This window comes from Scomber japonicus, chromosome 12 (genome assembly GCF_027409825.1).
Source record: "Scomber japonicus isolate fScoJap1 chromosome 12, fScoJap1.pri, whole genome shotgun sequence".
Lineage (NCBI taxonomy): Eukaryota > Metazoa > Chordata > Actinopteri > Scombriformes > Scombridae > Scomber > Scomber japonicus.
Genome location: NC_070589.1, coordinates 33,251,184 through 33,319,058, shown reverse-complemented (window position 1 = coordinate 33,319,058; position 67,875 = coordinate 33,251,184). Strand labels below are relative to the sequence as shown.

General features: G+C 41.3%; 5 protein-coding genes and 1 long non-coding RNA gene across 8 annotated transcripts in view; all 6 read left to right on the top strand.

Annotated features, from left to right (window-relative positions):
* The first annotated feature begins 9,560 nt into the window (after positions 1 to 9,560).
* On the top strand, positions 9,561 to 14,035 carry LOC128369801 (heavy metal-binding protein HIP-like). The gene is made up of 9 exons (XM_053330878.1): positions 9,561 to 9,844; positions 9,928 to 9,969; positions 10,070 to 10,132; positions 10,528 to 10,590; positions 10,704 to 10,766; positions 10,853 to 10,894; positions 10,985 to 11,047; positions 11,359 to 11,487; positions 13,755 to 14,035. Exons 1-9 carry the CDS (start codon positions 9,598 to 9,600, stop codon positions 14,033 to 14,035), a joined length of 993 nt encoding a protein of 330 aa, XP_053186853.1. The 5' UTR covers positions 9,561 to 9,597.
* An 8,308-nt stretch (positions 14,036 to 22,343) lies between these two features.
* Positions 22,344 to 25,121, top strand: LOC128369800 (heavy metal-binding protein HIP-like). Its single transcript, XM_053330877.1, has 8 exons — positions 22,344 to 22,611; positions 22,695 to 22,736; positions 22,844 to 22,906; positions 23,287 to 23,349; positions 23,436 to 23,477; positions 23,568 to 23,630; positions 23,763 to 23,891; positions 24,681 to 25,121. The coding sequence occupies exons 1-8, from the start codon at positions 22,344 to 22,346 to the stop codon at positions 24,959 to 24,961; spliced, it is 951 nt and encodes a 316-aa protein (XP_053186852.1). The 3' UTR covers positions 24,962 to 25,121.
* Positions 25,122 to 31,646: 6,525 nt separating this feature from the next.
* On the top strand, positions 31,647 to 37,757 carry LOC128368700 (complement C1q-like protein 2). The gene is made up of 6 exons (XM_053329560.1): positions 31,647 to 31,695; positions 35,764 to 35,826; positions 35,913 to 35,954; positions 36,221 to 36,283; positions 36,416 to 36,544; positions 37,334 to 37,757. Exons 1-6 carry the CDS (start codon positions 31,647 to 31,649, stop codon positions 37,612 to 37,614), a joined length of 627 nt encoding a protein of 208 aa, XP_053185535.1. The 3' UTR covers positions 37,615 to 37,757.
* Positions 37,758 to 39,453: 1,696 nt separating this feature from the next.
* LOC128368705 (uncharacterized) lies at positions 39,454 to 40,361 on the top strand. The gene is made up of 3 exons (XR_008321981.1): positions 39,454 to 39,487; positions 39,620 to 39,748; positions 39,921 to 40,361. It is a non-coding gene; the product is annotated as an uncharacterized LOC128368705 (long non-coding RNA).
* Positions 40,362 to 49,380: 9,019 nt separating this feature from the next.
* On the top strand, positions 49,381 to 63,841 carry LOC128368689 (heavy metal-binding protein HIP-like). Of its 3 annotated transcripts, XM_053329548.1 has the most exons (9): positions 60,930 to 61,176; positions 61,260 to 61,301; positions 61,646 to 61,708; positions 61,844 to 61,906; positions 62,020 to 62,082; positions 62,169 to 62,210; positions 62,301 to 62,363; positions 62,496 to 62,624; positions 63,401 to 63,841. In XM_053329548.1, the coding sequence occupies exons 1-9, from the start codon at positions 60,930 to 60,932 to the stop codon at positions 63,679 to 63,681; spliced, it is 993 nt and encodes a 330-aa protein (XP_053185523.1). In that variant the 3' UTR covers positions 63,682 to 63,841. The 3 variants fall into 3 exon arrangements, 1 of the variants encoding a protein (XP_053185523.1); XR_008321978.1 differs by lacking the exons at positions 60,930 to 61,176; positions 61,260 to 61,301; positions 61,646 to 61,708; ... (3 more) ...; positions 62,301 to 62,363; positions 63,401 to 63,841 and adding exons at positions 49,381 to 49,527; positions 50,037 to 50,078 and having other exon boundaries at positions 62,496 to 62,559; XR_008321979.1 differs by lacking the exons at positions 60,930 to 61,176; positions 61,260 to 61,301; positions 61,646 to 61,708; ... (4 more) ...; positions 62,496 to 62,624; positions 63,401 to 63,841 and adding exons at positions 49,381 to 49,527; positions 49,611 to 49,652.
* Positions 63,842 to 64,746: 905 nt separating this feature from the next.
* The window catches only part of LOC128369799 (uncharacterized), a 5,024-nt gene continuing 1,895 nt past the window's right edge, over positions 64,747 to 67,875 (top strand). The window contains exons 1-7 of the mRNA XM_053330876.1: positions 64,747 to 65,051; positions 65,135 to 65,176; positions 65,285 to 65,347; positions 65,770 to 65,832; positions 66,260 to 66,336; positions 66,864 to 66,915; positions 67,048 to 67,176. Coding sequence (XP_053186851.1) covers positions 64,784 to 65,051; positions 65,135 to 65,176; positions 65,285 to 65,347; positions 65,770 to 65,832; positions 66,260 to 66,336; positions 66,864 to 66,915; positions 67,048 to 67,176 — 694 coding nt within the window. The 5' untranslated portion in view covers positions 64,747 to 64,783. The remainder of the gene's footprint in view (positions 65,052 to 65,134; positions 65,177 to 65,284; positions 65,348 to 65,769; positions 65,833 to 66,259; positions 66,337 to 66,863; positions 66,916 to 67,047; positions 67,177 to 67,875) is intronic.

Sequence of the window (67,875 nt, the reverse complement as noted above, 5' to 3'; positions counted from 1 at the left end):
CCTCTTCCCTCTCTCCTCCTCCCTTTTCCTGTCCTCTGTCCTCCTTTCTCTATCCTCTATGATCCTTTCCCCCTTTCCTCTATCCTCCTGTCTTCTTCCCTCTCTCCTCCTGTCTACTTTCCTCCTGTCCTCTTCCCTCTCTCCTCCTGTCTTCTTTCCTTCTGTCCTCTTCCCTCTCTCCTCCTCCCTTTTTCCTGTCCTCTGTCCTCCTTTCTCTGTCCTCTATGATCCTTCCCCCCTTCCCTCTGTCCTCCTGTCTTCTTTCCTTCTTTCCTCTATCTTCCTGTCCCAATGTCCTCCTCACTCTGTCCTCCTGTCCTTTCCCTCTCTCCTCCTCTCTTCTCTCCTCCTGTCTTCTTTCCTTCTTTCCTCTATCTTCCTGTCCATCTGTCCTTCTGTCCTCTTCCCTCTCTCCTCCTCCCTTTTCCTGTCCTCTGTCCTCCTCTCTCTATCCTCTATTATCCTTTCCCCCTTTCCTCTATCCTCCTGTCTTCTTTCCTCCTGTCCTCTGTCCTTCTGTCCTCTTCCCTTTCTCCTCCTGCCGTCTTTCCTCCTGTCCTCTGTCCTTCTGTCCTCTTCCCTCTCTCCTCCTCCCTTTTTCCTGTCCTCTGTCCTCCTTTCACTGTCCTCTATGATCCTTCCCCCCCTTCCCTCTGTCCTCCTGTCTTCTTTCCTTCTTTCCTCTATCTTCCTGTCCCAATGTCCTCCTCCCTCTGTCCTCCTGTCCTTTCCCTCTCTCCTCCTCTCTTCTATCTTCCTGTCCATCTGTCCTTCTGTCCTCTTCCCTCTCTCCTCCTCCCTTTTTCCTGTCCTCTGTCCTCCTCTCTCTATCCTCTATGATCCTTTCCCCCTTTCCTCTATCCTCCTGTCTTCTTCCCTCTCTCCTCCTGTCCTCTGTCCTGCTGTCCTCTTACCTTTCTCCTCCTCCCTTTTTCCTGTCCTCTGTCCTCCTGTCTTCTTTCCTTCTGTCCTCTATCTTCCTGTCCCAATGTTCTCCTCCCTCTCTATCCTTCCCTCTGTCCTCCTCCCTCTGTCATCATCCCTTTTTCCTGTCCACTGTCCCTTCCCTCTTTCCTTCTCCCTCTTTCCTGTCCTCTGTCCTCCTCTCTCTATCCTCTATGATCCTTTCCCCCTTCCCTCTATCCTCTGTCCTTCTGTCCTCTTCCCTCTCTCCTCCTATCCTCCTCTCTCCTCTCCTCTCCTCTGCTATGATTCACTGTCTCCAGGTACAAGCTGATAGAGAAGAAGTTTTTAACTTTACAACATTTTGTCAAATGTGTTTTAGATAAACTCAGAGAAACATTTGGAAGCTGTCCTTCGTCCCCACCCTGCTGATATAAAAACCTCCCTCTCCTCCCTCGCTTTCCTCTCCTCCCTTTCTTCCCTCCTTCACTATTTTAAAACTGAATGTTGGCAGGTAGAAGAAAAACACATTCCTGCTTCAGCTTCAGTGGAACAGACGTCTTCAGTCAGGCTCACTGTCTCTGTCTCTGTCTCTGTTCACTGCTGAATAATATTTGGATGGATGGATTTCACAGTGAAGGAAAAGAAGAAGAAGAAGAAGAAGAGGAAGAACAACAACCAAAAGAAGGAGTAGAAGAAGAAGAAGAAGAACCAAAAAAAACATGAAGAAGAAGAAGAACATTAATCAACATTAGTCAAACATGAGGCCCGTGGGCCAGAACCGGCCCGCCGAGGGGTCCACTTCGGCCCACTTTCCTTCCCTGTCTTTTTTTTCTTACTTCCTTCCATCTGTCCTTCCTTTTCTTCCTTGCTTCCATCTTTCCTTCTTTCCTTCCACCCATCCTTCCATCTTTCCTTCCTTCCATCTGTCCTTCCTTCCTTCCTTCCTGCCTTCCTTCCTTCCTGTCTTATTTTCCTTCTTTCCTTCCACCCATCCTTCCATCTGTCCTTCCTCCCTTCCTTCCTTCCTTCCATCTTTCCTTCCTGTCTTCTTTTCATTCTTTCCTTCCACCCATCCTTCCATCTGTCCTTCTGCCCTTCCTTCCTTCCCTCCTCCCTTCCTTCCTTCCATCTTTCCTCCTCCTTTCTTCCTTCGTCACTTTTATTCTTTCCTTCCTTCCACCTGTCCTTTCTTCATTTCCTTCCTTCCTTCTTTCCTTCTCACCTTCCTTCCTTTCTGTCTTCCTTCCTTCCATCCTTCCTTCCTCCCTGTCTTCTTTTCCAATCTTTCCTTTCTTCCTTCCTCACTTTTATTCCTTCCACCTGTCCTTTCTTCCTTCTCCTTATCTTTCCTTCTCACCTTCCTTCCTTTCTGCCTTCCTTCTTTTCCTTCCTTCCTTCCATCTTTTTAATGGTCCAGCCCACATGAGATCAAATTGGGCTGTTTGTGGCCCTCGAATCAAGATGAGTTTGACTCCTCTGCTGTAGGTGATCAAAGATTTTAATATGTATCATTCTTTTGTGGTTACACCATTTGACATTTTCAGGAGCATTCAGACTATATTTCTGAGTGATCTGAGTCTCATGGTGTGTTAGAGAGAATCGGAGGAGTCAGAGAGAGTTTGTTTCTCCTGTTGTTTGATTCTTTGCCAGCGTCTTCAAACAACCCCCCCACCTCCCCTCCTCCTCCTCCTCCAACAGGATGAGGAAGTCAAACATTTCCTGTGGCTGTTTTAGACTTCTCCTAAAAGATGTTAGATAACAGAGTCGGGAAGGGTCTTTTTTTCTTTTCTTTTCTTTCTTTTCTTTTTTAATTTTTTCTGCTGGGACTCTCGCTGAGTGTGTGAAGCCAAAACTAGACTTCCTCCGACAGAGTGGACGAGTAAAAGCTGTAAAGTAACCTGGAGGAGGAGAAGAAGATGGAGGGATCCTGACTCTTAAAAGGAGAGGCGTCAAACTCATTTTCATTCAAGGGCCACATACAGACCAATATGATCTCATGTGGGCCGGATCATTAAAAAGAAGGAAGAAAGGAAGGAAATAAGAAGGGAAGGAAGGAAAGAGAGGCAAAAGGAAGGAGGGAAGAAAGGTAGGAAGGACAGATGGAAGAAAGGGAGGAAGGACAGATGGAAGGAAGAAAGGGAAGAAGGACAGATGGAAGGAAGGACAGAAGGAAGAAAGGGAGGAAGGACAGATGGAAGGAAGGACAGAAGGAAGAAAAGGAGAAAGGATAGATGGAAGGAAGGACAGAAGGAAGAAAGGGAAGAAGGACAGATGGAAGGAAGGGAACAAGGAAGAAAGGGAGGAAGGACAGATGGAAGGAAACACAGAAAGAAGAAAGGGAGGAAGGACAGATGGAAGAAAGGGAAGAAGGACAGATGGAAGGAAGGACAGAAGGAAGAAAAGGAAGAAGGACAGATGGAAGGAAGGACAGATGGAAGGAAGGATAGAAGGAAGAAAGAGAAGAAGGACAGATGGAAGGAAGGAAGGAAGAAAGAAAGGATAAAAGGAAGTAGGAAGGACAGAAGGAAGAAAGGGAGGAAGGACAGTTGGAAGGAAGAAAGAAAGGAAGGAAGGAAGAAATAAAGGATACAAGGAAGTAGGAAGGACAGATGGAAGGAAGGACAGAAGGGTAGAAGGACAGATGGAAGGAAGAAAGGAAGGAAGGAACAAAGAAAGGATAAAAGGGAAGTAGGAAGGACAGATGGAAGGAAGAAAGGAAGGAAAGAAGAAAGAAAGGATAAAAGGAAGGTAGGAAAGACAGATGGAAGGAAGACATCACTAAAAGCTAATTTAAGACATTTGTAATCTGACTTTTATTTTATGTTTCAGCCTGTTTTACTTCCTGGTCCTCCGACAGAGTGGACGAGTAAAAGCTGTAAAGTAACCTGGAGGAGAAGAAGAAGATGGAGAGATCGTGACTCTTTAAAGGAGAGGCGTCAAACTCATTTTCATTCAAGGCCCACATACAGGCCAATATGATCTAATGTGGGCCGGATCATTAAAAAGATGGAGGGAAAGAAGGAAGAAAGGAAGGAAATAAGAAGGGAAGGAAGGAAAGAGAGGCAAAAGGAAGGAGGGAAGAAAGGTAGGAAGGACAGATGGAAGGAAGGACAGAAGGAAGAAAGGGAAGAAGGACAGATGGAAGGAAGGACAGAAGGAAGAAAGGGAAGAAGGACAGATGGAAGGAAGGACAGAATGAAGAAAGGGAGGAAGGACAGATGGAAGGAAGGGAAGAAGGACAGAAGGAAGAAAGGGAGGAAGGACAGAAGTAAGAAAGGGAAGAAGGACAGAAGGAAGAAAGGGAAGAAGGACAGAAGGAAGAAAGGGAGGAAGGACAGATGGAAGGAAGGACAGAAGGAAGAAAGGGAAGAAGGACAGATGGAACGACAGAAGGAAGAAAGGGAGGAAGGACAGTTGGAAGGAAGGAAGAAAGGAAGGAAGGAACAAAGAAAGGATAAAAGGAAGGTAGGAAGGACAGATGGAAGGAAGAAAGGGAAGAAGGACAGATGGAAGGAAGGACAGAAGGAAGAAAGGGAAGAAGGACAGATGGAAGGAAGGACAGATGGAAGGAAGGACAGAAAGAAGGAAGGGAGGAAGGACAGAAGGAAGAAAGGGAAGAAGGACAGATGGAAGGAAGAAAGGAAGGAAGGAACAAAGAAAGGATAAAAGGAAGGTAGGAAGGACAGATGGGTGGAAGGAAGGAAGGAAGGAAGAAAGAAAGGATAAAAGGAAGGTAGGAAAGACAGATGGAAGGAAGACATCACTAAAAGCTAATTGAAGACATTTGTAATCTGACTTTTAATGAATTCATCTGTCTTTTATTTTATGTTTTACTTCCTGGTCTATCCTTTTATTTTTATTCTATTCTTTAGTTTTAGAAGAAGCGAAAGGGTTAGAGAGGTTAAAGTAATGACACTAAAGGAAACCCCAACCTTCGCCTCGCCAGCTGCTTTCATAACTCTGCACCTCCTTCCTTATCTCCTCTCCTCTAATCATCCTGAACATCTCCTCAGGAAGGACTGGAAACCCCTCAAGGACTCCTGGAAAGTTCTGAATGAGAGAGAGAGAGAGGGAAGGGAGGAGAGAGAGAGAGTGGAGAGAGAGAGAGAGAGAGAGAGGAGAAGGAGAGGGAGGAGAGGGGGAGGAGAGAGGGAGAAGGAGTGGAAGAAGAGACAGTAGAGGAAGGAGAGGGAGAGAGGGGAGAGAGAGGAAAGGGAGGAGAGAGAGAGAGGGGGAGGAGAAGAAGAAGAGAGAGAAGGTGGAGAGGGAGGAGAGAAAGGAAAAGGGGGAGAGGGAGGAGAAGTAGGAGAGAGAGGGAGGAGAGAGAGGAGAGGGATCTCCTCAGGAAGAACTGGAAACCCCTCAAGGACTCCAGGAAAGTTCTGAATGAGAGAGAGAGGAAAGGAAGGAGACGGTGGAGAGAGAGAGAGAGAGAGAGAGAGAGAGAGAGAGAGAGAGAGAGAGAGAGAGAGAGAGGAAGGAGAGGGAGGGAGGAGAAGAGTAGATAATTACTTGCGGTCATGCTCGTCTTTGACTCTGTGATTAGCGTTTACGGACAGTCGATGACGCAGCAGACTCTTTAAATCTGAGCAGAGCTGAGGAGGTCTCACTCTGAGGGGTTTTAGAGATCAACTTGTTTTAAACATTCTGGTTTTTCATGTAGTTATTTTAATATTTTGATCTATTCTTCAAAGGTGTAAGGACCAAGGATTAAAGAGGGTTAGAGTTTGGCGCCATCTAGTGGAACAGATTTGGCAGAATTTAAGTATAATATTCACAAGTATGTTTTCTTTGGTGTAAATAAGAGTTGCTGTGTTTTCTTTACCTTATAAAGAGCTATTTATCTACAGAGGGAGCACGTCCTCCTCTCTTTCTACAGTAGCTCAGAGTGGACAAATCAAACACTGTTTCTAGAGAAGACCTACATGCTTAGGGGAGGAAGGGGGGAAATTCAATTAGTTGCAATCTACAACTTTACCACTAGATGTCACTCAATTCTGCACTTGGTTCCTTTAAGGGACATTTCTGAGGGTTATTGAGGCTTAATTTCATGTGGCGGCACAATTTAAGTTCCCAAAGCAATAAATATGTAAACTAGAAAGAATTTGTAGTGTTCTGAAACTGTGTTTGAAAGAGACTTTGGCTTCTCTGAGATAATCAACTCCAGATGCTGTTATACTTTCATTATGACCATAGACTGTATAAAAGAAACAGACGTAACATCCGTGACGTCACCCATTGGTTTGTGGACTGCTGCTCGGAAGCCAATAGTTTCTAATCTAGGCAGCGCCATCTTGAAAGTTTCAGGTGCATGCTGGGAAAAATAAAAACACGGATTCTACTTATATGGGCATGAGGCGGAGCCATGGGCGGAGCAGGGAGGTTGCTATGGTTGTGAGGGCTGGATCTGGAGGACATTGGTCAATCAACCTGTCAATCAGGACGTAGCCACGCCCTAATGCATACCCTGCTTTATCGTCACATATAAAATCAGGGAGGCCAAAATGTCCCAAATGAACATCATACTGCATTGAAGAAGGCTTTAAACTAGCGATTGAGACCATAAACACATTTTGAAAACGTTTACTGAGGTTAGAAATCAAGTGAGAAGTTGGTGAATTCTCCATTGACTTGTATAGAGACGGTCGCCCCCTGGTGGCCTTTTGATAGAATTCAGCTCTAAGTTACTTCCTCGTTGGCCTCATTTCAGAGGACCAGAACTCCCCGCCTGGTTATGACCTGAATGTTGTATCACCATAGTCCCTAAATGTAATACACCTGTGCTGTCCTCACTAAAAGTGGTTGCAGGCAACGTGGTCTTTAGCTATACGGTTAGCTTAACACAAATACCTCTCTCAATTTTGACCCTCCAAGGAACAGGCAGGTTGTTGTGTTTGGCAGGATTTACTTGAAGAAAACTGTGAAAAAACACAAATACAAAACAATGAGCCCTTATAAGTAAATGTTAAACATTAGTGAAATAAAGATAACAGAAAAACAATGTAAACAATTGCTTACAAGAACAACCTCTAACACAGAGTCCCCAATACACTAATTATCCAAAAATATACAATATACAAAATATACAATTGTTAAAGTCCGTGTAAAGTAAGAATAAATATGTGTTCTGATTTTGACATACCACAGATAAGTGTGTTGTTAACCACCCTGCCAAATTTGAATGATTAAAAAAATCGCCAAATATATGAAATTAGCCTTCAAAGTTGTGTAAAAATCTGCCTTCTTTCTCTGCTCCCAAACACTGAAGCCCCGCCCCCTATCTGACCTGAGTCAGTAGATCTCAGAGCTCTACTGGTTTATATTCTACTAACATGTCATTCATGTATTCTGGACCTAAACCATTCAGTGATTTGTAGACCAGTAGCAGTTTACTTTACCAAGTAAAGTTTTAACATATTTGGTATGCTAATTAGGACATCCAGGTTGTTTCTGATGCTTATTCGTGCATCGTTTACATGATTTCATATATTTAAAATCTATTCTATAGCTGACTGGGAGCCAGTGTAAAGACTTTAGAACTGACTGGGAGCCCGTGTAAAGACTTTATAACTGACTGGGAGCCAGTGTAAAGACTTTAGAACTGACTGGGAGCCAGTGTAAAGACTTGAGAACTGGAGTAATGTGCTCTGATCTCTTTGTTCTGGTTCAAACTCGAGCTGCAGCGTTTTGAGTGAGCTGCAGCTGTTTAATGCTTTTTTGTGGGAGTCCAGTCAGAAGACTGTTACAGTAGTCGAGTCTACTTTAGATGAAAGCATGAATCAACTTCTCTTGGTCCGTTTGAGACATAAAACCCTTTACTCTGGATATGTTCTTAAGCTGAGTAGGTATGTTCTTAAGCTACAAAGTAGGTTGGACACTTTTTTGAGGCAGGTAAGCCACCAACTCCAAACTCAGTTCAGCTGCTTTTCCTGACTTGATTCAATATGAGATAAGCTTATAAAATATGGCATCCATAATATCTACACAGTGAAAAACAACCTTAATTTGATCGGGTAACACTGCATTTTGATAATATCTGAAGAGTTTTACGTAATTGTCCGTAGACATTTAATCCTTTAACTGTTCTTAAAGCTGAGATAGATGATTTTTTTATACAACAGAGTGGATAATGTCAAATCATACAACTTATATTGACTTTTATTTCATTACTTCTAATTTTGTGTATTGACTAGAAGCCATTCTGCATATGGAGTACTTCTGACTTGAAGTTTTTACTTTCATTTAAAGTAGCTGTATGTAACAAATATATTCCAATTAATCATAAAATTGCCCTAAATGTCACCAGACATTAAGGAATCATGTTAATTTCAAACACTGATATCACTGACAGTCGTAGTCCAACCAGAATATTCACATTTGAAAAGCTCCACCCACCACCTAGCTACCAATCACCAAGTCAGTACTGATGCTGCACCCACCACCTAGCTACCAATCACCAAGTCAGTACTGATGCTCCGCCCACCACCAAGCTACCAATCACCAAGTCAGTACTGATGCTCCGCCCACCACCTAGCTACCAATCACCAAGTCAGTACTGATGCTCCACCCACCATCTAGCTACCAATCACCAAGTCAGTACTGATGCTGCACCCACCACCTAGCTACCAATCACCAAGTCAGTACTGATGCTCCACCCACCACCTAGCAACCAATCACAAGTCAGTAGTGTTTCAGCAGCCAGGTTGCCAGGTGCCACTGAGCTGCAGTCTGATGTTACAAAACCAAAAAAACCTCATTATGACTCAAATACGTCGTGACAATTTGAGAAACAAAACCAGGGTATGTTTAGGAGACGCCCTTGAAACATGGAGACGGTTACAGCGTCATACAGCACTCAGCTGCACGCGCTGATACGGAGGAGGATATGCAGGATCACGTCCAACAACTGGCAACCCGCGTGAAGTAGACTCTGGAAGGGAGGGGGTGAGGAGTAACAGCTCTCTCCAGTGTTTTGAACGTGGGCCGCAGTACCATTTCTAAACACTTGGTGTCAGAGTTACATACTTCAACTTTAAGTAAAAGTTAAAATGCAGATTTTTCCCTTTTTTTTCTCCATTGTGGTACTTAACTGTCCACACTTCCCAGAAATCAAATGAATGTAACAAATCATGTTTGTGCAGTCAGGTTTCCTGTTTCATATGATGGAGTTTGAATTTGAATTTGAGTTTGAAAAAATCGGCCTAACTGACGTATTGGCCAATATTAGCTCCTTGTAGCCTTGGCATGAATTGAAGTATATATACATGCTAAGGATATTAAGGTTTTATAGTTTATGACTACAGTTTTTTGTTGTGTTGGATTTGCAATAAATGCTTTAAAACACATAAAAATAGACATCAGATTGACCATGACCCAGACTCTTTACAACCTGAGTCTGGGAAACAAACACATACATACTTATGAAAAATAAAAGACTGACTTTGCTCTTATCATCTCTTTACACGACAAACATTCACTACCAATGGTTTTGAAAGAACATCATTCTAACTTGTTGTTTGCTTTAAGTTTAGTGTTCAAGGATCTTTGGTGCTATTTTTGCATTCCTTATCAAAGACAGCTGTTTAATTCTCATACAGCAATTCAGTGACCTGTTTGACGTGGATATAAAGACGGGAACTGACCGAGTGGTGTCAGACTGCATCTTGCTGTCTAAAGAGGTGATATTTCACAATGAGGCGTGCTGCAGCTTTTCTGGCGTTGCTGCTCTGTCTGTACTGGACGGGGGCTCAGGGTGAGAGTGGAGGGCTGACAGGGAATGATGTCACTCAGACGGAGATTCAGTCTGAGATCCTGGGTGTCAAATCAACCAGTGATCAGACCAACATCAGCCCTGACATCTGGGCTGAGCTGAAGGAGCTGAGAGACATGGTCATCGAACACAGAGTGGAGCTGAGGAAGCTGGAGCAGGAGAATACAGGTTCATTCACACAGTGATCAACACATTCATGCAATGTTCACATAGACATTACTTTTAGGAGTAATTTACTGCTTTTATTCCAGCCATACAGACCAGACTGACAGCCAGTGAATACAAGAATGCAGGTAGATATTTATATTTCATAAAATAATATATAATACTTTTTTTTCCTTTTTAACTCAAGAATTAAATTAAACTTAAATAAAACTTTAAATGTGTCGACAGTGTTGGAGTCCAAAATGACCGACAGTGAAAATGTGGTCAAAGAGCTCCAGAGTGAGAACACAGGTAAGCTACAACAATCAATAAAATGTAAAAATGTTTCTTTTTTTACTCTATTCTAGCAATTAGGATACGTTTATTTGATATCAAGGTGTGGTTGATGATAAGATGGAGAAGCTGGAGCAGGAGAATACAGGTTCATTCACACAGTGATCAACACATTCATGTAATGTTCACATAAACATTACTTTTAGGAGTAATTTACTGCTTTTATTCCAGCCATACAGACCAGACTGACAGCCAGTGAAAGCAAGAATGCAGGTAGATATTCATATTTTTGTGATTTTATTTTCTGTTAAACTCAAGAAATAAATATAACCATTCCTTTAAGATGTTTACTGAGATGTATATCTAAGATTCAAAATAAAGCTTTTAGTCATGAGTTTTAAATGTGTCGACAGAGTTGGAGTCCAAAATCAACGCCAGTGAAAATGTGGTCAAGGAGCTCCAGAGTGAGAACACAGGTAAACTACAACAATCAATTAAATGTAAAAACTTATATTTTTTACTGTATTCTAGCAATGATGCTGACCATGAACATACTTCACTATAATATTAATGTTAAATGTGTTGACAGTGTTGGAGGCCAGAATGACCACCAGTGAAAATGTGATGGAGGAGCTCAAGAAGGAGAACACAGGTAAACTACAATAATCAATAAAATGTAAAAACTGCTGCCTGCTGAACAATTATTAATCTGATTATTAATTGTGTCTTCTATTGCAGATCTTCAATCCAGAGTAACAGCGAGTGAAGATAAGACCACAGGTCAGCCTCCATAGTGATCATGTTAACAACTTGAAACCTGTTGACCATGAACATACTTTACTATAATATGAATGTTAAATGTGTTGACAGTGTTGGAGGCCAGAATGACCGCCAGTGAAAATTTGGTCAAGGAGCTCCAGAGAGAGAACACAGGTAAACTACAACAATCAATTAAATGTAAAAACTTATATTTTTTACTGTATTCTAGCAATGATGCTGACCATGAACATAATTCACTATAATATGAATGTTAAATGTGTTGACAGTGTTGGAGGCCAGAATGACCGCCAGTGAAAACGAGGCGGAGGAGCTCAAGAGACTCAAGAATGCAGGTAAACTGCTTATAGTAACATCAGTTTCTATGAATACTATTCACCAAAAGAGACACAATATAATGTGTTCATCAACTGTTTATAAGTGGAGCTATTGTTTTCCTCTATGTGAATCTTCTCACATCCACACAGACCAACCAAAGGTGGCGTTCTCACTTGGTCTCAGTGATTACGGACAAATTGGACCCTTCAATACTGACATCACACTCAAGTTCAGTAAAGTCTTCACCAACTTTGGTCAGGTCTACAGTCCAACTACAGGTACTCACCTCTTTCTGCTACACACACAAATGAACTATTATAATGTAATGAACTCAGTATAATTGGTTTGTTAGATATGTTTTAATTGTTACAGCTTTTACTGCATCTTCTGTAATTGCTTTTTTCTCCACTATGGCTCCAGCTGCACACTTGGTTGTGTGAGGAGGAGACATTTCTCTTTGAATTGGCTCTTTTGACATTTCACCAGTTTTACCTTTTACAGTACATCATAACACTTTTAATGGAGTTTCTCTGTGTCCTCTCAGAGGGTTTGAGCCAGGCCGTTTGTTCTTTGCCAGCATTGAGTCATGTGTGATTTTGTGTTATGTAATTACATTTCATGTGGTGACTGATCAGGCTCTAGTGATGAAGTGAGTTTCTCGTTTATGAGGTTTTCTGAAACATTTTCAAATCTTTTTCACAGACATTTACAGATAGTTTACAAAAGACAGAATTTTGGTCTGTTTTAAGGTGATCACTTATATCTCTGTGTTATATCACTTTCTATAAACATTATGGGATGCAAACGAACACCATGTTCAAGCATAAGGGGGTCCATATATGCACTTGGCACCAGGACACCCTAGGCCGCAGTTCGATGATTGACTTTGTAGTCGTGTCGTCGGACTTGCGGCCGCATGTCTTGGACACTCGGGTAAAGAGAGGGGCGGAGCTGTCAACTGATCACCTCCTGGTGGTGAGTTGGCTCCGATGGTGGGGGAGGTTGCCGGTCAGACCTGGCGGACCCAATCGTATTGTGAGGGTCTGCTGGGAATGTCTGGCAGAGTCTCCTGTCAGAGAGAGTTTCAACTCCCACCTCTGGGAGAGCTTCGACCACGTACCGGGGGAGGTGGGGGACATTGAGTCCGAGTGGGCCATGTTCCGTGCCTCCATTGTTAAGGCGGCCAACCGGAGCTGTGGCCGCAAGGTGGTCGGGGCGGCAATCCCCGAACCCGCTGGTGGACACCGGGGGTGAGGGATGCCGTCAAGCTGAAGAAGGAGTCCTATAGGACCTTTTTGGCCTGTAGGACTCCGGAGGCAGCAGGCAGGTACCGGCAGACCAAGCGTAGTGCAGCTAGGGCGGTCGCTGAGGCAAAAACCCGGACATGGGAGGAGTTCAGTGAGGCCATGGAAAAAGACTTCCGGACGGCTTCGAAGAGATTCTGGACCACCATCCGGCGTCTCAGGAGGGGAAAGCAGTGCGCCGTAAACACTGTACGGTGGGGACGGTGCGCTGCTGACCTCGACTCGGGATGTTGTGGATCGGTGGAAGGAATACTTCGAAGACCTCCTCAATCCCACCGACACGCCTTCCGGTAAGGAAGCAGGGCCTGGGGACTCGGGTGTTGGCTGTCCTATCTCTGGGACTGAGGTCGCCGAGGTGGTTAAAGAGCTCCTCGGTGGGAGGGCTCCAGGGGTGGATGAGATCCGCCCAGAGTTCCTCAAGGCCCTGGATGTTGTGGGACTGTCATGGTTGACATGACTCTGCAGCATCGCGTGGACATCGGCGTCAGTGCCTCTGGATTGGCAGACTGGAGTGGTGGTCCCTCTTTTTAAGAAGGGGGACCGGAGGGTATGTTCCAACTATAGGGGGATCACACTCCTCAGCCTCCCTGGTAAGGTCTATTCAGGGGTGCTGGAGAGGAGGTTCCGTCGGATAGTCAAACCTCAGATTCAAGAGGAGCAGTATGGTTTTTGTCCAGGCCGTCGAACAGTGGACCAGCTCTACACCCTCTACAGGATCCTTGAGGGTGCAAAGGAGTTTGCCCAACCAGTCCACATGTGTGTTGTGGACCTGGAGAAGGCATTCGACCGTGTCCCTCGGGGAGTCCTGTGGGGGGTCTGCGGGAATACGGGGTATCTCGACCCCCTGATAAGGGCCGTCCATTCCCTGTATGACCAGTGTCAGAGCTTGGTCCGCATTGCTGGCAATAAGTCGGACTTGTTTCCGGTGAGGGTTGGACTCCGCCAGGGCTGCCCTTTGTCACCGATCCTGATCATAATTTTTATGGACAAAGTGGCTGGGGAGAGGGAAGTCTGGGCTTCCCTGCTTAGGCTGCTGCCCCCGCGACCCGACCCTAGATACAGACTATACAGTCTCTGAGTAATGTGATGTTAACAAAGCACTGACCAACTATTCCTTCAGATTAGACAAACCCACTTACAGCAGCCTGACCAAAGTATTGAGAAGCAACAGCGTACTGAACTCAGAGAAGAGGTAGTTCAACAGCAGGAAAAAGCTTCACTCATTTTCTCCTCTGTTGCAGGTCTCTTCACAGCCCCAGTCAGAGGAGCCTACTACTTCTCATTCAATCTACTGGATAGTCGGAGTAACGCATGGAGGGATGTTTTTCTCTATCACAATGACAAGAGAGTGTTGTGGAGTGCTAATTACAGTGCATTTAGCTACGAAAGTGTTTCTAATTCACTGGTTCTTCAGCTGGAAAAGGGGGATGTGGTCTACCTGGTTTTACCTGCTGCCCATACTTTATACGATGATACTAATAATCGTACTATCTTTAACGGATTTCTGCTTTTTCCACTGTGAGACTCAAACATGAGAAGTGATTTACCCCCAAATGTTTGGCATAGTGTATAAACAAGTCATACAGTATTCATGTGTATATGAAAGGATGCACATTGTTGCTGTGTTGACTTTGCTCTGCAACAAACTACATATGAAATAAAAGAATGAATATGAGGTTAAAGTGCTTGTCTCTGACTTTAATTTGGGGATATTTAAACCTGAGTCTGGGGAAACCAACACATACACACAAAAAGATCAGACACTGAAATCCCATTTATCAACTCATTAGTTCAAATGATGATCTGATGATGATTCAGCATTAAAGGATACGTTCATTTTTCATGTCTGTTTTAAAACAGCAGTCAGGTGCTTATATGAAGACTGAAAGAGTTTGTCCTCACTGAAATCATTCCTCCAGTTCATGTTGGCTGATAAAATATCTTCTTCAAATGTGCTTTCGATGAAAGTGATGAGGGACCAACATCCACAGTGTACATTTACACGTTGGTGTGTATTTTATATGAGTCTTCAGCAGTCTGAGTTAGCCATATAAAGTGGATATCTGCCACTTTTACAGTCTTTTGAGTGTCAAATTCCCTCTTTGTGTTTCCTTGGACAGCTTAACTGTTGAGCTTGTTGGAAACATAGTCACAAAAGGAATGACTGTACCACTGAAACACATCTACTTGATTTGAATAATTTAGACAGCTGAAGCTTTATATTAGCTTCAGATAAACATTTAAATACATTTTTGCACAGGAGGACGACTGTGGATATTAGCCACACTCACTTGCAATGTCAGTGCATTATGAAGGAATCCTCTAATGGTCAGTATGAACAGAATAGAATAGATCTTTATTGTCATTGTCACCAGGTACAATGAAATTAAAAGTGCTTTCCAGTCAGTGCATCATATATAAAATAAAATAACTAAAAAATAATAAATAAAATGAAATAAAAATAAATAAAATAAAATAAAAATAAATATATATCTACAACCCCAATTCCAATGAAGTTGGGACGTTGTGTAAAACATAAATAACAACAGAATACAATGATTTGCAAATCCTTTTCAACCTATATTCAGTTGAATACACTACGAAGACAAGATATTTAATGTTCGAACTGATAAACTGTGTTGTTTTTTTTCAAATATTCACTCATTTTGAATTTGATGCCTGCAACATGTTCCAAAAAAGCTGGGACAGGGGCAACAAAAGACTGGGAAAGTTGAGGAATGCTCAAAAAACACCTGTTTGGAATATTCCACAGGTAAACGGGTTAATTGGAAACAGGTGAGTGTCATGATTGGGTATAAAAGGAGCATCCCCGAAAGACTCAGTCATTCACCAGCAAGGATGGGGCGAGGTTCACCACTTTGTGAACAACTGTGTGAGCAAATAGCCCAACAGTTTAACAACAACAACATTTCTCAATGTGCAATTGCAAGGAATTTAGGGATTTCATCATCTACGGTCCATAATATTATCAAAAGATTCAGAAAATCTGGAGAAATCTCTGCATGTAAGCGGCAAGGCCGAAAACCAACACTAAATGCCTGTGACCTTCGATCCCTCAGGCGGCACTGCATTAAAAACCGACATCAATGTGTAAAGGATATTACCACATGGGCTCAGGAACACTTCAGAAAACCATTGTCAGTTAACACAGTTCGTCGCTACATCTACAAGTGCAAGTTAAAACTCTACCATGCAAAGTGAAGCCATATATCAACAACACCCAGAAACGCCGCCGGCTTCTCTGGGCCCCAGCTCATCTGAGATGGACTGATGCAAAGTGGAAAAGTGTGCTGTGGTCTGACGAGTCCACATTTCAAATTGTTTTTGGAAATTATGGACGTCGTGTCCTCCGGGCCAAAGAGGAAAAGGACCATCCGGATTGTTATCAGCGCAAAGTTTCAAAAGCCAGCATCTGTGATGGTATGGGGGTGTGTTAGTGCCAATGGCATGGGTAACTTGCACATCTGTGAAGGCGCCATTAATGCTGAACGGTACATACAGGTTTTGGAGCAACATATGCTGCCATCCAAGCAACATCTTTTTCAGAGACGTCCCTGCTTATTTCAGCAAGACAATGCCAAGCCACATTCTGCACGTGTTACAACAGCGTGGCTTCGTAGTAAAAGAGTGCGGGTACTAGACTGGCCTGCCTGCAGTCCAGGCCTGTCTCCCATTGAAAATGTGTGGCGCATTATGACGCGCAAAATAAGACAACGGAGACCCCGAACTGTTGAGCAACTGAAGTTGTACATGAAGCAAGAATGGGAAAGAATTCCACCTACAAAGCTTCAACAATTAGTGTCCTCAGTTCCCAAACGCTTATTGAGTGTTGTTAAAAGGAAAGGTGATGTAACACAGTGGTAAACATGCCCCTGTCCCAGCTTTTTTGGAACGTGTTGCAGGCATCAAATTCAAAGTGAGTGAATATTTGCAAAAAAACAATAAAGTTTATCAGTTTGAACATTAAATATCTTGTCTTTGTAATGTATTCAACTGAATATAGGTTGAAAAGGATTTGAAAATCATTGTATTCTGTTTTTATTTATGTTTTACACAACGTCTCAACTTCATTGGAATTGGGGTTGGAGACACATTCACCCTTCCACACATACATCAACACACGGACAATACAAGAACATTCATCAACATACAATCATGTTTGTTATTGCACACTAGCTCCTGTTTTTGTTGAGAATGGTTATTGCTGTTGGGTAAAAGCTGTGTTGGAGTCTGTTTGTCCTTGTGTTCATGAGTCTGTATCGTTTCCCAGATGGCAGCAGTTCAAACAGTGAGTGTCCGGGGTGTGAAGTGTCTTTTATGATATTTTGAACAGGAGGAATTAACTAATTTTGGCAGCTGACTGTTGTTTTATAAGTGACTTGAAAGATTGTGAACCTGTCCTTTAATGCTGTTATTCAAAGAAAGAACATCATTCTAACTTGTTGTTTGCTTTAAGTTTAGTGTTCCAGGATTGTTGGTGTTATTTTTGCATTCCTTATCAAAGACAGCTGTTTAATTCTCATACAGCAGTTCAGTGACCTGTTCTACATGGATATAAAGACGGGAACTGAACGAGTGGTGTCAGACTGCATCCTGCTGTCTAAAGAGGTGATATTTCACACAGACGGAGATTCAGTCTGAGATCCTGGGTGTCATAGCAACCAGTGATCAGACCAACATCAGCTCTAAACAGTCTGACGTCACATCCAAAATATAAGATTAAAGTCTCAGATTTTTATTGTAGCTCTATTTAAAACAACAGAGAGATCAAAGTTAATTAATCACACTGAAACTGTGAAGATGATCAGAGGAAAAGACGATGATTTAAGTTATACTGTTGGTTGTTTAATCTAACTGACATTCAAACAAGCAATATTATTATTTTTATGATAATTTACCTACAAAGAAAACTCAACTTCTACCTTTGGTGATGAAATCAGACATAAAATATACAAATGATTACATTAAACCCAGCAGCAGACTCTGTGTTTAGTGTAATTAATGCTTAAATAACGGTGAATACGGTTTGTCGTCCCCTCCCTGAGCTACTACCTTACCGTGGTGGAGGGGTTTGCGTGTCCCAATGACCCCAGGAGCTCAGTTGTCGGGGGCTTTATGCCCCTGGTAGGGTCTCCCATGGCAAACAGGTCCGGGGGGAGGGGCCAGACAAAAGGTAGCTCAGAAAAACCCCGATGATGAAGAAGATATTTGGTTTTTCGTGTCCCCTGCCCGGACGTGGGCCACTGGGCCCCCCCCCTGGAGCCAGGCCTGGGGGTGGGGCTCGGAGGCGAGCGCTTGGTGGCCGGGCCTTCGCCCATGGGGCCCGGCCGGGCACAGCCCGAAAAAGGGACATGGGACCCCGCTCCCACAGACCCACCACCAGTGAGAGGGGCCAAAGGGGTCGGGTGCAGTGTGAGCTGGGCAGCAGCCGAAGGCGGGGACCTTGGCGGTCCGATCCTCGGCTGCAGAAGCTAGCTCTAGGGACGTGGAACGTCACCTCTCTGGTGGGGAAGGAGCCTGAGCTGGTGCGTGAGGTTGAGAAGTTCCGGCTAGATATAGTCGGCCTCACCTCGACGCACAGCAAGGGGTTTGGAACCAGTCTCCTCGAGAGGGGTTGGACTCTCGTCCACTCTGAAGTTGCCACTGGTGAGAGGCGCCGGGCAGGGGTGGCAATACTTATTGCCCCCCGGCTTGGTGCCTGTATGTTGGAGTTTACCCCGGTAGACAAGAGGGTGGCCTCCCTCCGCCTTCGGGTGGGGGGACGGATCCTGACTGTTGTTTGTGCCTTTGGTCCAAACAGCAGTTCAGAGTATCCAGCCTTTTTGGACTCCTTGGAGGGGGTGCTGGAAAACACTCCCCCTGGGGATTCCCTCGGTCTGCTGGGGGACTTCAACGCCCATGTTGGTAGCGACAGTGAGACCTGGAAGGGTGTGATTGGGAGGAACGGCCCCCCGATCTGAACCCGAGCGGTGTTCTGTTATTGGACTTCTGTGCTCGTCACGGATTGTCCATAACGAACACCATGTTCAAGCATAAGGGTGTCCATATGTGCACTTGGCACCAGGACATCCTAGGCCGCAGTTCGATGATTGACTTTGTAGTCGTGTCGTCGGACTTGCGGCCGCATGTCTTGGACACTCGGGTGAAGAGAGGGGTGAAGCTGTCAACTGATCACCACCTGGTGGTGAGTTGGCTCCGATGGTGGGGGAGGATGCCTGTCAGACCTGGCAGGCCCAAACGCATTGTGAGGGTCTGCTGGGAACGTCTGGCAGAGTCTCCTGTCAGAGAGAGTTTCAACTCCCACCTCCGGGAGAGCTTCGACCATGTACCGGGGGAGGTGGGGGACATTGAGTCCGAGTGGGCCATGTTCCGTGCCTCCGGGGCGGCAACCCCCGAACCCGCTGGTGGACACCGGCGGTGAGGGATGCCGTCAAGCTGAAGAAGGGGCTGTCATGGTTGACACGACTCTGCAGCATCGCGTGGACATCGGGGGCAGTGCCTCTGGATTGGCAGACTGGGGTGGTGGTTCCTTCTTTTTAAGATGGGGGACCGGAGGGTGTGTTCCAATTACAGGGGAATCACACTCCTCAGCCTCCCTGGTAAGGTCTATTCGGGGATGCTGGAGAGAAGGGTCTGTCGGATAGTCGAACCTCGGATTCAGGAGGAGCAGTGTGGTTTTCGTCCAGGCCGTGGAACAGTGGACCAGCTCTACACCCTCTGCAGGATCCTTGAGGGTGCATGGGAGTTTGCCCAACCAGTCCACATGTGTTTTGTGGACTTGGAGAAGGCATTCGACCGTGTCCCTTAGGGAATCCTGTGGGGGGTTCTCCGGGAATACGGGGTATCGGACCCCCTGATAAGGGCCGTCCGTTCCCTGTACGACCGGTGTCAGAGCTTGGTCCGCATTTCCGGCAATAAGTCGGACTTGTTTCTAGTGAGAGTTGGACTCCGTCAGGGCTGCCCTTTGTCACCGATCCTGTTCATAATTTTTATGGACAGGATTTCTAGGCGCAGCCAGGGTGTGGAGGGGGTCCGGTTTGGTGACCTCAGGATTGGGTCACTGCTTTTTGCAGATGATGTGGTCCTGTTGGCTTCATCAGACCGTGACCTCCAACCCTCACTGGATCGGTTCGCAGCCGAGTGTGAAGCGGCCGGGATGAGAATCAGCACCTCCAAATCCGAGGCCATGGTCCTCAACCGGAAAAGGATGGAGTGCACTCTTCGGGTCAGGGATGGCGGGGAGGTTGCTATGGTTACGAGGGCTGGATCTCAAGGACATTGGTCAATCAACCTGTCAATCAGGACGTAGCCACCCCCTAATGCATACCCTGCTTTATCGGCTAATATAAAATCAGGGAGGCCAAAATGTCCCAAATGAACATCATACTGCATTGAAGAAGGCTTTAAACTAGCGATTGAGACCATAAACACATTTTGAAAACGTTTACTGAGGTTAGAAATCAAGTGAGAAGTTGGTGAATTCTCCATTGACTTGTATAGAGACGGTCGCCCCCTGGTGGCCTTTTGATAGAATGCAGTTCTAAGTTACTTCCTGGTTGGCCTCATTTCAGAGGACCAGAACTCCCCGCCTGGTTATGACCTGAATGTTGTATCACTATAGTCCCTAAATGTAATACACCTATGCTGTCCTCACTAAAAGTGGTTGCAGGCAACGTGGTCTTTAGCTATACGGTTAGCTTAACACAAATACCTCTCTCAATTTTGACCCTCCAAGGAACAGACAGGTTGTTGTGTTTGACAGGATTTACTAGAAGAAATATCTTTACTTTTTTTTTAAACTGTGAAAAAACACAAATACAAAACAATGAGCCCTTATAAGTAAATGTTAAACATTAGTGAAATAAGGATAACAGAAAAACAATGTAAACAATTGCTTAAAAGTATAACCTCTAACAGAGTCCCCAATACACTAATTATCCAAAAATATACAATTGTTAAAGTCTGTGTAAAGTAAGAATAAATATGTGTTCTGAGTTTAACATACCACAGAAAAGTGTGTTGTCAACCACTTTGGGCATGGCTGCCGAGTCCGCTGAAGCCCCGCCCCCTACCAAGTGTCACCTGTCAATCAAAGTCACCACCTCTACCAGAAACATGGATGCTACGTATGAGAGCTTTCTGCTGCTAACTCAGCTGTTAGCTCGGCGGCTAACTCGGCTGCTAGCTCGGCGGCTAACTCGGCTGCTAGCTCGGCGGCTAACTCGGCTGTTAGCTCGGTGGCTAACACAGCTAACTGCAGACTGTAGTAGTAGTAGTGTGTGCTGAATGTATTTCTACCTCTACAGCAGCAGGGGCGGGTTTATGCTAATCACTAAATCCTGAACACAGAAATCTTGAAACACAGTTTGTGAAGTCTAGCTCCACAATTCAAATCTAAATGGTTGAAATGCTTTTACACCTTTTTTAGAAATACATTTATGACATATTTAATGTGTTTAGAAGAAAATGTCTGAATTCACTTTTACACAGCCTGTAATATGACTGTAAAGAGAACATAACTTACAGATGAAGCCGTTTTGTAGACTTTAAAGCTCAGGATTAAACAGACAGTGCACTATGTTGCACACTTCCTGTTACCCCAATGTTTACTGTGAGGTCACTTCCTCCTAAATCCTGATATTCACAGCCGCCACCAGATGGAGCCAAACAGGACACACAAAGCTCATTACAATGATTTCAATACAACACCCTTGCATATTTAACCTGTGTATTACATGTCTGAGTTTACTTATGAGTAGGAAGTCAACAGCGCGTACTTTACAAAACTATTGTTTATAAGGTCACAAAGTAGGTTGGACACTTTTTGAAGGCAGGTAAGCCACCAACTCCAAACTCAGTTCAGCTGCTTTTCCTGACATGATTCAATATGAGATAAGCTTATAAAATATGGCATCCATAATATCTACACAGTGAAAAACAACCTTAGTTTGATCGGGTAACACTGCATTTTGATAATATCTGAAGAGTTTTATGTAATTGTCTGTAGACATTTAATCCTTTAACTGTTCTTAAAGCTGAGATAGATGATTTTTTTATCCAACAGAGTGGATAATGTCAAATCATACAACTTATATTGACTTTTATTTCATTACTTCTAATTTTGTGTATTGACTAGAAGCCATTCTGCATATGGAGTACTTCTGAGTTGAATACTTGAGCAAGTTTTTACTTTCATTTAAGTACTTAACTGTACCACACTTCCCAGAAATCAAATGAATGTAACAAATCATGTTTGTGCAGACAGGTTTCCTGTTTCATATGATGGAGTTTGAATTTGTATTTGAGTTTGAACACATTGGCTGAGCTGACACATTGGCCAATATTAGCTCCTTGTAGCCTTGGCATAAATTGAAGTAAATATACATGCTAAGGATATTAAGGTTTTATAGTTTATGACTACAGTTTTTTGTTGTGTTGGATTTGCAATAGGTGCTTTAAAACATAAAAATACACATCAGATTGACCATGACCCAGACTCTTTACAACCTGAGTCTGGGAAACAAACACATACATACTTATGAAAAATAAAAGACTGACTTTGCTCTTATCATCTCTTTACACGACAAACATTCACTACCAATGGTTTTGAAAGAACATCATTCTAACTTGTTGTTTGCTTTAAGTTTAGTGTTCAAGGATCGTTGGTGCTATTTTTGCATTCCTTATCAAAGACAGCTGTTTAATTCTCATACAGCAGTTCAGTGACCTGTTTTACGTGGATATAAAGACGGGAACTGACCGAATGGTGTCAGACTGCATCTTGCTGTCTAAAGAGGTGATATTTCACAATGAGGTGTGCTGCAGCTTTTCTGGCGTTGCTGCTCTGTCTGTACTGGACGGTGGCTCAGGGTGAGAGTGGAGGGCTGACAGGGAATGATATCACTCAGACGGAGGTTCAGTCTGAGATCCTGGGTGTCAAATCAACCAGTGATCAGACCAACATCACCCCTGACATCTGGGCTGAGCTGAAGGAGCTGAGAGACATGGTCATCGAACACAGAGTGGAGCTGAGGAACAGCAAGAGCAAGATGGAGAAGCTGGAGCAGGAGATTACAGGTTCATTCACACAGTGATCAACACATTCATGCAATGTTCACATAGACATTACTTTTAGGAGTAATTTACTGCTTTTATTCCAGCCATACAGACCAGACTGACAGCCAGTGAAAGCAAGAATGCAGGTAGATTTTTATATTTCATAAAATAATATATAATTAATTTATTTTCTTTTCCTTTTTAACTCAAGAATTAAATTAAAAATTAAACAAAACTTTAAATGTGTCGACAGTGTTGGAGTCCAAAATGACCGACAGTGAAAATGTGGTCAAAGAGCTCCAGAGTGAGAACACAGGTAAGCTACAACAATCAATAAAATGTAAAAACGTTTCTTTTTTTACTCTATTCTAGCAATTAGGATACGTTTATTTGATATCAAGGTGTGGTTCATGATAGTAATCAACACATTCATGCAATGTTCACATAAACATTACTTTTAGGTGTAATTTACTGCTTTTATTCCACCCATACAGGCCAGACTGACAGCCAGTGAATGCAAGAATGCAGGTAGATATTCATATTTTATTGAATAATATGTACTTAATTTATGATTGTGATTTTATTTCCTGTTAAACTCAAGAAATAAATATAACCATTCCTTTAAGATACTTACTGAGATTAATATCTAAGATTCAAAATAAAGCTTTTAGTCATGAGCTTTAAATGTGTTGACAGAGTTGGAGTCCAAAATCAACGCCAGTGAAAATGTGATGGAGGAGCTCAAGAAGGAGAACACAGGTAAACTACAATAATCAATAAAATATAAAAACTGCTGCCTGCTGAACAATTATTAATCTGATTATTAATTGTGTCTTCTATTGCAGATCTTCAATCCAGAGTAACAGCGAGTGAAGATAAGACCACAGGTCAGCCTACATAGTGATCATGTTAACAATTTGAAACCTGTTGACCATAAACATACTTCACTATAATATGAATGTTAAATGTGTTGACAGTGTTGGAGGCCAGAATGGACGCCAGTGAAAACGAGGTGGAGGAGCTGAAGAGACAGAATGCAGGTAAACTGCTTATAGTAACATCAGTTTCTATGAATACTATTCACCAAAAGAGACACAATACAATTTGTTCATCAACTGTTTATAAGTGGAGCTATTTTATTCCTCTATGTGAATCTTCTCACATCCACACAGACCGACCAAAGGTGGCGTTCTCACTTGGTCTCACTGATGATGGAGACATTGGACCCTTCAATACTGACATCACACTTAAGTTCAGTAAAGTCTTCACCAACTTTGGTCAGGTCTACAGTCCAACTACAGGTACTCATCTCTTTCTGCTACACACACAAATGAACTATTATAATGTAATGAACTCATTTTAATTGGTTTGTTAGATATGTTTTAATTGTTACAGTTTTTACTGCATCTTCTATAATTGCTTGTTTCTCAACTATGGCTCCAGCTGCACACTTGGTTGTTTGAGGAGGAGACATTTCTCTTTGAATTGGCTCTTTTGACATTTAACCAGTTTTACCTTTTACAGTACATCATAACACTTTTAATGGAGTTTCTCTGTGTCCTCTCAGAGGGTTTGAGCCAGGTTGTTGGTACTTTGCCAGCATTGGGTCATGTGTGTGATTTTGTGTTATGTAATTACATTTCATGTGGTGACTGATAAGATTCTCAGGATGAAGTGAGTTTCTCGTTTATGAGGTTTTGTGAAACTTTTTCAAAACCTTTTCACAGACATTTACAGATAGTTTACAAAACACAAGAGAATTAAATGTTCTACAAAGACTTTGAGAGGCTTTTGCTCTGTTTTAAGGTGCTCACTTATATCTCTCTGTTATATCACTTTCTATAAACCTTATGGGATGCAAACTGACTCACTGAATGTGTAACTGAGAGCTCTCACCTTTTACAGACTATACAGTCTCTGAGTAATGTGATGTTAACAAAGCAAGAGCACTGACGAACTATTCCTTCAGATTAGACAAACCCACTTACAGCAGCCTGACCAAAGTATTGAGAAGCAACAGCGTACTGAACTCAGAGAAGAGGTAGTTCAACAGCAGGAAAAAGCTTCACTCATTTTCTCCTCTGTTGCAGGTGTCTTCACAGCCCCAGTCAGAGGAGCCTACTACTTCTCATTCACTACAATGGATAGCCGGAATAACGCATTCAGGAATGTTTTTCTCTATCACAATGACAAGAGAGTGTTGTGTAGTACTAATAACAGTGCAAATGGCTACGAAGGTGTTTCTAATTCACTGGTTCTTCAGCTGGAAAAGGGGGATGTGGTCTACCTGGTTTTACCTGCTGGCGATAGTGTATTCGATGATGCTGCTGATCGTACTATCTTTAATGGATTTCTGCTTTTTCCACTGTGAGACTCAAACATGAGAATTGATTTACCCCCAAATGTTTGGCATAGTGTATAAAGAAGTCATACAGTATTCATGTGTATATGAAAGGATGCACATTGTTGCTGTGTTGACTTTGCTCTGCAACAAACTACATATGAAATAAAAGAATGAATATGAGGTTAAAGTGCTTGTCTCTGACTTTAATTTGGGGATATTTAAACCTGAGTCTGGGAAAACCAACACACACACATAAAAAGATCAGACACTGAAATCCCATTTATCAACTCATTAGTTCAAATGATGATCTGATGATAATTCAGCATTAACGGATACGTTCATTTTTCATGTCTGTTTTAAAACAGCAGTCAGGTGCTTATATGAAGACTGGAAGAGTTTGTCTTCACTGAAATCATTCCTCCAGTTCATGCTGGCTGATAAAATATCTTCTTCAAATGTGCTTTCGATGAAAGTGATGAGGGACCAAAATCCACAGTGTACATTTACACGTTGGTGTGTATTTTATATGAGTCTTCAGCAGTCTGAGTTAGCCATATAAAGTGGATATCTACCACTTTTACAGTCTTTTGAGTGTCAAATTCCCTCTTTGTGTTTCCTTGGACAGCTTAACTGTTGAGCTTGTTGGAAACATAGTCACAAAAGGAATGACTGTAACACTGAAATAAATCTACTTGATTTGAATAATTTAGACAGCTGAAGCTTTATATTAGCTTCAGATAAACATTTAAAGTTGAAGTATGTAACTCTGACACCAAGTGTTTAGAAATGGTACTGCGGCCCACGTTCAAAACACTGGAGAGAGCTGTTACTCCTCGCCCCCTCCCTGCCAGAGTCTACTTCACGCGGGTTGCCAGTTGTTGGACGTGATCCTGCATATCCTCCTCCGTATCAGCGGGAGCAGCTGAGTGCTGTATGACGCTGTAACCATCTCCATGTTTCAAAGACGTCTCCTATACATACCCTTGTTTTGTTTCTCGACGTATTTGAGAGTCATAACGAGACTTTTTTGGTTTTGTAACATCAGACATTATCTGCAGTGTTCCTAGCCGCAGCTCAGTGGCAACTGGCAACCTGGCTGCTTAAACGCTAGTGACTTGGTGATTGGTAGTTAGGTGGTGGGTGTCGGATCAGTACTGACTTGGTGATTGGTAGCTAGATGGTGGGTGTCGGATCAGTACTGACTTGGTGATTGGTAGCTAGGTGGTGGGTGGAGCATCAGTACTGACTTGGTGATTGGTAGCTAGGTGGTGGGTGGAGCATCAGTACTGACTTGGTGATTGGTAGCTAGGTGGTGGGTGGAGCATCAGTACTGACTTGGTGATTGGTAGCTAGGTGGTGGGTGGAGCATCAGTACTGACTTGGTGATTGGTAGCTAGGTGGTGGATGAAGCATCAGTACCGACTTGGTGATTGGTAGCTAGGTGGTGGGTGGAGCATCAGTACTGACTTGGTGATTGGTAGCTAGGTGGTGGGTGGAGCTTTTCAAATGTGAATATTCTGGCTGGACTACTACTGTCAGTGATATCAGTGTTTGAAATGAACATGATTCCTTAATGTCTGGTGATATTTAGGGCAATTTTATGATTACTTGGAATATATTTGTTAAATACAGCTACTTTAAATCTGAGCAGAGCGTGACGAAGCCGTTCTTCACTCTGAGGGGTTTCTGGAGAACTTTCTGATTTTTCATGTAGTTATTTTACTATTTTGGTCTATTCTTCCTCAGGTTTCATCCATTTTCTCCCATTTAAAGGCTTTTTGGGGAACTTGTGTAGAGTTTAGCACCATCTAGTGGAACAGATTTGGCAGAATTTAAGTATAATATTCACAAGTATGTTTTCTTTGGTGTAAATAAGAGTTGCTGTGTTTTCTTTACCTTATAAAGAGCTATTTATCTACAGAGGGAGCAGGTCCTCCTCCCTTTCTACAGTAGCCCAGAGTGGACAAATCAAACACTACTTCTAGAGAGGACCAACATGCTTAGGGGAGTGGGAAATTCAATGAGTTGCAATGTACAACTTTACCACTAGATGTCACTCAATTCTGCACTTTGTTCCTTTAAGGAACATTTCTGAGTGTTATTGATGCTTCATTTCATGTGTCGGCACAATTTAAGTCCCCAAAGCAGTAAATATGTAAACTAGAAAGAATTTGTTGTGTTTTGAAACTGTTTTAAAGAGACTTCGGCTTCTCTGAGATAATCCACTCTAGATGCTGCTATACTTTTCATCACCTGGATGTTGTATCACCATAGTCCCTAAATGTATCACACCTATACTGTCATCACTAAAAGGAGGCAACGTGGTCTTTAGCTATACAGCTAGCTTAACACAAATACCTCTCTCAATTTTGACCCTCCAAGGTAGAGGTAAGATCGGGCCTAAAAAATCCAGCCGGACCCGACCAAAGCCCGGTATTAAAGCGGGTATTAAAGCCCGACCCGGCCCGAGCCCGATCAATTAACTTGATTTGCAGGCCCGAGCCCGAAAAAACCCGAAATTTTGTATTTTATTTGTGAAGACTCAGGAGGAGGAGGAGAGGGAGGGGATGTGTCAGTCAGAGCCGGGCAGAGCACTGCTCCGGGAAAAGGGACTGGTTGCTATTTGTGTGATCCCATTTGTGACGATGCCTGTGCATAATGATAACAAATTAAAGCCTGTCTTTGGTAACAAATTCTCCCAGTTTAACAAGACTGTCAGATGCATATTCTCTGACAAGGAGAGGAACAGCAGCAGGAGCAGGTCTCTGGGCTTTGGGTTTTAGTATACATAATACATAAATATATATTTATTTAAAAAAAGTTAGCGAGAGAGAAGCCCGACCCGACTCGACCCGAACGTAATAATTGACATTTTGGGCCCGATCCGGCCCGAATTTCTAACTTGGGGCTCGGGCTTAAGATCTTACCTCTACTCCAAGGAACAGGCAGGTTGTTGTGTTTGGCAGGATTTACTTGAAGAAAACTGTGAAAAAACACAAATACAAAACAATGAGCCCTTATAAGTAAATGTTAAACATTAGTGAAATAAGTATAATAGAAAAACAATGTAAACAATTGCTTAAAAGAAAAACCTCTAACACAGAGTCCCCAATACACAAATTATCCAAAAATATACAATATACAAAATATACAATTGTTAAAGTCCGTGTAAAGTAAGAATAAATATGTGTTCTGAGTTTGACATACCACAGAAAAGTGTGTTGTTAACCACCCTGCCAAATTGGAATGATTAAAAAAAATCGCCAAATATATGAAATTAGGCTTCAAAGTTGTGTAAAAATCTGCCTCTTTCTCTGCTCCCAAACACTGAAGCTCCGCCCCCTACCAAGTGTCACCTGTCAATCAAAGTCACCACCTCTACCAGAAACATGGACGCTAAGTCTGAGAGTTTACTGCTGCTAACTCAGCTGCTAGCTCAGCGGCTAACTTAGCTGCTAGCTCGGCGGTTAGCTCGGAGGCTAACTTAGCTGCTAGCTCGGCGGCTAGCTTAGTGGCTAACTCAGCTAACTGGCTAACTGTAGACTGTAGTAGTAGTAGTGTGTGCTGAATGTATTTCTACCTCTACAGCAGCAGGGGCGGGTTTATGCTAATTACTAAATCCTGAACACAGAAATCTTGAAACACAGTTTGTGAAGCCTAGCTCCACAATTCAAATCTAAATGGTTGAAATGCTTTTTACACCTTTTAGAAATACATTTATGACCTATTTCATGTGTTTAGAAGAAAATGTCTGAATTCACTTTTACACTGTCTTTAATATAACTGTAAAGAGAATATAACTTACAGATGAAGCCGTTTTGTAGACTTGAAAGCTCAGGATTAAACAGACAGCTGCACTATGCTGCTCACTTCCTGTTACCCAATGTTTACTGTGAGGTCACTTCCTCCTGAATCCTGCTATTCACAGCCGCCACCAGATGGAGCCAAACAGGACACAAAACTCATTACAATGATTTCAATACAACACCCTTGCATATTTAACCTGTGTATTACATGTCTGAGTTTACTTATGAGTAGGAAGTCAACAGCGCGTACTTTACAAAACTATTGTTTATAAGGTCACAAAGTAGGTTGGACACTTTTTTAAGGCAGGTAAGCCACCAACTCCAAACTCAGTTCAGCTGCTTTTCCTGACTTGATTCAATATGAGATAAGCTTATAAAATATGGCATCCATAATATCTACACAGTGAAAAACAACCTTAGTTTCATCGGGTAACACTGCATTTTGATAATATCTGAAGAGTTTTACGTAATTGTCTGTAGACATTTAATCCTTTAACTGTTCTTAAAGCTGAGATAGATGATTTTTTTTATACAACAGAGTGGAAAATCTCAAATCATACAACTTATATTGACTTTTATTTCATTACTTCTAATTTTGTGTATTGACTAGAAGCCATTCTGCATATGGAGTACTTCTGAGTTGAATACTTGAGCAAGTATTTACTTTCATTGTAGTATTTAACTGTACCACACTTCCCAGAAATCAAATGAATGTAACAAATCATGTTTGTGCAGTCAGGTTTCCTGTTTCATATGATGGAGTTTGAATTTGAATTTGAACAAATCGGCTGAGCTGACGCATTGGCCAATATTAGCTCCTTGTAGCCTTGGCATGAATTGAAGTATATATACATGCTAAGGATATTAAGGTTTTATAGTTTATGACTACAGTTTTTTGTTGTGTTGGAAAGAACATCATTCTAACTTGTTGTTTGCTTTAAGTTTAGTGTTCCAGGATCGTTGGTGCTATTTTTGCATTCCTTATCAAAGACAGCTGTTTAATTCTCATACAGCAGTTCAGTGAGTTCAGTGACCTGTTCTACGTGGATATAAAGACGGGAACTGACCGAGTGGTGTCAGACTGCATCTTGCTGTCTAAAGAGGTGATATTTCACAATGAGGCGTGCTGCAGCTTTTCTGGCGTTGCTGCTCTGTCTGTACTGGACGGGGGCTCAGGGTGAGAGTGGAGGGCTGACAGGGAATGATGTCACTCAGACGGAGGTTCAGTCTGAGATCCTGGGTGTCAAATCAACCAGTGATCAGACCAACATCACCCCTGACATCTGGGCTGAGCTCAAGGAGCTGAGAGACATGGCCATCGAACACAGTGTGGAGCTGAGGAACAGCAAGAGCAAGATGGAGAAGCTGGAGCAGGAGAATACAGGTTCATTCACACAGTGATCAACACATTCATGCAATGTTCACATAGACATTACTTTTAGGAGTAATTTACTGCTTTTATTCCAGCCATACAGACCAGACTGACAGCCAGTGAATGCAAGAATGCAGGTAGATTTTTATATTTCATAAAATAATATATAATTCATTTTTTTTTCCTTTTTAACTCAAGAATTAAATTAAAGTTAAATAAAAATTTAAATGTATTCACAGTGTTGGAGTCCAAAATGACCGCCAGTGAAAATGTGGTCAAAGAGCTCCAGAGTGAGAACACAGGTAAGCTACAACAATCAATAACATGTAAAAACGTTTCTTTTTTACTCTATTCTAGCAATTAGAATACGTTTATTTGATATCAAGGTGTGGTTCATGATAGTAATCAACACATTCATGCAATGTTCACATAGACATTACTTTTAGGAGTAATTTACTGCTTTTATTCCAGCCATACAGACCAGACTGACAGCCAGTGAATACAAGAATGCAGGTAGATATTTATATTTTATTGAATAATATGTACTTAATTTATGTTTGTGATTTTATTTCCTGTTAAACTCAAGAAATAAATATAACCATTCCTTTAAGATGTTTACTGAGATTAAGATCTAAGATTCAAAATAAAGCTTTTAGTCATGAGCTTTAAATGTGTCGACAGAGTTGGAGTCCAAAATCAACGCCAGTGAAAATGTGGTCAAGGAGCTCCAGAGAGAGATCACAGGTAAATTACAACAATCAATTAAATGTAAAAACTTATATTTTTTACTGTATTCTAGCAATGATGCTGACCATGAACATACTTCACTATAATATGAATGTTAAATGTGTTGACAGTGTTGGAGGCCAGAATGACCGCCAGTGAAAATGAGATGGTGAAGCTCAAGATAGAGAATGAAGGTAAACTGATTATATCATTATTAAGAACAGCAGTGAGCTGCAAAATAAACAGCTGCTAGTTTGTTAGGTAAACATACAAATATTTCAAGTTGTAGTTATGTAGATTATCTCCTTAAAAATAAAAATGTTGAATGTGTTCATAGTTTTGAAGGCCAGAATGACCGCCAGTGAAAATATGATGGAGGAGCTCAAGAAGGAGAACACAGGTAAACTACAATAATCAATAAAATGTAAAAACTGCTGCCTGCTGAACAATTATTAATCTGATTATTAATTTTGTCTTCTATTGCAGATCTTCAGTCCAGAGTAACAGCGAGTGAAGATAAGAGCACAGGTCAGCCTCCATAGTGATCATGTTAACAATTTGAAACCTGTTGACCATAAACATACTTCACTATAATATTAATGTTAAATGTGTTGACAGTGTTGGAGGCCAGAATGACCGCCAGTGAAAATGTGGTCAAGGAGCTCCAGAGAGAGAACACAGGTAAACTACAACAATCAATTAAATGAAAAAACTTATATTTTTTACAGAATTCTAGCAATGATGCTGACCATAAACATACTTCACTATAATATGAATGTTAAATGTGTTGACAGTGTTGGAGGCCAGAATGACCACCAGTGAAAACGAGGTGGAGGAGCTGAAGAGACAGAATGCAGGTAAACTGCTTATATCATTATTAAAGAGTAACATCATCCATTTATCAGCCTGCTTGTGCTTGAGTTATTTGTTACACCCCTACTATTCACAGATACATATCAATATATCTATAATAGGTCAATACTAGCTGATTATATTGACTGACCGATAGATCAGTTGGGCTCTTATTGTTAAATCAAGTATAGGTGGTTAAAATTGTTGGGTTCATCAGCTCTGCAGCTACAATAGTAATACAATAGCAATAGAAATAGCAGTAAAAAAGTACTAAATAGTACAATAAAGATATGAATAATTTACAGTTGGTGTAAAAGGCTGTGTGTATGTAAATAATAGTAAAAATAAAATATTCCCCAATTCTTTACGCCCCCCTGGAAGTCCCTCATTGACTCCTGGGGGTCTTATTTGAAATTAAGGTGTGGTTCAGGGTGAACTTTTGCCAGTTTTAATAAAGTGGAGCTATTTTTTGTCCTCTATGTGAATCTTCTCACATCCACACAGACCGACCAAAGGTGGCGTTCTCACTTGGTCTCACTGACAGCGGAACAATTGGACCCTTCAATACTGACATCACACTCAAGTTCAGTAAAGTCTTCACCAACTTTGGTCAGGTCTACAGTCCAACTACAGGTACTCACCTCTTTCTGCTACACACAAATGAACTATTATAATGTAATGAACTCATTATAATTGTTTTGTTAGATATGTTTTAATTGTTACAGCTTTTACTGCATCTTCTGTAATTGCTTGTTTCTCCACTATGGCTCCAGCTGCACACTTGGTTGTTTGAGGAGGAGACATTTCTCTTTGAATTGGCTCTTTTGACATTTCACCAGTTTTACCTTTTACAGTACATCATAACAGTTTTAATGGAGTTTCTCTGTGTCCTCTCAGAGGGTTTGAGCCAGGCCGTTGGTTCTTTGCCAGCATTGAGTCATGTGTGTGATTTTGTGTTATGTAATTACATTTCATGTGGTGACTGATAAGGTTCTCAGGATGAAGTGAGTTTCTCACAGTTCATGAGGTTTTGTGAAACTTTTTCAAAACCTTTGCACAGACATTTACAGATAGTTTACAAATCACAAGAGACTGATTTGTTCTGCAAAGACTTTGAGAGGCTTTTGCTCTGTTTTAAGGTGCTCACTTATATCTCTCTGTTATATCACTTTCTATAAACCTTATGGGATGCAAACTGACTCACTGAATGTGTAACTGAGAGCTCTCAACTTTTACAGACTATACAGTCTCTGAGTAATGTGATGTTAACAAAGCAAGAGCACTGAACAACTATTCCTTCAGATTAGACAAACCCACTTACAGCAGCCTGACCAAAGTATTGAGAAGCATCAGCGTACTGAACTCAGAGAAGAGGTAGTTCAACAGCAGGAAAAAGCTTCACTGATTTTCTCCTCTGTTGCAGGTCTCTTCACAGCCCCAGTCAGAGGAGCCTACTACTTCTCATTCACTCTACTGGATAACCGGAGTAACACATGGAGGGATGTTTTTCTCTATCACAATGACAAGAGAGTGTTGTGGAGTCAAAATTACAGTGCAAATAATGGGGAAAGTGTTTCTAGTTCACTGGTTCTTCAGCTGGAAAAGGGGGATGTGGTCTACCTGGTTTTACCTGCTGGCTCTAGTGTATACGATAATACTAATGATCATACTTCCTTTAACGGATTTCTGCTTTTTCCACTGTGAGACTCAAACATGAGAATTGACTTACCCCCAAATGTTTGGCAGAGTGTATAAACAAGTCATACAGTATTCATGTGTATATGAAAGGATGCACATTGTTGCTGTGTTGACTTTGCTCTGCAACAAACTACATATGAAATAAAAGAATGAATATGAGGTTAAAGTGCTTGTCTCTGACTTTAATTTGGGGATATTTAAACCTGAGTCTGGGAAAACCAACACATACACACAAAAAGATCAGACACTGAAATCCCATTTATCAACTCATTAGTTCAAATGATGATCTGATGATAATTCAGCGTTAAAGGATAAGTTCATTTTTCATGTCTGTTTTAAAACAGCAGTCAGGTGCTTATATGAAGACTGAAAGAGTTTGTCCTCACTGAAATCATTCCTCCAGTTCATGCTGGCTGATAAAATATCTTCTTCAAATGTGCTTTCGATGAAAGTGATGAGGGACCAAAATCCACAGTGTACATTTACACGTTGGTGTGTATTTTGTATGAGTCTTCAGCAGTCTGAGTTAGCCATATAAAGTGGATATCTGCCACTTTTACAGTCTTTTGAGTGTCAAATTCCCTCTTTGTGTTTCCTTGGATAGCTTAACTGTTGAGCTTGTTGGAAACATAGTCACAAAAGGAATGACTGTAACACTGAAAGAAATCTACTTGATTTGAATAATTTAGACAGCTGAAGCTTTATATTAGCTTCAGATAAACATTTAAATACATTTTTGCACTGGAGGAGGACTGTGGATATTAGCCACACTCACTTGCAATGTAAGTGCATTATGAAGGAATCCTCTAATGGTCAGTATGAACAGGAGGAATTAACTAATTTTGGTAGCTGACTGTTGTTTTATAAGTGACTTGAAAGATTGTGAATCTGTCCTTTAATGCTGTTATTCGAAGAAAGAACATCATTCTAACTTGTTGTTTGCTTTAAGTTTAGTGTTCAAGGATCGTTGGTGCTATTTTTGCATTCCTTATCAAAGACAGCTGTTTAATTCTCATACAGCAGTTCAGTGACCTGTTTTACGTGGATATAAAGACGGGAACTGACCGAGTGGTGTCAGACTGCATCTTGCTGTCTAAAGAGGTGATATTTCACAATGACGCGTGCTGCAGCTTTTCTGGCATTGCTGCTCTGTCTGTACTGGACGGGGGCTCAGGGTGAGAGTGGAGGGCTGACAGGGAATGATATCACTCAGACGGAGATTCAGTCTGAGATCCTGGGTGTCAAATCAACCAGTGATCAGACCAACATCACCCCTGACATCTGGGCTGAGCTGAAGGAGCTGAGAGACATGGTCATCGAACACAGAGTGGAGCTGAGGAAGCTGGAGCAGGAGAATACAGGTTCATTCACACAGTGATCAACACATTCATGCAATGTTCACATAAACATTACTTTTAGGAGTAATTTACTGCTTTTATTCCAGCCATACAGACCAGACTGACAGCCAGTGAATGCAAGAATGCAGGTAGATATTTATATTTCATAAAATAATATATAATTCATTTATGATTTTTTTTCCTTTTTAACTCAAGAATTAAATTAAATTAAAATTAAATAAAACTTTAAATGTGTCGACAGTGTTGGAGTCCAAAATGAACACCAGTGAAAATGTGGTCAAGGAGCTCCAGAGAGAGAACACAGGTAAATTACAACAATCAATTAAATGTAAAAACTTATATTTTTTACTGTATTCTAGCAATGATGCTGACCATGAACATACTTCACTATAATATGAATGTTAAATGTGTTGACAGTGTTGGAGGCCAGAATGAACGCCAGTGAAAACGAGATGGTGAAGCTCAAGATAGAGAATGAAGGTAAACTGATTATATCATTATTAAGAACAGCAGTCAGGCCTATTGCAACAGGACAGGCAAACCAAGCAATTGCCTTGGGCCCCGAGCTGGCCGGGGGCCCCCAGACAATGGCTGGTTATGAATTGAATGCAACGACAAACTGTGTGTGCGTCCCTTTAAATGCTGTGATGGTCAATGCAGGAAAGTGCAGCGACACTGTTACCTAACCCCCCACAGTAGGGGCTGCTAGCTCAGCGGCTAGCTCGGTTGCTATCTCGGCGGTTAGCTCGGCGGCAAACTCAGTTAATTGGCTAACTGTAGACGGGATCATCCCTATGTTCCCCGGTCACATACAAAGCGGGGAACATAGGGATGATCCCTGTTTTGATCCCCTCCAAGTCCATTTTGCTTGGGGCCCCCAAATTTCTTGAAACGGCCCTGACAGCAGTAAGATGCAAAATACACAGCTTCTACTTTGTTAGGTACACATACAAATATTTCAAGTTCCAGTTATGTAGATTATCTCCTTAAAAATAAAAATGTTGAATGTGTTCATAGTTTTGAAGGCCAGAATGAAAACCAGTGAAAATGTGATGGAGGAGCTCAAGAAGGAGAACACAGGTAAACTACAATAATCAATAAAATGTAAAAACTGCTGCCTGTTGAACAATTATTAATCTGATTATTAATTGTGTCTTCTATTGCAGATCTTCAATCCAGAGTAACAGCGAGTGAAGATAAGAGCACAGGTCAGCCTCCATAGTGATCATGTTAACAATTTGAAACCTGTTGACCATGAACATACTTCACTATAATATTAATGTTAAATGTGTTGACAGTGTTGGAGGCTAGAATCAACACCAGTGAAAATGTGGTCAAGGAGCTCCAGAGAGAGAACACAGGTAAATTACAACAATCAATTAAATGTAAAAACTTATATTTTTTACTGTATTCTAGCAATGATGCTGACCATGAACATACTTCACTATAATATTAATTTTAAATGTGTCGATAGTGTTGGAGACCAGAATGACCACCAGTGAAAACGAGGTGGAGGAGCTCAAGATACAGAATGCAGGTAAACTGCTTATAGTAACATCAGTTTCTATGAATACTATTCACCAAAACAGACAAAATACAATTTGTTCATCAACTGTTTATAAGTGGAGCTATTTTTTTCCTCTATGTGAATCTTCTCACATCCACACAGACCGACCAAAGGTGGCGTTCTCACTTGGTCTCACTGATGCTGGACAAATTGGACCCTTCAATACTGACATCACACTTAAGTTCAGTAAAGTCATCACCAACTTTGGTCAGGTCTACAGTCCAACTACAGGTACTCACCTCTTTCTGCTACACACACAAATGAACTATTATAATGTAATGAACTCAGTATAATTGGTTTGTTAGATATGTATTAATTGTTACAGCTTTCACTGCATCTTCTGTAATTGCTTTTTTCTCCACTATGGCTCCAGCTGCACACTTGGTTGTTTGTGGAAGACACATTTCTCTTTGAATTGGCTCTTTTGACATTTCACCAGTTTTACCTTTAACATTGCATCATAACACTTTTAATTGAGTTTCTCTGTGTCCTCTCAGAGGGTTTGAGCCAGGTTTTTGGTACTTTGCTAATATTGAGTCATGTGTGTGATTTTGTGTTATGTAATTACATTTCATGTGGTGACTGATAAGGTTCTCGGGATGAAGTGAGTTTCTCGTTTATGAGGTTTTGTGAAACTTTTTCAAAACCTTTTCACAGACATTTACAGATAGTTTACAAAACACAAGAGAATTAAATGTTCTGCAAAGACTTTAAGAGGCTTTTGCTCTGTTTTAAGGTGCTCACTTATATCTCTCTGTTATATCACTTTCTATAAACCTTATGGGATGCAAACTGACTCACTGAATGTGTAACTGAGAGCTCTCAACTTTTACAGACTCTACAGTCTCTGAGTAATGTGATGTTAACAAAGCAAGAGCACTGAACAACTATTCCTTCAGATTAGACAAACCCACTAACAGCAGCCTGACCAAAGTATTGAGAAGCAACAGCGTACTGAACTCAGAGAAGAGGTAGTTCAACAGCAGGAAAAAGGTTCACTCATTTTCTCCTCTGTTGCAGGTCTCTTCACAGCCCCAGTCAGAGGAGCCTACTACTTCTCATTCAATCTAATGGATAACCGGAGTAACGCATGGAGGGATGTTCATCTCTATCACAATGACAAGAGAGTGTTGTGGAGTGCTAATTACAGTGCAAATAGCTACGAAAGTGTTTCTAATTCACTGGTTCTTCAGCTGGAAAAGGGGGATGTGGCCTACCTGGTTTTACGTGCTGGCGATAGTGTATACGATGATGTTAATGATTATACTACCTTTAATGGATTTCTGCTTTTTCCACTGTGAGACTCAAACATGAGAATTGATTTACCCCCAAATGTTTGGCATAGTGTATAAACAAGTCATACAGTATTCATGTGTATATGAAAGGATGCACATTGTTGCTGTGTTGACTTTGCTCTGCAACAAACTACATATGAAATAAAAGAATGAATGTGAGGTTAAAGTGCTTGTCTCTGACTTTAATTTGGGGATATTTAAACCTGAGTCTGGGAAAACCAACACACACACACAAAAAGATCAGACACTGAAATCCCATTTATCAACTCATTAGTTCAAATGATGATCTGATGATAATTCAGTATTAAAGGATACGTTCATTTTTCATGTCTGTTTTAAAACAGCAGTCAGGTGCTTATATGAAGACTGAAAGAGTTTGTCCTCACTGAAATCATTCCTCCAGTTCATGCTGGCTGATAAAATATCTTCTTCAAATGTGCTTTTGATGAAAGTGATGAGGGACCAAAATCCACAGTGTACATTTACACGTTGGTGTGTATTTTATATGAGTCTTCAGCAGTCTGAGTTAGCCATATAAAGTGGATATCTGCCACTTTTACAGTCTTTTGAGTGTCAAATTCCCTCTTTGTGTTTCCTTGGACAGGTTAAATTTTGAGCTTGTTGGAAACATGAATGACTGTAACACTGAAACAAATCTATTTGATTTGAATAATTTAGACAGCTGAAGCTTTATATTAGCTTCAGATAAACATTTAAATACATTTTTGCACATCAGGGGGACTGTGGATATTAGCCACACTCACTTGTAATGTAAGTGCATTATGAAGGAATCCTGTAATGGTCAGTATGAACATGAGGAATTAACTAATTTTGGCAGCTGACTGTTGTTTTATAAGTGACTTGAAAGATTGTGAACCTGTCCTTTAATGCTGTTATTCGAAGAAAGAACATCATTCTAACTTGTTTGCTTTAAGTTTAGTGTTCAAGGATCTTTGGTGCTATTTTTGCATTCCTTATCAAAGACAGCTGTTAAATTCTCATACAGCAGTTCAGTGACCTGTTCTACGTGGATATAAAGACGGGAACTGACCGAGTGGTGTCAGACTGCATCTTGTTGTCTAAAGAGGTGATATTTCACAATGAGGCGTGCTGCAGTTTTTCTGGCGTTGCTGCTCTGTCTGTACTGGACGGGGGCTCAGGGTGAGAGTGGAGGGCTGACAGGGAATGATATCACTCAGACGGAGATTCAGTCTGGGATCCTGGGTGTCAAATCAACCAGTGATCAGACCAACATCACCCCTGATATCTGGGCTGAGCTGAAGGAGCTGAGAGACATGGTCATCGAACACAGAGTGGAGCTGAGGAAGCTGGAGCAGGAGAATACAGGTTCATTCACACAGTGATCAACACATTCATGCAATGTTCACATAGACATTACTTTTAGGAGTAATTTACTGCTTTTATTCCAGCCATACAGACCAGACTGACAGACAGTGAATGCAAGAATGCAGGTAGATATTTATATTTCATTGAATAATATGTACTTAATTTATGTTTGTGATTTTATTTTCTGTTAAACTCAAGAAATAAATATAACCATTCCTTTAAGATGTTTACTGAGATTAATATGTAAGATTCAAAATAAAGCTTTTAGTCATGAGCTTTAAATGTGTCGACAGAGTTGGAGTCCAAAATCAACGCCAGTGAAAATGTGGTTAAGGAGCTCCAGAGAGAGATCACAGGTAAACTACAACAATCAATTAAATGTAAAAACTTATATTTTTTACTGTATTCTAGCAATGATGCTGACCATGAACATACTTCACTATAATATTAATTTTAAATGTGTTGACAGTGTTGGAGGCCAGAATGACCACCATTGAAAACGAGGTGGAGGAGCTCAAGATACAGAATGCAGGTAAACTGCTTATAGTAACATCAGTTTCTATGAATACTATTCACCAAAAGAGACACAATACAATTTGTTCATCAACTGTTTATAAGTGGAGCTATTTTTTTCCTCTATGTGAATCTTCTCACATCCACACAGACCAACCAAAGGTGGCGTTCTCACTTGGTCTCACTGACGGCGGACTAATTGGACCCTTCAATACTGACATCACACTTAAGTTCAGTAAAGTCATCACCAACTTTGGTCAGGTCTACAGTCCAACTACAGGTACTAATGTGATGTTAACAAAGTAAGAGTACTGAACAACTATTCCTTCAGATTAGACAAACCCACTTATGGCAGCCTGACCAAAGTATTGAGAAGCAACAGCGTACTGAGCTCAGAGAAGAGGTAGTTCAACAGCAGGAAAAAGCTTCACTCATTTTCTCCTCTGTTGCAGGTCTCTTCACAGCCCCAGTCAGAGGAGCCTACTACTTCTCATTCACTCTACTGGATAGCCGGAGTAACGTAGACAGGCGTGTTTATCTCTATCACAATGACAAGAGAGTGTTGTGGAGTCATAATTACAGTGCAAATATCTACGAAAGTGTTTCTAATTCACTGGTTCTTCAGCTGGAAAAGGGGGATGTGTTCTACCTGGTTTTACCTGCTGGTTATAGTGTATACGATGATACTTATGATCGTACTTCCTTTAATGGATTTCTGCTTTTTCCACTGTGAGACTCAAACATGAGAATTGATTTACCCCCAAATGTTTGGCATAGTGTATAAACAAGTCCTACAGTATTCATGTGTATATGAAAGGATGCACATTGTTGCTGTGTTGACTTTGCTCTGCAACAAACTACATATGAAATAAAAGAATGAATATGAGGTTAAAGTGCTTGTCTCTGACTTTAATTTGGGGATATTTAAACCTGAGTCTGGGAAAACCAACACATACACACAAAAAGATCAGACAATGAAATCCCATTTATCAACTCATTAGTTCAAATGATGATCTGATGATGATTCAACATTAAAGGATACGTTCATTTTTCATGTCTGTTTTAAAACAGCAGTCAGGTGCTTATATGAAGACTGAAAGAGTTTGTCCTCACTGAAATCATTCCTCCAGTTCATGCTGGCTGATAAAATATCTTCTTCAAATGTGCTTTCGATGAAAGTGATGAGGGACCAACATCCACAGTGTACATTTACACGTTGGTGTGTATTTTATATGAGTCTTCAGCAGTCTGAGTTAGCCATATAAAGTGGATATCTGCCACTTTTACAGGGTTGATTTGAATAATTTAGACAGCTGAAGCTTTATATTAGCTTCAGATAAACATTTAAATACATTTTTGCACATGAGGACGACTGTGGATATTAGCCACACTCACTTGCAATGTAAGTGCATTATGAAGGAATCTTCTAATGGTCAGTATGAACAGAATAGAATAGATCTTTATTGTCATTGTCACCAGGTACAACGAAATTAAAAGTGCTTTCCAGTCAGTGCATCATATATAAAATAAAATAACTAAAAAATAATAAATAAAATGAAATAAAAATAAATAAAATAAAATAAAAATAAATATATACCCCAATTCCAATGAAGTTGGGACGTTGTGTAAAACATAAATAACAACAGAATACAATGATTTGCAAATCCTTTTCAACCTATATTCAGTTGAATACACTACGAAGACAAGATATTTAATGTTCGAACTGATAAACTGTGTTGTTTCTTTTCAAATATTCACTCATTTTGAATTTGATGCCTGCAACATGTTCCAAAAAAGCTGGGACAGGGGCAACAAAAGACTGGGAAAGTTGAGGAATGCTCAAAAACACCTGTTTGGAACATCCACAGCTGAACAGGTTAATTGGAAACAGGTGAGTGTCATGATTGGGTATAAAAGAAGCATCCCCGAAAGACTCAGTCATTCACCAGCAAGGATGGGGCGAGGTTCACCACTTTGTGAACAACTGTGTGAGCAAATAGCCCAACAGTTCAAGAACAACGTTTCTCAACGTGCAATTGCAAGGAATTTAGGGATTTCATGATCTACGGTCCATAATATTATCAAAAGATTCAGAAAATCTGGAGAAATCTCTGCATGTAAGCGGCAAGGCCGAAAACCAACACTAAATGCCTGTGACCTTCGATCCCTCAGGCGGCACTGCATTAAAAACCGACATCAATGTGTAAAGGATATTACCACATGAGCTCAGGAACACTTCAGAAAACCATTGTCAGTTAACACAGTTCGTCGCTACATCTACAAGTGCAAGTTAAAACTCTACCATGCAAAGTGAAAGCCATATATCAACAACACCCAGAAATGCCGCCGGCTTCTCTGGGCCCCAGCTCATCTGAGATGGACTGATGCAAAGTGGAAAAGTGTGCTGTGGTCTGACGAGTCCACATTTCAAATTGTTTTTGGAAATTATGGACGTCGTGTCCTCCGGGCCAAAGAGGAAAAGGACCATCCGGATTGTTATCAGCGCAAAGTTTCAAAAGCCAGCATCTGTGATGGTATGGGGGTGTGTTAGTGCCAATGGCATGGGTAACTTGCACATCTGTGAAGGCACCATTAATGCTGAACGGTACATACAGGTTTTGGAGCAACATATGCTGCCATCCAAGCAACGTCTTTTTCAGGGATGTCCCTGCTTATTTCAGCAAGACAATGCCAAGCCACATTCTGCACGTGTTACAACAGCGTGGCTTCGTAGTAAAAGAGTGCGGGTACTAGACTGGCCTGCCTGCAGTCCAGGCCTGTCTCCCATTGAAAATGTGTGGCGTATTATGAAGCGCAAAATAAGACAACGGAGACCCCGAACTGTTGAGCAACTGAAGTTGTACATCAAGCAAGAATGGGAAAGAATTCCTCCTACAAAGCTTCAACAATTAGTGTCCTCAGTTCCCAAACGCTTATTGAGTGTTGTTAAAAGGAAAGGTGATGTAACACAGTGGTAAACATGCCCCTGTCCCAGCTTTTTTGGAACGTGTTGCAGGCATCAAATTCAAAGTGAGTGAATATTTGCAAAAAAACAATAAAGTTTATCAGTTTGAACATAATAAATAACATAACATAACACTACAAATATCTTGTCTTTGTAGTGTATTCAACTGAATATAGGTTGAAAAGGATTTGAAAATCATTGTATTCTGTTTTTATTTATGTTTTACACAACGTCTCAACTTCATTGGAATTGGGGTTGTAGACACATTCACCCCTCCACACATACATCAACACACGGACATTACAAGAACATTCATCAACATACAATCATGTTTGTTATTGCACACTAGCTCCTGTTTTTGTTGAGAATGGTTATTGCTGTTGGGTAAAAGCTGTGTTGGAGTCTGTTTGTCCTTGTGTTCATGAGTCTGTATCGTTTCCCAGATGGCAGCAGTTCAAACAGTGAGTGTCCGGGGTGTGAAGTGTCTTTTATAATATTTTGAACAGGAGGAATTAACTAATTTTGGCAGCTGTTGTTTTATAAGTGACTTGAAAGATTGTGAACCTGTCCTTTGATGCTGTTATTCGAAGAAAGAACATCATTCTAACTTGTTGTTTGCTTTCAGTTTAGTGTTCAAGGATCGTTGGTGTTATTTTTGCATTCCTTATCAAAGACAGCTGTTTAATTCTCATACAGCAGTTCAGTGACCTGTTCTACATGTAAATAAAGACGGGAACTGAACGAGTGGTGTCAGACTGCATCTTGCTGTCTAAAGAGGTGATATTTCACACAGACGGAGATTCAGTCTGAGATCTTGGGTGTCATAGCAACCAGTGATCAGACCAACATCAGCTCTAAACAGTCTGACGTCACATCCAAAATATAAGATTAAAGTCTCAGATTTTTATTGTAGCTCTATTTAAAACAACAGAGAGATCAAAGTTAATTAATCACACTGAAACTGTGAAGATGTTCAGAGGAAAAGACGATGATTTAAGTTATACTGTTGGTTGTTTAATCTAACTGACATTCAAACAAGCAATATTATTATTTTTATGATAATTTACCTACAAAGAAAACTCAACTTCTACCTTTGGTAATGAAATCAGACATAAAATATACAAATGATTACATTAAACCCAGCAGCAGACTCTGTGTTTAGTGTAATTAATGCTTAAATAACGGTGAATACGGTTTGTCGTCCCCTCCCTGAGCTACTACCTTACCGTGGTGGAGGGGTTTGCGTGTCCCAATGACCCCAGGAGCTCAGTTGTCGGGGGCTTTATGCCCCTGGTAGGGTCTCCCATGGCAAACAGGTCCGGGGGGAGGGGCCAGACAAAAAGTAGCTCAGAAAAACCCCGATGATGAAGAAGATATTTGGTTTTTCGTGTCCCCTGCCCGGACGTGGGCCACTGGGGCCCCCCCCTGGAGCCAGGCCTGGGGGTGGGGCTCGGAGGCGAGCGCTTGGTGGCCGGGCCTTCGCCCATGGGGCCCGGCCGGGCACAGTCCGAAAAAGGGACATGGGACCCCGCTCCCACAGACCCACCACCAGTGATAGGGGCCAAAGGGGTCGGGTGCAGTGTGAGCTGGGCAGCAGCCGAAGGCGGGGACCTTGGCGGTCCGATCCTCGGCTGCAGAAGCTAGCTCTAGGGACGTGGAACGTCTCCTCTCTGGTGGGGAAGGAGCCTGAGCTGGTGCGTGAGGTTGAGAAGTTCCGGCTAGATATAGTCGGCCTCATCTCGACGCACAGCAAGGAACCAGTCTGGAACCAGTCTCCTCGAGAGGGGTTGGACTCTCGTCCACTCTGGAGTTGCCACTGGTGAGAGGCGCCAGGCAGGGGTGGCAATACTTATTACCCCCCGGCTTGGTGCCTGTATGTTGGAGTTTACCCCGGTAGACGAGAGGGTGGCCTCCCTCCGCCTTCGGGTGGGGGGACGGATCCTGACTGTTGTTTGTGCCTATGGTCCAAACAGCAGTTCAGAGTATCCAGCCTTTTTGGACTCCTTGGAGGGGGTGCTGGAAAACACTCCCCCTGGGGATTCCCTCGGTCTGCTGGGGGACTTCAACGCCCATGTTGGTAGCGACAGTGAGACCTGGAAGGGTGTGATTGGGAGGAACGGCCCCCCCAATGTGAACCCGAGCGGTGTTCTGTTATTGGACTTCTGTGCTCGTCACGGATTGTCCATAACGAACACCATGTTCAAGCATAAGGGGGTCCATATGTGCACTTGGCACCAGGACATCCTAGGCCGCAGTTCGATGATTGACTTTGTAGTCGTGTCGTCGGACTTGCGGCCGCATGTCTTGGACACTCGGGTGGAGAGAGGGGTGAAGCTGTCAACTGATCACCACCTGGTGGTGAGTTGGCTCCGATGGTGGGGGAGGATGCCTGTCAGACCTGGCAGGCCCAAACGCATTGTGAGGGTCTGCTGGGAACGTCTGGCAGAGTCTCCTGTCAGAGAGAGTTTCAACTCACACCTCCGGGAGAGCTTCGACCATGTACCGGGGGAGGCGGGGGACATTGAGTCCGAGTGGGCCATGTTCCGTGCCTCCATTGTTAAGGCGGCTGACCAGAGCTGTGGCCGCAAGGTGGTCGGTGCCTGTCGGGGCGGCAACCCCCGAACCCGCTGGTGGACAACGGCGGTGAGGGATGCCGTCAAGCTGAAGAAGGAGTCCTATAGGTCCTTTTTGGCCTGTAGGACTCTGGAGGCAGCAGACAGGTACCGGCAGACCAAGCCGGGCACAGCTAGGGCGGTCGCTGAGGCAAAAACCCGGACATGGGAGGAGTTCGGTGAGGCCATGGAAAAAGACTTCCGGACGGCTTTGAAGAGATTCTGGACCACCATCCGGCATCTCAGGAGGGGGAAGCAGTGCGCCGTAAACACTGTGTACGGTGGGGACGGTGCGCTGCTGACCTCGACTCGAGACGTTGTGGATCGGTGGAAGGAATACTTCGAAGACCTCCTCAATCCCACCGACACGCCTTCCGGTGAGGAAGCAGGGCCGGGGGACTCGGATGTGGGCTCTCCTATCTCTGGGACGGAGGTCACCGAGGTGGTTAAAAAGCTCCTCAGTGGCAGGGCCCCGGGGGTGGATGAGATCCGCCCCGAGTTCCTCAAGGCCCTGGCTGTCATGGTTGACACGACTCTGCAGCATCGCGTGGACATCGGGGGCAGTGCCTCTGGATTGGCAGACTGGGGTGGTGGTTCCTTCTTTTTAAGATGGGGGACCGGAGGGTGTGTTCCAATTACAGGGGAATCACACTCCTCAGCCTCCCTGGTAAGGTCTATTCGGGGATGCTGGAGAGAAGGGTCTGTCGGATAGTCGAACCTCGGATTCAGGAGGAGCAGTGTGGTTTTCGTCCAGGCCGTGGAACAGTGGACCAGCTCTACACCCTCTGCAGGATCCTTGAGGGTGCATGGGAGTTTGCCCAACCAGTCCACGTGTGTTTTGTGGACTTGGAGAAGGCATTCGACCGTGTCCCTTGGGGAATGGTAAATGGACTGTACTTATATAGCGCCTTTCTAGTCTGTGCGACCACTCAAAGCGCTTTACATGACAAGTCATTCACCCTTTCACACACATTCATACACTGATGGCAGTTGGCTACCACGCAGGGTGCCAACCTGCTCATCAGAGGGATGTAACCATTCATACACACTCATACACCGTTGGCACAGCAACGGGAGCAATTAGGGGTTAAGTGTCTTGCCCAAGGACACATCGGCATGTGGACTGGAGGAGCCGGGAATCGAACCACCAATCTTCCAATTGAAGGACGACCGCCCTACCTCCTGAGCCACAGCCGCCCCTTGGGGAACCCCGGGAATACGGGGTATCGGACCCCCTGATAAGGGCCGTCCGTTCCCTGTATGACCGGTGTCAGAGCTTGGTCCGCATTTCCGGCAATAAGTCGGACTTGTTTCCAGTGAGGGTTGGACTCCGTCAGGGCTGCCCTTTGTCACCGATCCTGTTCATAATTTTTATGGACAAGATTTCTAGGCGCAGCCAGGGTGTGGAGGGGGTCCGGTTTGGTGACCTCAGGATTGGGTCACTGCTTTTTGCAGATGATGTGGTCCTGTTGGCTTCATCAGACCGTGACCTCCAACTCTCACTGGATCGGTTCGCAGCCGAGTGTGAAGCGGCCGGGATGAGAATCAGCACCTCCAAATCCGAGGCCATGGTCCTCAACCGGAAAAGGGTGGAGTGCACTCTTCGGGTCGGGGATGGCAGGGAGGTTGCTATGGTTACGAGGGCTGGATCTCGAGGACATTGGTCAATCAACCTGTCAATCAGGACGTAGCCACCCCCTAATGCATACCCTGCTTTATCGTCTAATATAAAATCAGGGAGGCCAAAATGTCCCAAATGAACATCATACTGCATTGAAGAAGGCTTTAAACTAGCGATTGAGACCATAAATACATTTTGAAAACGTTTACTGAGGTTAGAAATCAAGTGAGAAGTTGGTGAATTCTCCATTGACTTGTATAGAGACGGTCGCCCCCTGGTGGCCTTTTGATAGAATTCAGTTCTAAGTTACTTCCTGGTTGGCCTCATTTCAGAGGACCAGAGTTCCCCACCTGGTTATGACCTGAATGTTGTATGTCACCATAGTCCCTAAATGTAATACACCTATGCTGTCCTCACTAAAAGTGGTTGTAGGCAACGTGGTCTTTAGCTATACGGTTAGCTTAACACAAATATTTCTCTCAATTTTGACCCTCCAAGGAACAGGCAGGTTGTTGTGTTTGACAGGATTTACTAGAAGAAATATCTTTACTTTTTTTAAACTGTGAAAAAACACAAATACAAAACAATGAGCCCTTATAAGTAAATGTGAAACATTAGTGAAATAAGGATAATAGAAAAACAATGTAAACAATTGCTTAAAAGTACAACCTCTGACAGAGTCTCCAATACACTACTTATCCAAAAATATACAATTGTTAAAGTCTGTGTAAAGTAAGAATAAATATGTGTTCTGAGTTTGACATACCACAGAAAAGTGTGTTGTCAACCACTTTGGGCGTGGCCGCCGAATCCGCTGAAGGCCCGCCCCCTATCAAGTGTCACCTGTCAATCAAAGTCACCACCTCTACCAGAAACATGGACGCTATGTATGAGAGCTTTCTGCTGCTAACTCAGCTGCTAGATCGGCGGCTAAATCGGCTGTTAGCTCGGCGGCTAATTCGGCTGCTAGCTCGGCGGCTAACTCAGCTGTTAGCTCGGCGGCTAACTCGGCTACTAGCTCGCGGCTAGCTCGGCGGCTAACACAGCTAACTGCAGACTGTAGACTGTAGTAGTAGTAGTGTGTGCTGAATGTATTTCTACCTCTACAGCAGCAGGGGCGGGTTTATGCTAATTACTAAATCCTGAACACAGAAATGTTGAAACACAGTTTGTGAAGCCTCGCTCCACAATTCAAATCTAAATGGTTGAAATGCTTTTACACCTTTTTTAGAAATACATTTATGACCTATTTAATGTGTTTAGAAGAAAATGTCTTAATTCACTTTTACACTGCCTTTAATATAACTGTAAAGAGAACATACCTTACAGATGAAGCTGTTTTGTAGACTTTAAAACTCAGGATTAAACAGACAGCTGCACTCTGCTGCTCACTTCCTGTTACCCCAATGTTTACTGTGAGGTCACTTCCTCCTGAATCCTGCTATTCACAGCCACCACCAGATGGAGCCAAACAGGACACAAAACACATTACAATGATTTCAATACAACACCCTTTGCTTATTTAACCTGTGTATTACATGTCTGAGTTTACTTATGAGTAGGAAGTCAACAGCGCGTACTTTACAAAACTATTGTTTATAAGGTCACAAAGTAGGTTGGACACTTTTTTAAGGCAGGTAAGCCACCAACTCCAAACTCAGTTCAGCTGCTTTTCCTGACTAGATTCAATATGAGATAAGCTTATAAAATATGGCATCCATAATATCTACACAGTGAAAAACAACCTTAGTTTGATCGGGTAACACTGCATTTTGATAATATCTGAAGAGTTTTACGTAATTGTCTGTTGACATTTAATCCTTCAACTGTTCTTAAAGCTGAGACAGATGATTTTTTTATCCAACAGAGTGGAAAATCTCAAATCATACAACTTATATTGACTTTTATTTCATTACTTCTAATTTTGTGTATTGACTAGAAGCCATTCTGCATATGGAGTACTTCTGACTTGAATACTTGAGCAAGTTTTTACTTTCATTCAAGTATTTAACTGTACCGCACTTCCCAGAAATCAAATGAATGTAACAAATCATGTTTGTGCAGTCAGGTTTCCTGTTTCATATGATGGAGTTTGAATTTGAATTTGAGTTTGAACAAATCGGCTGAGCTGACGTATTGGCCAATATTAGCTCCTTGTAGCCTTGGCATGAATTGAAGTATATATACATGCTAAGGATATTAAGGTTTTATAGTTTATGACTACAGTTTTTTGTTGTGTTGGATTTGCAATAAATGCTTTAAAACACATAAAAATACACATCAGATTGACCATGACCCAGACTCTTTACAACCTGAGTCTGGGAAACAAACACATACATACTTGTGAAAAATAAAAGACTGACTTTGCTCTTATCATCTCTTTACACGACAAACATTCACTGCCAATGGTTTTGAAAGAACATCATTCTAACTTGTTGTTTGCTTTAAGTTTAGTGTTCCAGGATTGTTGGTGCTATTTTTGCATTCCTTATCAAAGACAGCTGTTTAATTCTCATACAGCAGTTCAGTGACCTGTTCTGCGTGGATATAAAGACGGGAACTGAACGAGCGGTGTCAGACTGCATGTTGCTGTCTAAAGAGGTGATATTTCACAATGAGGCGTGCTGCATCTTTTCTGGCGTTGCTGCTCTGTCTGTACTGGACCAGGGCTCAGGGTGAGAGTGGAGGGCTGACTGGGAATGACATCACTCAGACGGAGGTTCAGTCTGAGATCCTGGGTGTCATATCAACCAGTGATCAGACCAACATCACCCCTGACATCTGGGCTGAGCTGAAGGAGCTGAGAGACATGGTCATCGAACACAGAGTGGAGCTGAGGAAGCTGGAGCAGGAGAATACAGGTTCATTCACACAGTGATCAACACATTCATGCAATGTTCACATAGACATTACTTTTAGGAGTAATTTACTGCTTTTATTCCAGCCATACAGACCAGACTGACAATCAGTGAATACAAGAATGCAGGTAGATATTTATATTTCATAAAATAATATATAATTCATTTATGATTTTTTTTCCTTTTTAACTCAAGAATTAAATTAAAATTAAATAAAACTTTAAATGTGTCGACAGTGTTGGAGTCCAAAATGACCGACAGTGAAAATATGGTCAAAGAGCTCCTGAGTGAGAACACAGGTAAGCTACAACAGTCAGTAACATGTAAAAATGTATATTTTTTTACTCTATTCTAGCAATTAGGATACGTTTATTTGATATCAAGGTGTGGTTCATGATAAGATGGAGAAGCTGGAGCAGGAGAATACAGGTTCATTCACATAGTGATCAACACATTCATGCAATGTTCACATAGACATTACTTTTAGGAGTAATTTACTGCTTTTATTCCAGCCATACAGGCCAGACTGACAGCCAGTGAAAGCAAGAATGCAGGTAGATATTTATATTTCATTGAATAATATATACTTAATTTATGATTGTGATTTTATTTTCTGTTAAACTCAAGAAATAAATATAACCATTCCTTTAAGATATTTACTAAGATTAATATCTAAGATTCAAAATAAAGCTTTTAGTCATGAGCTTTAAATGGGTCGACAGAGTTGGAGTCCAAAATCAACGCCAGTGAAAATGTGGTCAAGGAGCTCCAGAGAGAGAACACAGGTAAACTACAACAATCAATTAAATGTAAAAACTTATATTTTTTACTGTATTCTAGCAATGATGCTGACCATGAACATACTTCACTATAATATTAATGTTAAATGTGTTGACAGTGTTGGAGGCCAGAATGACCGCCAGTGAAAATGAGATGGTGAAGCTCAAGATAGAGAATGAAGGTAAAGTGCTTATATCATTATTAAGAACAGCAGTGAGCTGCAAAATACACAGCTGCTAGTTTGTTAGGTACACATACAAATATTTCAAGTTGTAGTTCTGTAGATTATCTCCTTAAAAATAAAAATGTTGAATGTGTTCATAGTTTTGAAGGCCAGAATGAACACCAGTGAAAATGTGATGGAGGAGCTCAAGAAGGAGAACACAGGTAAACTACAATAATCAATAAAATGTAAAAACTGCTGCCTGCTGAACAATTATTAATCTGATTATTAATTTTGTCTTCTATTGCAGATCTTCAATCCAGAGTAACAGCGAGTGAAGATAAGACCACAGGTCAGCCTCCATAGTGATCATGTTAACAACTTGAAACCTGTTGACCATGAACATACTTCACTATAATATTAATGTTAAATGTGTTGACAGTGTTGGAGACCAGAATGGACGCCAGTGAAAATGAGGTGGAAGAGCTCAAGAGACAGATTGCAGGTAAACTGCTTATATCATTATTAAAGAGTAACATCATCCATTAATCAGCCTGCTTGTACTGCCGTCTCACAGAAGCTCCATGCTCCATTCAAAAAGTGCTATTTTGATATTTCTGTGAGTCTCTCGAGAGTTGAGAGAGAGAGAGAGAGAGAGAGAGAGTGAGAGAGAGAGAGAGAGAGAGCCCCTACTATTCACAGATACATATCTGTAATAGGTCAGTACTAGCTGATTATATTGACTGACCGATAGATCAGTTGGGCTCTGTTTTGGTGATATGAAATCAATCACCAAAACAGCCTTCTATCAGCTTAAGAACATATCCAGAGTGAAGGGTTTTATGTCTCAAACAGACCAGGAGAAGTTGATTCATGCTTTCATCTCAAGTAGACTTGACTACTGTAACGGTCTTCTGACTGGACTCCCACAAAAAAGCATTAAACAGCTGCAGCTCATTCAGAACGCCGCAGCTCGAGTTTTACCAGAACAAAGAGATCAGAGCACATTACTCCAGTTCTAAAGTCTTTACACTGGCTCCCAGTCAGTTCTAAAGTCTTTACACTGGCTCCCAGTCAGCTCTAAAGTCTTTACACTGGCTCCCAGTCAGCTATAGAATAGATTTTAAATATATGAAATCATGTAAACGATGCACGAATAAGCATCAAAAACAAACTGGATGTCTTAATTAGCATTCCAAATATTTTAAAACTTTACTTGGCTGGCTCCCAGTCAGCTATAGAATAGATTTTAAAGTTCTGCTACTGGTCTACACATCACTGAATGGTTTAGGTCCAGAATACATGAATGACATGTTAGTAGAATATAAACCCAGTAGAGCTCTGAGATATACTGACTCAGGTCAGATAGTTGAGCCCAGAGCTCTGAGATCTACTGACTCAGGTCAGATAGTTGAGCCCAGAGTTCAAACTAAACATGGTGAAGCAGCTTTTAGCTGTTATGCTGCACACAACTGGAACAAACTACCAGCAGAACTGAAATCAGCCCCAACTGTGAAGACATTTAAATCCAGGTTAAAAACATTTCTCTTCTCCTGAGCTTATGATTGAGCTCTTTAAAAGCACTTTACATTTTAATCTTTAATTTTCACTCTATGTCCTTTCAATGATTTTAAAGCTAATTTATAATTTTATGCTGCAATCTTATATTTAATGCTCAATTCTAGCATTTTATTTCTCTCCTTCTATTTTTCTGTACTTTGTTTTTATTATTGGGGGTGGGGGGGGGGGGGTTAATTGTATGTTTTAATGTTTCTCAAATTACATGTTTTTCTGTTTTATGTAAAGCACATTGAGTTGCCATTGTGTATGAAATGCGCTATATAAATAAAACTGCCTTGCCTTATTGTTAAATCAAGTATAGGTGGTTAAAATTGTTGGGTTCATCAGCTCTGCAGCTACAATAGTAATACAATAACAATAGAAATAGCAGTAAAAAAGTACTAAATAGTACAATAAAGATATGAATAATTTACAGTTGGTGTAAAAGGCTGTGTGTATGTAAATAATAGTGAAAATAAAATATTCCCCAATTCTTTACGCCCCGCTGGAAGTCCCTCATTGACTATTTTTTTTCCTCTATGTGAATCTTCTCACATCCACACAGACCAACTAAAGGTGGCGTTCTCACTTGGTCTCACTGATGATGGACAAGTTGGACCCTTCAAGACTGACATCACACTCAAGTTCAGTAAAGTCATCACCAACTTTGGTCAGGTCTACAGTCCAACTACAGGTACTCACCTCTTTCTGCTACACACACAAATGAACTATTATAATGTAATGAACTCAGTATAATTGGTTTGTTAGATATGTTTTAATTGTTACAGCTTTCACTGCATCTTCTGTAATTGCTTTTTTCTCCACTATGGCTCCAGCTGCACACTTGGTTGTTTGTGGAGGAGACATTTCTCTTTGAATTGGCTCTTTTGACATTTCACCAGTTTTACCTTTAACATTGCATCATAACACTTTTAATGGAGTTTCTCTGTGTCCTCTCAGAGGGTTTGAGCCAGGCCGTTGGTTCTTTGCCAGCATTGAGTCATGTGTGTGATTTTGTGTTATGTAATTACATTTCATGTGGTGACTGATAAGGTTCTCATGATGAAGTGAGTTTGTCGTTTATGAGGTTTTGTGAAACTTTTTCAAAACCTTTGCACAGACATTTACAAATAGTTTACAAAACACAAGAGAATTAAATGTTCTGCAAAGGCTTTGACAGGAAGTTGCTCTGTTTTAAGGTGTTCACTTATATCTCTCTGTTATATCACTTTCTATAAACCTTATGGGATGCAAACTGACTCACTGAATGTGTAACTGAGAGCTCTCAACTTTTACAGACTATACAGTCTCTGAGTAATGTGATGTTAACAAAGCAAGAGCACTGAACAACTATTCCTTCAGATTAGACAAACCCACTTACAGCAGCCTGACCAAAGTATTGAGAAGCAACAGCGTACTGAACTCAGAGAAGAGGTAGTTCAACAGCAGGAAAAAGCTTCACTCATTTTCTCCTCTGTTGCAGGTCTCTTCACAGCCCCAGTCAGAGGAGCCTACTACTTCTCATTCAATCTAATGGATAGCCGGAGTAACACATACAGTCATGTTTTTCTCTATCACAATGACAAGAGAGTGTTGCTCAGTACTAATTACAGTGCAGATGCCTGGGAAAGTGTTTCTAATTCACTGGTTCTTCAGCTGGAAAAGGGGGATGTGGTCTACCTGGTTTTAGCTGCTGGCTCTAGTGTATTGGATAATACTTATGATCGTACTTTCTTTAATGGATTTCTGCTTTTTCCACTGTGAGACTCAAACATGAGAATTGATTTACCCCAAAATGTTTGGCATAGTGTATAAACAAGCCCTACAGTATTTATGTGTATATGAAAGGATGCACATTGTTGCTGTGTTGACTTTGCTCTGCAACAAACTACATATGAAATAAAAGAATGAATATGAGGTTAAAGTGCTTGTCTCTGACTTTAATTTGGGGATATTTAAACCTGAGTCTGGGAAAACCAACAGACACACACACAAAAAGATCAGACACTGAAATCCCATTTATCAACTCATTAGTTCAAATGATGATCTGATGATAATTCAGTATTAAAGGATACGTTCATTTTTCATGTCTGTTTTAAAACAGCAGTCAGGTGCTTATATGAAGACTGAAAGAGTTTGTCCTCACTGAAATCATTCCTCCAGTTCATGTTGGCTGATAAAATATCTTCTTCAAATGTGCTTTTGATGAAAGTGATGAGGGACCAAAATCCACAGTGTACATTTACACGTTGGTGTGTATTTTATATGAGTCTTCAGCAGTCTGAGTTAGCCATATAAAGTGGATATCTGCCACTTTTACAGTCTTTTGAGTGTCCAATTCCCTCTTTGTGTTTCCTTGGACAGCTTAACTGTTGAGCTTGTTGGAAACATGAATGACTGTAACACTGAAAGAAATCTACTTGATTTGAATAATTTAGACAGCTGAAGCTTTATATTAGCTTTAGATAAACATTTAAAGTTGAAGTATGTAACTCTGAAACCAAGTGTTTAGAAATGGTACTGCGGCCCACGTTCAAAACACTGGAGAGAGCTGTTACTCCTCGCCCCCTCCCTGCCAGAGTCTGCTTCACGCAGGTTGCCAGTTGTTGGACGTGATCCTGCATATCCTTCTCCGTATCAGTGGGTGAAGCTGAGTGCTGTATGACGCTGTAACCGTCTCCATGTTTCAAAGGCGTCTCCTATACATCCCCTTGATCTGTTTCTCAAATCGTCCTTCCTTCCTTCCTTCCTCCTTTCCTTCCTTCCTTCCTTCCGACGTATTTGAGAGTCATAATGAGTTTTTTTTTGGTTTTGCAACATCAGACATTATCTGCAGTGTTCCTAGCTGCAGCTCAGTGGCAACTGGCAACCTGGCTGCTGAAACGCTAGTGACTTGGTGATTGGTAGCTAGGTGGTGGGTGGAGCATCAGTTCTGACTTGGTGATTGGTAGCTAAGTGGTGGATGGAGCATCAGTACTGACTTGGTGATTGGTCGCTAGGTGGTGGATGGAGCATCAGTACTGACTTGGTGATTGGTAGCTAGGTGGTGGGTGGAGCATCACTACTGACTTGGTAATTGGTAGCTAGGTGGTGGGTGGAGCATCACTACTGACTTGGTGATTGGTCGCTAGATGGTGGGTGGAGCATCAGTACTGACTTGGTGATTGGTAGCTAGGTGGTGGGTGGAGCATCAGTACTGACTTGGTGATTGGTAGCTAGGTGGTGGGTGGAGCATCAGTACTGACTTGGTGATTGGTAGCTAGGTGGTGGGTGGAGCATCAGTACTGACTTGGTGATTGGTAGCTAGGTAGTGGGTGGCGCATCAGTACTGACTTGGTGATTGGTAGCTAGGTGGTGGGTGGAGCATCAGTACTGACTTGGTGAAATGTAGCTAGGTGGTGGGTGCAGCATCAGTACTGACTTGGTGATTGGTAGCTAGGTGGTGGGTGGAGCATCAGTACTGACTTGGTGATTGGTCGCTAGGTGGTGGGTGTAGCATCAGTACTGACTTGGTGATTGGTAGCTAGGTGGTGTATGGAGCATCAGTACTGACTTGGTGATTGGTAGCTAGGTGGTGGGTGGAGCATCAGTACCGACTTGGTGATTGGTAGCTTGGTGGTGGGTGGAGCATCAATACTGACTTGGTAATTGGTAGCTAGGTGGTGGGTGGAGCATCCGTACTGACTTGGTGATTGGTAGCTAAGTGGTGGATGGAGCATCAGTACTGACTTGGTGATTGGTAGCTAGGTGGTGGGTGGAGTATCAGTACTGACTTGGTGATTGGTAGCTAGGTGGTGGGTGGAGCATCAGTACTGACTTGGTGATTGGTAGCTAGGTGGTGGGTGGCGCATCAGTACTGACTTGGTGATTGTTAGCTAAGTGGTGGGTGGAGCATCAGTACTGACTTGGTGATTGGTAGCTAGGTGGTGGGTGGAGCATCACTACTGACTTGGTGATTGGTAGCTAGGTGGTGGGTGGAGCTTTTCAAATGTGAATATTCTGGCTGGACTACTACTGTCAATGATATCAGTGTTTGAAATGAACATGATTCCTTAATGTCTGGTGATATTTAGGGCAATTTTATGATTACTTGGAATATATTTGTTACATACAGCTACTTTAAATCTGAGCAGAGCGTGACGAAGCCGTTCTTCACTCTGAGGAGGTATCACTCTGAGCGGTTTCTGGAGAACTTTCTGATTTGTCATGTAGTTATTTTACTATTTTGGTCTATTCTTCCTCAGGTTTCATCCATTTTCTCCCATTTAAAGGCTTTTTGGGGAACTTGTGTAGAGTTTAGCGCCATCTAGTAGAACACATTTGGCAGAATTTAAGTATAATATTCACAAGTATGTTTTCTTTGGTGTAAATAAGAGTTACTGTGTTTTCTTTACCTTATAAAGAGCTATTTATCTACAGAGGGAGCAGATCCTCCTCCCTTTCTACAGTAGCCCAGAGTGGACAAATCAAACACTTCTTCTAGAGAGGACCTATATGCTTAGGGGAGTGGGAAATTCAATGAGTTGCAATCTACAACTTTACCACTAGATGTCACTCAATTCTGCACTTTGTTCCTTTAAGGGACATTTCTGAGTGTTATTGATGCTTCATTTCATGTGTCGGCACAATTTAAGTCCCCAAAGCAGTAAATATGAAAACTAGAAAGAATTTGTTGTGTTTTGAAACTGTGTTTTAAAGAGACTTCGGCTTCTCTGAGATAATCCACTCTAGATGCTGCTATACTTTTCATCACCTGGATGTTGTATCACTATAGTCCCTAAATGTATCACACCTATACTGTCATCACTAAAAGGAGGCAACGTGGTCTTTAGCTATACAGCTAGCTTAACACAAATACCTCTCTCAATTTTGACCCTCCAAGGTAGAGGTAAGATCGGGCCTAAAAAATCCAGCCCGACCCGACCCAAGTCCGCGGGTATTAAAGCCCGACCTGGCCCGAGCCCGATCAATTAACTTGATTTGCAGGCCCGAGCCCGAAAAAACCCGAAATTTTATATTTTATTTGTGAAGACTCAGGAGGAGGAGGAAAGGGAGGGGATGTGTCAGTCAGAGCCGGACAGAGCTCCGGGAAAAGGGACTGGTTGCGATTTGTGTGATCCCATTTGTGACGATGCCTGTGCATAATGATAACAAATTAAAGCCTTTAAAGTCTTTGGTAACAAATTCTCCCAGTTTAACAAGACTGTCAGATGCATATTCTCTGACAAGGAGAGGAACAGCAGCAGGAGCAGGTCTCTGGGCTTTGGGTTTTAGTATACATAATACATAAATATATATTTATTTAAAAAAAGTTAGCGAGAGAGAAGCCCGACCCGACCCGAACGTAATAATTGACATTTTGGGCCCGATCTGGCCCGAATTTCGGACTCGGGCTCGGGCTTAAGATCTTACCTCTACTCCAAGGAACAGGCAGGTTGTTGTGGATTGTGGTGTGGTGTGTGGTTGAGGATTTACGTGAAGAAAACTGTGAAAAAACACAAATAAAAAACAATGAGCCCTTATAAGTAAATGTTAAACATTCGTGAAATAAGGATAATAGAAAAACAATGTTAACAATTGCTTACAAGAACAACCTCTAACACAGAGTCCCCAATACACTAATTATCCAAAAATATACAATATACAAAATATACAATTGTTAAAGTCCGTGTAAAGTAAGAATAAATATGTGTTCTGAGTTTGACATACCACAGAAAAGTGTGTTGTTAACTACCCTGCCAAATTGGAATGATTAAAAAAAATCGCCAAATATATGAAATTAGGCTTCAAAGTTGTGTAAAAATCTGCCTCTTTCTCTGCTCCCAAACACTGAAGCCCCGCCCCCTACCAAGTGTCACCTGTCAATCAAAGTCTCCACCTCTACCAGAAACATGGACGCTACGCCTGAGAGCTTTCTGCTGCTAACTCAGCTGCTAGCTCAGCGGCTAACTTAGCTGCTAGCTCGGCGGCTAGCTAGGCGGCTAAATTAGCTGCTAGCTCGGCGGCTAGCTTAGTGGCTAACTCAGCTAACTGGCTAACTGTAGACTGTAGTAGTAGTAGTGTGTGCTGAATGTATTTCTACCTCTACAGCAGCAGGGGCGGGTTTATGCTAATCACTAAATCCTGAACACAGAAATCTTGAAACACAGTTTGTGAAACCTAGCTCCACAATTCAAATCTAAATGGTTGAAATGCTTTTTACACCTTTTTTAGAAATACATTTATGACCTATTTAATGTGTTTAGAAGAAAATGTCTGAATTCACTTTACACAGTCTTTAATATAACTGTAAAGAGAACATAACTTACAGATGAAGCCGTTTTGTAGACTTTAAAGCTCAGGGTTAAACAGACAGCTGCACTATGCTGCTCACTTCCTGTTACCCCAATGTTTACTGTGAGGTCACTTCCTCCTGAATCCTGCTATTCACAGCCGCCACTAGATGGAACCAAACAGGACACAAAACTCATTACAATGATTTCAATACAACACCCTTGCATATTTAACCTGTGTATTACATGTCTGAGTTTACTTATGAGTAGGAAGTCAACAGCGCGTACTTTACAAAACTATTGTTTATAAGGTCACAAAGGCAGTTTTATTTATATAGCGCATTTCATACACAATGGCAACTCAATGTGTTTTACATAAAACAGCAAAACATGTAATTTGAGAAATTTAAAACATACAATTAACTCCCCCACCCACACCCCCCCCCCCATAATAAAAACAAAGTACAGAAAAATAGAAAGACATAAATAAATTCATTGCAGCATAAAATAATAAATTATCTTTAAAATCATTAAAAGGACATAGAGTGAAAATGAAAGATTAAAATGTAAAGTTCTTTAAAAGAGCTCAATCATAAGCACAGGAGAAGAGAAATGTTTTTAACCAGGATTTAAACATGATTTCAGTTCTGCTGGTAGTTTGTTCCAGTTGTGTAAAAGCTGCTTCACCATGTTTAGTTTGAACTCTGGGCTCAACTATCTGACCTGAGTCAGTAGATCTCAGAGCTCTACTGGGTTTATATTCTACTAACATTCATTCATGTATTCTGGACCTAAACCATTCAGTGATTTGTAGACCAGTAGCAGAACTTTAAAATCTATTCTATAGCTGGCTGGGAGCCAGCCAAGTAAAGTTTTAAAATATTTGGAATGCTAATTAGGACATCCAGTTTGTTTTTGATGCTTATTCGTGCATCGTTTACATGATTTCATATATTTAAAATCTATTCTATAGCTGACTGGGAGCCAGTGTAAAGACTTTAGAACTGACTGGGAGCCAGTGTAAAGACTTTAGAACTGACTGGGAGCCAGTGTAAAGACTTGAGAACTGGAGTAATGTGCTCTGATCTCTTTGTTCTGGTTAAAACTCGAGCTGCAGCGTTCTGAATGAGCTGCAGCTGTTTAATGCTTTTTTGTGGGAGTCCAGTTAGAAGACCGTTACAGTAGTCGAGTCTACTTGAGATGAAAGCATGAATCAACTTCTCTTGTCTGTCTGGTCTGTTTGAGACATAAAACCCTTCACTCTGGATATGTTCTTAAGCTGAGTAGGTATGTTCTTAAGCTACAAAGTAGGTTGGACACTTTTTTGAGGCAGGTAAGCCACCAACTCCAAACTCAGTTCAGCTGCTTTTGCTGACTTGATTCAATATGAGATAAGCTTATAAAATATGGCATCCATAATATCTACACAGTGAAAAACAACCTTAATTTGATCGGGTAACACTGCATTTTGATAATATCTGAAGAGTTTTACATAATTGACTGTAGACATTTAATCCTTTAACTGTTCTTAAAGCTGAGATAGATGATTTTTGTTGTCCAACAGAGTGGAAAATCTCAAATCATACAACTTATATTGACTTTTATTTCATTACTTCTAATTTTGTGTATTGACTAGAAGCCATTCTGCATATGGAGTACTTCTGAGTGGAATACTTGAGCAAGTTTTTACTTTCATTTAAAGTAGCTGTATGTAACAAATATATTCCAATTAATCATAAAATTGCCCTAAATGTAACCAGACATTAAGGAATCATGTTATTTTCAAACACTGATATCACTGACAGTAGTAGTCCAGCCAGAATATTCACATTTGAAAAGCTCCACCCACCACCTAGCTACCAATCACCAAGTCAGTACTGATGCTGCACCCACCACCTAGCTACCAATCACCAACTCAGTACTGATGCTGCACCCACCACCAAGCTACCAATCACCAAGTCAGTACTGTGCGCCACCCACCACCTAGCTACCAATCACCAACTCAGTAGTGTTTCAGCAGCCAGGTTGCCAGGTGCCACTGAGCTGCAGTCTGATGTTATGTAACCAAAAAAACCTTGTTATGACTCAAATATGTTGTGACAATTTGAGAAACAAAACAAGGATATGTATAGGAAATGCCTTTGAAACATGGAGACGGTTACAGCGTCATACAACACTCAGCTGCTGACCCTGTTTTGATGTATATATACATGCTAAGGATATTAAGGTTTTATGACTACAGTTTTTTGTTGTGTTGGATTTGCAATAAGTGCTTTAAAACACATAAAAATACACATCAGATTGACCATGACCCAGACTCTTTACAACCTGAGTCTGGGAAACAAACACATACATATTTATGACAAATAAAAGACTGACTTTGCTCTTATCATCTCTTTACACGACAAACATTCACTACCAATGGTTTTGAAAGAACATCATTCTAACTTGTTGTTTGCTTTAAGTTTAGTGTTTAAGGATCTTTGGTGCTATTTTTGCATTCCTTATCAAAGACAGCTGTTTGATTCTCATACAGCAGTTCAGTGACCTGTTCTACGTGGATATAAAGACGGAAACTGAGCGAGTGGTGTCAGACTGCATCTTGCTGTCTAAAGAGGTGATATTTCACAATGAGGTGTGCTGCAGCTTTTCTGGCGTTGCTGCTCTGTCTGTACTGGACGGGGGCTCAGGGTGAGAGTGGAGGGCTGACAGGGAATGACATCACTCAGACGGAGGTTCAGTCTGAGATCCTGGGTGTCAAATCAAACAGTGATGAGGACAACATCACCCCTGACATCTGGGCTGAGCTGAAGGAGCTGAGAGACATGGGCATCGAACACAGAGTGGAGCTGAGGAAGCTGGAGCAGGAGAATACAGGTTCATTCACACAGTGATCAACACATTCATGCAATGTTCACATAGACATTACTTTTAGGAGTAATTTACTGCTTTTATTCCAGCCATACAGACCAGACTGACAGCCAGTGAAAGCAAGAATGCAGGTAGATATTCATATTTTATTGAATAATATATACTTAATTTATGATTGTGATTTTATTTTCTGTTGAACTCAAGAAATAAATATAACCATTCCTTTAAGATGTTTACTGAGATTAATATCTAAGATTCAAAATAAAGCTTTTAGTCATGAGCTTTAAATGTGTCGACAGAGTTGGAGTCCAAAATCAACGCCAGTGAAAATGTGGTCAAGGAGCTCCAGAGAGAGAACACAGGTAAACTACAACAATCAATTAAATGTAAAAACTTATATTTTTTACTGTATTCTAGCAATGATGCTGACCATGAACATACTTCACTATAATATTAATGTTAAATGTGTTGACAGTGTTGGAGGCCAGAATGACCGCCAGTGAAAATGAGATGGAGGAGCTGAAGATAGAGAATGAAGGTAAACTGCTTATATCATTATTAAGAACAACAGTGAGCTGCAAAATAAACAGCTGCTAATTTGTTAGGTACACATACAAGTATTTCAAGTTGTAGTTATTTAGATTAAAAATAAAAATGTTGAATGTGTTCATAGTTTTGAAGGCCAGAATGAACACCAGTGAAAATGTGATGGAGGAGCTCAAGAAGGAGAACACAGGTAAACTACAATAATCAATAAAATGTAAAAACTTACATTTTTTACTGTATTCTAGCAATGATGCTGACCATAAACATACTTCACTATAATATTAATGTTAAATGTGTTGACAGTGTTGGAGGCCAGAATGAACACCAGTGAAAATGTGATGGAGGAGCTCAAGAAGGAGAACACAGGTAAACTACAATAATCAATAAAATGTAAAAACTGCTGCCTGCTGAACAATTGTTAATCTGATTATTAATTGTGTCTTCTATTGCAGATCTTCAATCCAGAGTAACAGCGAGTGAAGATAAGAGCACAGGTCAGCCTCCATAGTGATCATGTTAACAATTTGAAACCTGTTGACCATAAACATACTTTACTATAATATGAATGTTAAATGTGTTGACAGTGTTGGAGGCCAGAATGACCGCCAGTGAAAACGAGGTGGAGGAGCTGAAGAGACAGATTGCAGGTAAACTGCTTATAGTAACATCAGTTTCTATGAATACTATTCACCAAAAGAGACACAATACAATTCGTTCATCAACTGTTTATAAGTGGAGCTATTGTTTTCCTCTTTGTGAATCTTCTCACATCCACACAGACCAACCAAAGGTGGCGTTCTCACTTGGTCTCACTGATGCTGGACAAATTGGACCCTTCAATACTGACACCACACTCAAGTTCAGTAAAGTCATCACCAACTTTGGTCAGGTCTACAGTCCAACTACAGGTACTCACCTCTTTCTGCTACCCACACAAATTAACTATTATAATGTAATGAACTAATTTTAATATATATTAATTGTTACAGCTTTTACTGCATCTTCTGTAATTGCTGTTTTCTCCACTATGGCTCCAGCTGCACACTTGGTTGTTTGAGGAGGAGACATTTCTCTTTGAATTGGCTCTTTTGACATTTCACCAGTTTTACCTTTAACAATGCATCATAACACTTTTAATGGAGTTTCTCTGTGTCCTCTCAGAGGGTTTGAGCCAGGTTGTTGGTTCTTTGCCAGCATTGAGTCATGTGTGTGATTTTGTGTTATGTAATTACATTTCATGTGGTGACTGATAAGGTTCTCAGGATGAAGTGAGTTTCTCATTTATGAGGTTTTGTGAAACCTTTTCAAAACCTTTGCACAGACATTTACAGATAGTTTACAAAACACAAGAGAATTAAATGTTCTGCAAAGACTTTGAGAGGCTTTTGCTCTGTTTTAAGGTACTCACTTATATCTCTCTGTTATATCACTTTCTATAAACCTTATGGGATGCAAACTGACTCACTGAATGTGTAACTGAGAGCTCTCAACTTTTACAGACTATACAGTCTCTGAGTAATGTGATGTTAACAAAGCAAGAGCACTGAACAACTATTCCTTCAGATTAGACAAACCCACTCACAGCAGCCTGACCAAAGTATTGAGAAGCAACAGCGTACTGAACTTAGAGAAGAGGTAGTTCAACAGCAGGAAAAAGCTTCACTCATTTTCTCCTCTGTTGCAGGTCTCTTCACAGCCCCAGTCAGAGGAGCCTACTACTTCTCATTCAATCTACTGGATAGCCGGAGTAACGTATGGAGGAATGTTTTTCTCTATCACAATGACAAGAGAGTGTTGTGGAGTTTTAATAACAATGCAAATAGCTACGAAAGTGTTTCTAATTCACTGGTTCTTCAGCTGGAAAAGGGAGATGTGGTCTACCTGGTTTTAGCTGCTGGCTCTAGTGTATACGATAGTACTTTGGATCGTACTTCCTTTAATGGATTTCTGCTTTTTCCACTGTGAGACTCAAACATGAGAATTGATTTACCTCCAAATGTTTGGCATAGTGTATAAACAAGTCATACAGTATTCATGTGTATATGAAAGGATGCACATTGTTGCTGTGTTGACTTTGCTCTGCAACAAACTACATATGAAATAAAAGAATGAATATGAGGTTAAAGTGCTTGTCTCTGACTTTAATTTGGGGATATTTAAACCTGAGTCTGGGAAAACCAACACATACACACAAAAAGATCAGACACTGAAATCCCATTTATCAACTCATTAGTTCAAATGATGATCTGATGATGATTCAGCATTAAAGGATACGTTCATTTTTCATGTCTGTTTTAAAACAGCAGTCAGGTGCTTATATGAAGACTGAAAGAGTTTGTCCTCACTGAAATCATTCCTCCAGTTCATGCTGGCTGATAAAATATCTTCTTCAAATGTGCTTTTGATGAAAGTGATGAGGGACCAACATCCACAGTGTACATTTACACGTTGGTGTGTATTTTATATGAGTCTTCAGCAGTCTGAGTTAGCCATATAAAGTGGATATCTGCCACTTTTACAGTCTTTTGAGTGTCAAATTCCCTCTTTGTGTTTCCTTGGACAGCTTAACTGTTGAGCTTGTTGGAAACATGAATGACTGTAACACTGAAACACATCTACTTGATTTGAATAATTTAGACAGCTGAAGCTTTATATTAGCTTCAGATAAACATTTAAATACATCTTTGCACATCAGGGGGACTGTGGATATTAGCCACACTCACTTGCAATGTAAGTGCATTATGAAGGAATCCTCTAATGGTCAGTATGAACAGGAGGAATTAACTAATTTTGGCAGCTGTTGTTTTATAAGTGACTTGAAAGATTGTGAACCTGTCCTTTAATGCTGTTATTCGAAGAAAGAACATCATTCTAACTTGTTGTTTGCTTTAAGTTTAGTGTTCCAGGATCGTTGGTGCTATTTTTGCATTCCTTATCAAAGACAGCTGTTTAATTCTCATACAGCAGTTCAGTGAGTTCAGTGACCTGTTCTACGTGGATATAAAGACGGGAACTGACCGAGTGGTGTCAGACTGCATCTTGCTGTCTAAAGAGGTGATATTTCACAATGAGGCGTGCTGCAGCTTTTCTGGCGTTGCTGCTCTGTCTGTACTGGACGGGGGCTCAGGGTGAGAGTGGAGGGCTGGCGGGGAATGATGTCACTCAGATTGAGATTCAGTCTGAGATCCTGGGTGTCAAATCAACCAGTGATCAGACCAACATCACCCCTGACATCTGGGCTGAGCTGAAGGAGCTGAGAGACATGGCCATCGAACACAGTGTGGAGCTGAGGAACAGCAAGAGCAAGATGGAGAAGCTGGAGCAGGAGAATACAGGTTCATTCACACAGTGATCAACACATTCATGCAATGTTCACATAGACATTACTTTTAGGAGTAATTTACTGCTTTTATTCCAGCCATACAGACCAGACTGACAGCCAGTGAAAGCAAGAATGCAGGTAGATATTTATATTTTATTGAATAATATATCATTCATTTATGATTTTTTTTCCTTTTTAACTCAAGAATTAAATTAAAAATTAATAAAACTTTAAATGTATTCACAGTGTTGGAGTCCAAAATGACCGACAGTGAAAATGTGGTCAAAGAGCTCCAGAGTGAGAACACAGGTAAGCTACAACAATCAATAAAATGTAAAAACGTTTCTTTTTTACTCTATTCTAGCAATTAGGATACGTTTATTTGATATCAAGGTGTGGTTCATGATAAGATGGAGAAGCTGGAGCAGGAGAATACAGGTTCATTTACATAGTGATCAACACATTCATGCAATGTTCACATAAACATTACTTTTAGGAGTAATTTACTGCTTTTATTCCAGCCATACAGACCAGACTGACAGCCAGTGAAAGCAAGAATGCAGGTAGATATTCATATTTTATTGAATAATATGTACTTAATTTATGATTGTGATTTTATTTTCTGTTAAACTCAAGAAATAAATATAACCATTCCTTTAAGATGTTTACTGGGATTAATATCTAAGATTCAAAATAAAGCTTTTAGTCATGAGCTTTAAATGTGTCGACAGAGTTGGAGTCCAAAATCAACGCCAGTGAAAATGTGGTCAAGGAGCTCCAGAGAGAGAACACAGGTAAATTACAACAATCAATTAAATGTAAAAACTTATATTTTTACTGTATTCTAGCAATGATGCTGACCATGAACATAATTCACCATAATATTAATGTTAAATGTGTTGACAGTGTTGGAGGCCAGAATGACCACCAGTGAAAATGAGATGGAGGAGCTCAAGAAGGAGGTGGTGAAGCTCAAGATAGAGAATGAAGGTAAACTGATAATATCATTATTAAGAACAGCAGTGAGCTCAAAATACACAGCTGCTAGTTTGTTAGGTACTGTAGTGGCAAACTTATATTTTAATACCAAAGCCACTATATTTATTAGCAGTATGCAGGTACAGCTGGCACGACTCGTATGTTACGGTCTTGTGTTCCTTAACTACTCACAAACCACTGGAGAGTTAGGTTGTAGTTTTGTTGTTTTATTTCTCGTTGCAGAATCCAGGTATTTCCAATACACACCATTCCAAGCTTCTCTTGGTTTTCACAACGGTCCACAACATCTTAACATACCAGTAACATCTGAAAGTGACGGTCAAAAAACCTTCTTTCCCTGTACCTATTAGCACTCTGCTAATCCGCGTCTTGTACTTTTTACAAGTCCTTCAATAACGAACACCATGCGCATGCGCAGCGCCTAACTCAGAAAGCATCAGCAGCGCCTACTTCAGGTGCTGTAGTAAATTTGACATCTATGAAACCAAACCAATATAAAACACTGTAATCTACATTAAAACTTTCAACTTTCTATAACATAATAAAACATAATATTGGCTCCCACAGGTACACATACAAATATTTCAAATTGTAGTCATGTAGATTATCTCCTTAAAAATAAAAATGTTGAATGTGTTCATAGTTTTGAAGGCCAGAATGAAAACCAGTGAAAATGTGATGGAGGAGCTCAAGAAGGAGAACACAGGTAAACTACAATAATCAATAAAATGTAAAAACTGCTGCCTGTTGAACAATTATTAATCTGATTAATTCACTATACTTCACTATAATATGAATGTTAAATGTGTTGACAGTGTTGGAGGCCAGAATGAACGCCAGTGAAAACGAGGTGGAGGAGCTGAAGAGACAGATTGCAGGTAAACTGCTTATAGTAACATCAGTTTCTATGAATACTATTCACCAAAAGAGACACAATACAATTTGTTCATCAACTGTTTATAAGTGGAGCTATTTTTTTCCTCTATGTGAATCTTCTCACATCCACACAGACCGACCAAAGGTGGCGTTCTCACTTGGTCTCACTGACAGCGGAACAATTGGACCCTTCAATACTGACACCACACTCAAGTTCAGTAAAGTCTTCACCAACTTTGGTCAGGCCTACAGTCCAACTACAGGTACTCACCTCTTTCTGCTACACACACAAATGAACTATTATAATGTAATGAACTCAGTATAATTGGTTTGTTAGATATGTTTTAATTGTTACAGCTTTCACTGCATCTTCTGTAATTGCTTTTTTCTCCACTATGGCTCCAGCTGCACACTTGGTTGTTTGAGGAGGAGACATTTCTCTTTGAATTGGCTCTTTTGACATTTCACCAGTTTTACCTTTAACATTACATCATAACACTTTTAATGGAGTTTCCCTGTGTCCTCTCAGAGGGCTTGAGCCAGGTTGTTGGTACTTTGCCAGCATTGAGTCATGTGTGTGATTTTGTGTAATGTAATTACATTTCATGTGGTGACTGATAAGGTTCTCAGGATGAAGTGAGTTTCTCGTTTATGAGGTTTTGTGAAACTTTTTTCAAAACCTTTGCACAGACATTTACAGATAGTTTACAAAAACCCGGACATGGGAGTAGTTCGGTGAGGCCATGGAAAAAGACTTCCGGACGGCTTCGAAGAGGTTCTGGATCACCATCCGGCATCTCAGGAGGGGGAAGCAGTGCACCGTAAACACTGTGTACGGTGGGGACGATGCGCTGCTGACTTCGACTCAGGACGTTGTAGATCGGTGGAAGGAATACTTCGAAGACCTCTTCAATCCCACCGACACGCCTTCCGGTAAGGAAGCAGGGCCGTGGGACTCGGGT

Coding starts and splice junctions, on each gene's coding strand:
- LOC128369800 (XM_053330877.1), top strand. CDS start 22,344: ATGAGGTGTGCTGCAGCTTTTCTGGCGTTGCTGCTCTGTCTGTACTGG. Junction 22,907..23,286: donor GCTCCAGAGTGAGAACACAG/GTAAGCTACAAC, acceptor ATGTGTTGACAG/AGTTGGAGTCCAAAATCAAC. Junction 23,631..23,762: donor GCTGAAGAGACAGAATGCAG/GTAAACTGCTTA, acceptor ACATCCACACAG/ACCGACCAAAGGTGGCGTTC.
- LOC128368689 (XM_053329548.1), top strand. CDS start 60,930: ATGAGGTGTGCTGCAGCTTTTCTGGCGTTGCTGCTCTGTCTGTACTGG. Junction 61,709..61,843: donor GCTGAAGATAGAGAATGAAG/GTAAACTGCTTA, acceptor ATGTGTTCATAG/TTTTGAAGGCCAGAATGAAC. Junction 61,907..62,019: donor GCTCAAGAAGGAGAACACAG/GTAAACTACAAT, acceptor ATGTGTTGACAG/TGTTGGAGGCCAGAATGAAC.
- LOC128368700 (XM_053329560.1), top strand. CDS start 31,647: ATGACCACCAGTGAAAACGAGGTGGAGGAGCTGAAGAGACAGAATGCA. Junction 35,827..35,912: donor GCTCAAGAAGGAGAACACAG/GTAAACTACAAT, acceptor CTTCTATTGCAG/ATCTTCAATCCAGAGTAACA. Junction 35,955..36,220: donor GAGTGAAGATAAGAGCACAG/GTCAGCCTCCAT, acceptor ATGTGTCGATAG/TGTTGGAGACCAGAATGACC.
- LOC128369801 (XM_053330878.1), top strand. CDS start 9,598: ATGAGGCGTGCTGCAGCTTTTCTGGCGTTGCTGCTCTGTCTGTACTGG. Junction 10,767..10,852: donor GCTCAAGAAGGAGAACACAG/GTAAACTACAAT, acceptor CTTCTATTGCAG/ATCTTCAATCCAGAGTAACA. Junction 10,895..10,984: donor GAGTGAAGATAAGACCACAG/GTCAGCCTCCAT, acceptor ATGTGTTGACAG/TGTTGGAGGCCAGAATGACC.